We start from the raw sequence: 68,155 nt of genomic DNA, 5'->3' as shown, positions 1-68,155 counted from the left end.
CTTTCCTGTCTGAGGGACAGTTAATGTTTAAGCACTGAAAGTAAACAACAGATGGCATGACAAGCTCTAATTGGATGTTGGAAAGGCCACATCAGCAGACAGGGGAAGGTTTGGAGAAGGTGAGGCTGGAGGCATGATGCATTCTGAAGTTGAAGTGACTGAGAATGCGTGGAGGCAGAGGCTGTGCGACCTTGAGTGCACATGGAGCTGATGCTCATCTTGAGCCACTCTTATGTTGTGAGAATCACAGCAGCAGCATTCACTCTGTAGGAGGCTCTAAGAAGATAACATCTATAGGACAGTAAAATATTCTCTGTGTAGTGGTTGTCTTAACAATACTTTTTGTTGTGGTAGTCTCAAAAACCATACCATAATTATCTGAATTTTAATTTTTGAGGAAAATGGTAGATATTTTTTTAAAAAGTAGAAATAACGTCTTTAACTTCTCTTCCTGCAATACTGCCTGTAAATAACTTATTCTTTATTCACACCTACTTTATACTATCTTGTTTTTAAGTCAAGTTAATACCTATGGTTGAAAATGTGTGGCTATATAATACCCCATAAATCTGAACAATTTTTGTGTCTTTATATATCAGTTAAAATAATTTAATTAAAAATAAAATAAATGTTTAAGTAGTTAAAAAGAAAATGTGTGGCTATGTTAGCTTTCCATTACTATAACAAAATACCTGAGACAATCAGCTTATAAAGAGGAAATGTTCACTTTGGCTCACAGTTTTGGACTTTTCAGACTATGGTCTATTGACCCATTGCTTTTGGACCTTCAAGGCAGTACATCATGGTAGGAGCTTGGTGCAGAGGAAGCTATCTATCATCTCATGATGGCTGAAAAGCCAGGAAAGAAGAGTTGGCTGGGGTGCTAATCTCCCATTCAAGGGCATAATTCCAATGACCTAACTTCCTTCCACTAGGCCAGACCTCCTAGAGGTTCCACCACCTCCATAGCCTTCAACAAGCCTCTTTTGGGGGACATTTCAGATCCAAAATATAATAGTGACTGTATACAAAAATCACTTGATAGTTATGCTTGCAATGTACTCTTATTCTAAAGCAAGAAAAAGGTTTTGAAATACCTGCCATCAAACCATATTATCCAGATATTTAATTTGAGCTAAAACGTTTCTTTTGGATCCACAAATGTATTGTCATTCATAGCTAATTAACAAATATATAGATAGCTCATAATATTTTTCATTTAGTAATCTGGTATCTCCTCACAGTCAAACTCAAAGCACCAAAAAGTATATTTCAAGCATTAGCACTTGTATTTCTGTGATCTGAACAAACAAAAGGAAAATGTTCATTTATCTTTAAATGAGGTCCTACCACTACTTGTATCAGTTGTGACAATGTTTAGTGAAAGGACTTAGTGTCAAGGGACATCTTTTCCTCTTCCTTCCTAATCAGTGTTCATACCTACAAGTATAATATGAGTTGTTCACAGAGAAAAGACCTTCTTAAATAAAAGTATCAGATATTCTCAAACATGGCTGAACAGTGCATGGCTTTCTATTTACTAGCCATTGTGCCAAGTTACTGTCTTGAAACCAACAGCAGAAACCAACTTGATGCAGAAGACGAAACTGTTAGGAGAGTATCAGCCTTTAGGCAGAATTGATGGGAAAGCGAACAACCATGCCAGAAAGTAAGCGAGAACTAAGAGGAGCAAGGTGGCGAAATTTCAGCCCAGTCCCTGCAGAGTCTGGTTGGAACACACTGCTGGCCTTGGCCTTGCTGTGCTGGGACATGTGATGTTGCACTGTTGACTGCCACCAGTTGGCAAGTATCTTTGCCACCAGAATGGATTCCGAATGTTCTTGATTGGTTTGTTATTCTCTTCAGATTGAGGTTCCAGGCTGGGACATCTGCTTGCTGAGCTGGAACAGGGAAGATCCACTCTCCCGCTACTGTGGCGGGAATCTAGGCCCCATACCCAATAATCTCAGGACAAAAACAGGAAAGATTGGGTGCTGGGGAGTCCCAGTTGATAAATACATATGACTTATAAGGGTCATAAAGGATTTGGAATGATTTAATAGTTGATGTATTTAAAATGAAATGAGAGTGGTTTTTCTAAACATATCTTCTAAGGGCCAATGAAGAAGGGAAAAAGCAAGTATATTTGTAAGAAAAATAGCACTGATTGGATTTTGGTAGGTGGCAGTGGGTATTTGGGGGAGCATAGGGGCACCTGGTGAAGGAAAAGGGGAAATAAAAAATGGTACTCAGTTTTCCTGTTTGGGGGCTTGAGTTAAAGGAAGTATTAATTATTGAGATGGGAACTACAAGAAATATCATAGGAATTGGGGATCACAAGTGTTGGGAATGGAGATATGATCTTCTTTTTGAGTGTGTTCTCTTCATTGTATCTGAAGGACATTTAAAAGAGGAAACATATAGCTCATAGATGAAGATTTGGATATATAGTCTTGAAACTGTACTAAATATAGAGAATTATGAGTCACAGCCATGTTGATAGGAATTTAATCCTCAGAACTAAATGTGATTGCCCAGGGAGCTCTGTAAAGTGAGAAAAGAGCAGGATTTAGAACATAACCCATCATGGCTGTTTAAGAAACAGGAAAAGGTAGAGGAGCCCATAAAGGAAGCTGAGAAAGTTTGACCCAAGTTATAGGAAGAAATGTACGATAATACTTATTTTCTTTATGTGACTTCATAAATCATGTATTCTGTCTAGGACAGTGGTTTTTCACATCTTAGTATCAAAATCACTTGGAATGCTTGCTAAAATTTGGTTTCTTGTACCCACCCTTAGAGATTCCTGTATAGCAAGTGCAGAGTGGTAGCCCTTTCTGCATTTTTAGCAGGCATTCAAGATAAGTGATTTCTTGAAATATACTTTGGGAAACACCTCTCTAGGAAACCATGTGAAATGGTTAGTATCACAGTTGCTAAGAGTCCTAGTTCTTACCACTTAACCATTTGTTTGACTATAAGTTGGTTAAGTTAAGGTTTGTTTTCCCATCAGTGTTTGGGATATAATATATACCTTCTGTCACAAGGCACATATGAGATGTATTATATTAAGATCCTGACATATGAAAGGAGCTTGGTAAATGTGCGTTGTCTTTTTGGAAGCTTAAAAAATCCATAATGCAGCTGTAAACCTAAAAGACAGTGGACAAGTAGAAGGAAATCTTTTGTCATTAGCCTCGTGTATTATGTTTTGGAGGAGATTGGAGCCAACTGGTTTTACCTTGGAACATACTGAATTAGAATTGTGTAAAATTAAGTTACTGACGTAATGGATTTCATTCTAGTTTCTCCTGGCAGCCTCCAGCTCTGTAGACATTGAGCTTGAGCAATAGGATAGAGGCAAAGTTGAAATGTGAAGTAGAAGCCAAGGAAAATTTAATAGGGGGGCCAACAGCTCAAACATCTGGCAGACATCAGTGTGTTATAGCATACTATAAAAACTAATACTCAAAATGAAACTGCTAGATTGTCAAGGAAACATTGAATTACATTTAAAACACGTATTTTGAGAAGTTAAGGAAGTATATATTTTAGAAAGATTTCCATCACAATGACTAAAACTTTTAAAAGTTTTGGCACTTAAGGGAATAAGCTTCTGCTGTGTGTGAAGTTCACTAAGATAAATTATTTTATTAGTCTTTCACAGTTATAGGTAAATGAACCTAGATACCTTGTTTCCTATTCAGTTGGAATTTAACTGGTTTTAACAATCTGTGTCAAATCAACAGATGTTCTTGAAACAATCTCAGAAAATCCCTTGGAACTAACCTGTATATATAAATTTTTGTGGATAATCATATAATGTTGAAATTTTCTCTGCCCAGAAGTGAAGCTGATGTGAGGGAGAAGAGCAGGTCTTATTATAGCCGTGTCTCCCATTTTATGCCTTGAACTTCTTGTACCATGTTGACTAATGGGAAATATGGCTACTTTATTTATTTTTATTTTTATTTTTTCACATTTGCATACTGTATGCTTTTTTCATAGTTTTATTGGTGCAATATAATTATACATAATGGTGGGATTTTTTGCTTTGTATTCATACATGCATATGCTATAACAGTATGATTTGGCCAATCTCATTCCCCAGTACTTCCCCTTTCACTCCCTTCCTGCCTCTTCCTGGTCCCTTTTTTCTTCTACTCTACTGATCTCCCTTCTATTTTAATGAGATTCCCTCCCCCATTTTTCTTTTCCTTTTTCCTCTCTACCTTACACATATGAGAAAAAACATAGGACCCTTGACTCTCTAAGCTACTTTATGAATATGCTTTTACAAATCTATTGAGGAAGAGTTAGGAATTTCCTTCTGTTTAACATTTCTGGTCCCACACCCTACCCCACTTGGCTGTTCATATGATTCTTTATCCCCAATCAAGCAAGTAGGTTTAAGTATTAGTTTCTTTTTTATTACTTTCACTTGGTTAAACAACATCATCTTTTGTTCTGCAGACTTGGGTCTGTCTTTGGCAGAATGAAGTTTTCTTCTGTTACGTCTGATTATTGGCACTGTTTTGTTACTCATCTTCCAGAACACTCTTTTTCCTTATGTTGTATTTTTGTCAGTCCTCCATGTCTATCATATTACCTTTTCTCCCTATCCTCTTTTACTTGTTTTCCTACAGGCTAAGTGAGCTTTTCAAGGTATACATGATCTGGTTTTCAGCAATGTCAATTTTACTTTTTATCACTCCACTTCTAATACATCATTTATTTATCTACTGCATTTTCCAATTCCTTTATATAGTTTTTCCCTTGCTTTGCTGACTTCACTTCAATCTCTACCTGTCTCAGCCCTTTTTATTTATGTTATGTCACTTCATCTTTTATCTCTTTTGTAACTTGTATGTGAATTTTTTCTTTTATAAAAGATGTAAAGCAAGTGAGGGGAAGGTTAGGGCTATTGGGATGGGAAGGACAGTAGAATGAGACAGACATTATTACCCTATATACATGTGTGTTTACACTACTGGAGTGACTCTGCACCATGTACAGCCAGAGGAATGAGAATTGTGCTCCATTTGTGTACAGTATGTCAAAATGCATTGTACTATAAAATAAAAAAAACAAACAAAAAACCCCCAAAAGAAACAAACATGTTAAACAATGGCTAAAGTTTACTTTGATTCTCCTACTTTATTTATAATTTCTACATCTCAAAATCTTACATTTTTTTGTATTATATCTTTCTGACACCTGTCTGCTAGTTTGCTTTTCTTCTTTTACCTATCCTGGGACAATGGCCTATCTGTATAATCTGTAATGTTTATAATAAATAGCGTTCATGGTCTCTCTCTGGTTCTCCTCTTAGACTTTAATGGAAGATCTGCTGCATGGCCCTATAATGTGTTCCTGGGAATTTTGTATAAGGTGTATCTGCTAGTATAAATCAGGGTCACCTGATCTTATTGCTTCCTAAAAATCTAGTGCAGGAAGGTCTCCTGTTCCCCGTGGCTTTTCTAAACTCAGTCTTTGTAGAACCAGCTTTACGTATCCAAATGTAGACTACCACTCCTTATGCATTTCCACTTTCATGTGTTACACTGATAAGAATTTTAGACCTAAAGTAGAGGAAAAAAGCACAGGCTTTAGATCAGATGGACCTAGCAACTGAAGAGATGGAACCTTTGTGTGGCAGAGGGGAGAGTGACTTGCTCCATATCTGCTCCTTGAAAACACGTTTTCTTGATGGAGTGGGGTGGGGTGGGCATAAAGGAATCTTTCAAAATTGTCCTGGGTGGTTTTGATATATTACCTCAGATTATTTTCATTTTTGTAATGGGGAAATTAAATTTCTTTTGCAGTCTAGTGGATCATTGACTGTTTGTTGAGAGAGAGAGAGAGAGAGAGAGAGAGAGATTGTGTGTGTGTGTGTGTGTGTGTGAGTGTGTGTGTGTGTATGTGTCTATTTCAGTGGGAAGGTAAGAAATGTCTGATAAAGTGTTATAATGCTACCTGGCTTGTTTAAAGTGCTTAGTATAAATTTGTTGAATGAGAGAATGAATGCTTTAGTTAGTTTTTTAAAAGAGAATTTTAGAACCAACCATTCTTAACAATTTATTATTTTAATATTTTCCCCTCAATGTTTCTCTGGTTAAATATTTTGCAGAGTAGATTTTGGGCATACTGGATCCATAAAATATTCTGTTAAAAAGGGTTCCATAGATGAATGATTTTTGGAAATGATGCATACTAAACATTTTTCTTAGAAATTCAGTCAGTATGTAAATCTACTAAAGATCCCAAATAGGACATGTTGATCTAATCTGAACTCACCCCCCACAAAACTTTTTAACTTTGTTTAATTCAGCAAAAATCTCCCCAAACTTTCCTGATCATAGAAACATATCAATATGCACTTCAAGGAATGCTATAATTTAAAAGTATAGTTTGTGAACTTCAAAGAGTTAATTGTAGACAAACTTCAAATTTTTTAATTGAATTTTTTAGTCTTTCAGATATATAAATTATGACTAAATACAATTAGATTGTCCAGATTTAAGTCAAGAATTTCTAAATCATATTTCTTTTTATTCAACAGTTTGAATATGATAGGCTCTTCATGATCTTTTAAAATATATGTTACTTCAGGAATTAAATTAGTTTATTTAAGGAAAGGAGATACACATACACACACATATATATTTCCATCCTTGATGCACTGAACTGAGAGACCCCTTTATCCCATGTTATGAGATCATTCTCTATTTTCTCAGAGCCTAGTACAATAGACAGTTTGTCCCCTACTCATATTTTGAGTACCATGTGTTTATCTGAGAAATAACCTAGAACTATACAGCTTTTCTATCAAAATGACATAACCAAGTGAGGTATGAAAGCTAATTTTATTCTCATTTTTAGAGTACTAAACTCTTTGTTGCATTTCTATTTTGTCTTTAAAATAATATCTGACCAAAGTTCCAACCATCTTTTCTTTCAATATTTATCATTAGATTCAATTGTGCCTCTACTAGTTTAGCATTGACTGGTTAATAAATCCCAATTTTTGTTATGACTTATAAACTTTTCCACCCTTCTCCAGCCAAGTATTTTGTTTTCACATTATAGCTTTTTTGTAATTAGTTTTGTTTTGCTTTGCATTTAAAATTTAGAGCTACATTTGTACCAAGTTTTGTTTTTTAAGAAAACATTTTGTTTTGATGTTGATGGTGGGAAGGGGTTGGTAACAGGAGGTAATGGTTAATGAAACCCAGAAAGTTTCAACTAGACAAGTTTTCCATTGACTTTCTAAATCTGAAAGAGCCAGAGTTGGTAGTGGGTTTGTCTAGCAAGTTCTAAGTTCTAGTTCTTATATATTCCCTATATACAAGGGTCTTATATCCACACTTCATGAACAAGACCACAATCTCTGGTTCCCATAGATATCCTTTTTAGATGCAATTGTCTCCAGTATATCTGTATTTTAGAATTAAAAATGATATGTAGAAATGTTATTTAAGCATTACATTACTAAAACAATATGACCAAAATTACTCTCTTCTAAGAGTTGACAAAGAAAATCTATATAAAAGAAAATTGACTGAACATTTATATTTGCTGTAGTAAGTGAAATTCTAACTGTGGTTTTATCTTCAACAGACAAACAACAGAAAGGTGAATTTGCAATAGATGGCTATGACGTCAGAATGAATAACACTCTTAGGAAGGATGCAAAGAAAGATTGCTGCTTTGAAATCTCTGCTCCTGATAAACGGATCTATCAGGTTGGAGTTTTTGTGTTGCCTTGAAATTAAGTTGATAAGATGTTCTAGTTTCATTTATAGAGACATTAACAGTTTGTTAAAACAGCGCTCACTAACATGTTAGTAATAATAAAAAAATACTGGTTTTTGTACATTGGACATTCATATAAGAGAAAATACATTTTAAAAAATTCAGATTACTTCAAGTGATATCTTCTTGAAAAGGAGGAAGTGAATATATAATTTATCAATTGCTTTACATGTAGCATTTTATATCTTATTTTAATAGAGCTGTATGATTTCCTAAAAGAATTACATAGCAGAAAGAGTGAAATTATCAAAGGAAAAATATTAGAGTGGTAATGCATATTGTATTGCTTAGGGGTGTGGGAGAAAATGAAGATAAAGACATGTATCAGCTCTGCAATTCAAGAGCTATCAGCTAGGCATCAATATGGAATGTATGTTTAATAAGTTTTAAATATCTGAGATTGCAGTTGAAAGCCAGTTAATTAAGTTGTCAGGTAGTGTGTTGGAATCTGACAAGAACATTTTTAAGAAAACTATACCCAGCAGTCTAAAGAAATTCATGGGTGTCTTCTAATTGTCAAGGGCAAATTTTGTTCATCAGTTCTGTCTTTGACATTGATGAAGAGAAGCAGCTTTTTTTCCTGCACAGCTGCCAGCTGCTGATCAGAGTTTCAAATCCATCATCCTCTGCTTCAATTACGTAAATTTGTCAAAATTAACTGTACATTATAAGAAGCATCCTTGCAAGAAAAGTACCACTAGACATGAAAAGAATTACTAATGGTCTTAAAGAAATGATAAGAATGCGACATACTTTTCATTTCTACGGTGGTGATTTGTGTTCTTATTGTTGGTTCTTTTATTAGTTTACAGCAGCTTCTCCCAAAGATGCTGAGGAATGGGTACAGCAGCTGAAATTTGTATTACAAGGTAAGAGCATCAATTGAACATGTAATCCTGGTCTTAAAATACTAAAAAACTGAGTAGTTTTGGTTTTCATATACAAAAGCTTATTGACTTCAATGAGAATGATAAAGGGAACATGACTGGTTTAATATATAGACTATTTGCTTTAGATATATAAAAACATCTTTTCCATAAGTGCCAGTTGGCAACTTTAAAATCACATATGTACAAAATGATCAACTTGAAAAATGTTTTAAATGAAGAAGAGTATGCATAAAATATTACTGTCACTTTTTAGGATTGTGTTTATTTAGGAAATTTAATTTATAAAGCCTCTTTTGCATCCCTTTAAAATTTGCTTCGTGAAACATTTTTTAGATATGGAATCTGATATTATTCCTGAGGACTATGATGAAAAAGGAGAATTATATGATGACGTTGAGCATCCTCTACCAATCAGCAACCCACCAACAAGTGGGCAGCCAATAGACGATGAAATTTATGAGGAACTTCCAGGTATTTATTATCTGGTGATTCATTTAAGATATTTGGGCTCTTTTTGCACATGTGTGTGTGTGTGTGTGTGTGTGTGTGTGTGTAATTTGTCATCAAGTTGACACTTGAGTAGAAAATGGTGAGCTATTAGGAACAAGGACAAAGAAAATCTTCAAAACCCTAATTTACATAAAGGGTTCTGCTTGAGGTATTTCAAGCGAGTGGATGTTTGCTTACAAAAAGTGAATGGAACATTAAAATGAAGCAGATACAGTCCTAATCTCTTAGGACTTTTGGCTCATTAGCATTGTTTATGCTACATAATTTTTTAATTAAAAAATTGACTTGCCTTACAGTTTTTTCCACCAACTCACACATCATTTTTTATTTATACATCTTGGAACTTCCATTAACCAGAAGTTCCATGCACACCCCATATGTCATCAACTTCTGCCTCTTCTTCCTCCTTGCTGTAGTGTGTCCCATTGTTTTGAAGGAATGCTGATGAGCTATAAACACAGGCCTTTTGAGGCTTGAAGTCTTCTTTACTGATATTTTTAGCATCAATATGAAATGAAAGGTTTCTTACTGTAAATTCTCAGGCCTGGTGTAGTGTTCAGATGCCTCAGTATCTGTTGTGTGACACAGAATGACCTACTGGCTAATCCACTTACAATTTTGAGAATCAACCTAAAACAAAAAAGATAGGCATCTGAAATTTAGGATTATTAGGATATAACAACATTTGGGGAATTTATTAGCATTAACCCTCTAAGTTGAAATGCCATTTTTCTGACCATTAAAAAGTCAGTAGTAGAGAAGAAAAAGGAATCATAAGCAAAAGGTGAGATTTAACTAATATCTCATGTAGAGAAGCTATTTTTCTCTTGACTAGAACAATTGAATGACATGATACACACCTTTTAAATTGATTTGAAAATTACTTAAGATGTTCTGAATTAACGTATAAGTGCCATTGCAACACAGTCAGTAAAATCCTAATAACAAGATCATGGACTTTAGAGTAAAAAAATTTAAATTCTGGGCTGTATCATTTATTGGTTCAATGATCTTATAAGTTAATTTCTTCATCTATAAAATGGGGATAATATCATTGGGAGGCGTAAGTGTAATTTAGCACAGTGCTTGAATATTTCTATATTTGGTGGAGCTTTTCATTATAGCTCTCCCTTTCTGGTCATCCTAAGGAAATGACATCTGCCATGGCATCAGTTACCTTATGTAGCAAAGAATATTCTTTGGCTGTTTATTTTTAGTCACACCATTTCATTAATAGTTATTTTAGTCTTCAAAATATTTGAGAGAACTCATGAGATAGGTAAAACGGAAGAGTGTAGTACCTTTGAAATGATATTACTGTCATATACATTCCATCCCTTTAAAGCCCTATGGTCACTGTATTATAATTATTGAATTAACTGTAAAATTCTATGATTCTTCAACTTGACTATTCTCTCCCTACTACCTGAAGAAAAAAAAAATCCATCAAGAATAAAGATCAACTATTCATAGTTTTTTTCCATAATAAAGACCCTAGGAAGATCTCCTGTAAGTAGCTTGAAATATAAAACTATGAAACATCTTCTCTAACAACAGCTGTTCTTTCTCATTCTTTTTTGGCCTAAGGCCACATAATTGTTGGAAATAACTGGTTACTCTAAGTAGTGTTACTTCTTGCTGTGGTACTGGGGGAAATTTAAGCTGCTCTGGGATTTCTTTGCCCCTGGCTGGGATCCCCAGTTGCTGTACAAAGTGATTGAGCTTGATAGAGCCTGCAACTGTGCCCCTGGGAAGGGAGCTCTTGGAGGCAGCTGTGGAATGTCTGGTGCTTCTTTCTTCCCCAGTGTAACCCAGAGCCACTTCAACATCTGCACACTTCAGCGAGTTTGTCAAGTCTGAGCCAGCCGCTACAGAGGGGATTTTTTGTAGGGAAGCCCCTAAAGTTATTTCACAGTTAAGAGTTTTTGTTTATTTAAGTATCTACAACTAGGAAAGTAACTTTTTTTAATTAAAAAAAATTCTTTCAGGATAAGAATTGAAACTTACTGCTTTCATTTCTGTGAAGTTTTAATTTAATTTTGAGGCGAAGGTGATAAGAACTGTAAAAATAGAAAAACATAGAGCCCATGGACAAACTGTTGATATTTTTCCAGTTCTGTACAAAGATCTATGTATCTGTGAAGTCTCACTGGTTCAGTTCCCAGAATTAAATACTACTACCATTCCAACACAATTTTCTGTCAATTTCATATTATTGAAAACTTATCCTCTTAGTTGAAAGATGAGGCCTACACAGATGTATTGGAAGAAAAATCTAAGCAGTCAACACGCTACTTTAAATGATAAAGCTCTTTTTCTGGGAAAGTCAAATCTTACTTTAATAAGTGTATTTTAAAAAAATGAAGTAAACCTTCAGTGTTTAAGTCTCAAGAGTAAGAAGAAGAAAACATTGTTTAAAAAATTGTATTGCAAAATATCCCTTGAAAAATGTCTATAATTCCATGGGAGTGTAAATAGTTTCATTGTAATTGTTTTTCAGTTAGAATATTCTAACTTTATTACAACACCTTCACTTTAATTTCTTGTTCATTAATTTTTAACTAACTTCATAAAAGAATAAAAATAAATTCTGGATTTCTTTGTGCTTAGGGAATTTATATATATGTCAGAAGGGTTGAGGAAATGGTATTTCTGGGGAGTGGTGAAGGTATTTGGCTTTTCTTCAAAGACCCCAATGCTTTGGAATCTTTTATGTTTTATTACTTATTAGCATAAGCCAATTGGGTTTGTATATATTGTGATATCACTATATTTTTGATTGCACAGCTAATATATTGGTGTGTGTTAAATTATTTTGTAACACAGTAATGAGTTCATTTGGCTTAGCATTTCACAATTTATTGCTCATTTTTTCATCAAAACTATAGAGAAGCATTTTTGTCTGATTTTTAATTCTGAAAATGGGAAGAAATACTTGGGAAATTGTTACAGAAATCAGTCCAGCTTGTTCTTCTAGTGACTATGTCACTGGATTCCCGCACCCCCCCCCCGCCCCACCACCACCACCACAACACATGCACTTTAATGGCAGGTAATTGTGTAGAAGCACCACCAACAAAAAGATTTTTGTAGATAGAGGTGGAATAGAATCATCCTGGTAACAAGAGTAGTAACCACCCATTAGCCTATTAAATCTACAGCTTTCAGGGGAATTGCACTTGAAATGTCTTCTGGCACAGTGGGCTGGAGGAGAGAGGGCAGCAGAAAGCAGGAAGACAAATTTCTATTCCATTAACCTATTTTTTTTAAGTGTGAATTCATTTTTTTTATTACAATGACAGATTGACCTATCTGAGCTAGAAAAGAATGTTTTTATCCTTTGGTTATTCAGTTACACTTAAATGTATTCAGTCCAGTCATATATATCTAAAATGGAATAAAAAGTAAAATGCAGCTATAGCTTTTTTTCAATGAAACTATTATATGTACATGAAAAAGAATAGTGTTTGAGTAACTTAAATTTGAAGTAATTTCCAGCAGGTGGGCACAAATGCAAATTTAATCAGAATGGTTACAAAGCCTCAAAATATATTTTAGCTTTATTTTCCTCCTGAATAATTATCATTCACATTACTAAGTAGATGTCAAGGTAATAGGGATCTGGTATCCGGTATTAACATTGTTATGATAGTAGGTTCTAACTTCACCAGTTTTTCTCATTCCTTTTTTGGGATACAATGGAAATTGTCTGTTAACCTTCACAGAAACACATATATTCAACATTTTAATATTGTTAGTACAGGCAGCCTGCCAGCATTTTTTCTTAAACAATGGTACTGAATTATAAAGTTTTTATGGTGAGATTGTATCCAAATATATAGTATGGTAAATATTTTTTCCCAAATGTATAACTAGTTTGGAGTAAAATTTTTGGATAGTTTCAGTTCCAAACTCTGCTGAGGGTTATCTGAAGTTATTTTAAAAATAGGGAAAATATTCATAACTTAAGGGTCAATGCATGCATATACTATGTTTATATTTTTATCTTTGCTGAATGTAGCTGTGTTTTTAGTGTTCTTTATGTTACCTATTTCAGAATATGATTTTGCTTGTCACATAGCTTTTCTCTACTTTGCCACTGGCATTGCAAACAAAATTATTTTCATTACAAGAGATGATATTAATACATTCTAAACCTCAAAAAACCTGTATGCATGAAAAATACATATTTCCATTGGTAGAGAGATAAAATGACCCATTTTGCAAGCTGTAGTCCTTACCCAGGGAAGATTTTTGGCTCCCAGGATACATTTGACAATGTTTGGAGACATTTTTGATAGTTCCAACTAGGGTATGTTTGTGTGTGCTTGCACCTGCGTTATAAACATCTAGTGGATAGAGGCCAGGGATGCAGCTATAATAAACAAAGAATTATCTGACCCAAAATGTCAGTAGGGCTGAGGTTGTGAAACTTTTTGTTTATCACATTTTAATCCATATCTCTTCAGTTATACAGATTCATAACCCAAGCTCCAGATAAGAGTTTATTCATTTTATGGATATAATGTAGGTTTTCTTACATACATAAAACAAAGTTTACATAGAATGTTTCTAGGTTATAAAAGAACAGCTGGACCTACCTGTCACCATTTCCTTCAAGACAGTGTTGAAGTTCTGTCTATCTTAGGGAAGTGAAAAAAATCCAAGGTGGCCACAAAGGCAAACAAAAAGAAAAGTAGGGAAGCATTTTCTCTATTCTTACAAGCTACTGTCTTTCTTTGGTTTGTTTGTTTGTTTATTTATTTATTTTGACATGGTAGGTGTTTGGATACTTGGTGTATACTATTAGGATAGGGTTGATTTTTTTTGAGGCTGACGGGGAAAGACCCACGTGTGGACAAAGGACTGGACCTTAACTAAAGGGAGTCAGGCCAGGTGTGGTGGCACTCGCCTGTAATCCCAGTGCCTAGGGAGGCTGTGGCAGGAGGATCGAGAGTTCAAAGCCAGCCTCAGCAAAAGCGAGGTACCAGGCAACTCAGTGAGACCCTATCTCTTAGTAAAATACAAAATAGGGCTAGGAATGTGGACTCGGTGGTCTAGTGACCCTGAGTTCAGTCCCCAAAACCAAAAATATAAAAAATGAGGTAAAATAAAGGGAATCAGGCATCCTGGGGGAATACAAGGCTAAGAAGGTCCAGGGCTACCTGGGATTTGGCAGGTCGCTATAGAAGAACTGAAACTCTTTATGGGAACTGAAGAGACTAGCTCTTCAGTTCACTCGAGGTGGTCCTCTGCCCTTGGAGGTGGCCTGGGAGTCACAGAAGCTGCTCCATGAAGAGGGTCACACACTTGAGTGGACTTTGCAAGCCACAGAAGCTACTTGTTTATGACTCTATGTTCATGTCTTTTTTGTTATTGTCAAGTCTTTATTTTTAGATATGTACATGTCTATATTTAAAAATATATCTGTATTTAAAAACAGTTGTCTCTATATACCTGTTTTTAAATTTTAAACCAGTACATACCAGAAAAAAACTAAGTATTGCTGATGAGCATAAAAGAAAAAAATGGAAGTTGCCTTTACCCAAGTAAACATTGCTAACTGTATGATATGAATCTTTGTCTTTTTTCTTTTGCCTATTAAAAATATACAAATACATAAACACAAATAAGCAAAATGATATCTTTCCTTGTATTTACTTTCTTCTGCCCTTTTAAAATTTTTTTCCTTTGGTTTTCTTCCTACTTTCTTATTACTTTGTCTTTCCTCATTCACCTATTTTCTTCACTTTCTTCACCTTTTTCTGTTTCCATCCTTCTTTTCTTCCTTGCTTTAATTTCCTTTAGTTCATAAATTTTCTTGAGCACTTACTGTGTGTCAGGCTTTGTATCTACTTCACCATCCTTACACAGGCCTCGAAAGGGTGTCGCTACCCCTTTCTGTCCCATGCCTTGACTTACTACCTCTAATCCTTCATGTTTATTTATATCTTATGTATACATACTGTATTCATGTCTCATGAATTTGCTGTTTCGCTTCTCTGGCATAGGAATCCTGTGCTCCAGCAGATAGTTTCAAAACTAGCCTGTGTCTTATAGTCATCACACTTTCTTTCAAGCCATTATCCACTTCCCTCTTCCTCTCCACTCCGTCTTACCTCTACTTCCCCCACCCATACACCCAGAATACCTTTCACTCTGTCTATGACTAGTAGGTCATAGATCTAGAGCAGGGACTTAGCAGGGAAATGTACATCATTTTGAATCCCAGCTCCACCCCTGACTATGTGTTTCAGCCAGAAGAGTAAACACAGAAGACGGGTGCAAGAAACAGTAGTAAACATACAAACAGGTAAAGTGAATCAGTAACTTCATCTATTGCTTATTTCTAAATGAGCCTGATTTTAACTCAATTCAGCCAACAATTAAAAAGTTACATAGAATAAGATGGAGGCATAGGTAATAAAAGCTTTCAAATACTGTCCTATTTAGGAGGAAGGAGAAAAGAAGAAATGAGTAGTAGCTTTTGTCCTTGTTGGGAAATGTAGAAGTAGGAATTGCATTTTAAAAATTCACAACTTAAAAATAGAACTAAAAATGCAATTTTAAGTTACCCAAAGCAATAGAAGGGATATTAAAAGTGACTACATAAGAATTTTTTTAACCCCAAAGAAGGCAGGGGATGGGAAATAAAGGAGCAAAGAGAAAATATGATAAAAATATAAGACTTACTATAAAAAGTAATTATAATACATGTAACTTGATTATGTCAATCTATTAAAAGAAATTATCACATTGGGCATTTTTTTAAATCTAGAAGTACTCTTCTTAGAGCAGTTAGACCTGAAATAAAAACCACATAGAAATTTTCAAAGCAAGGAAAGGGAAATAAATATTTCAGACAATCCTTTCTATAGAAAGCTACTATAGCAATCCTGTACTTTAAGACATAACAATGGTAAGATTATAAAATACTACATAATATCTGTAAAAAAATAAGCTTTAAATCAGTAATATAAAATATAAGCTTTAAATCAATAATACAAAGACTTGAAAACAAATTTGAAATCCTCAGTCATAGTAGGAAATTTTAACATACCACTTTTAGAGCCTGGTAGACCAAGGAAGCAAAGCATTAGTAAGAATATGGAAGATTTTAACCACAAAATTAGTGACCTTGGTCTAATATATTTAAAAACATATAAAGTCAGCCTTACAAATAGTGGAGAATTTCTGTTCTTTCAGTACACATTAGAATAATCATGGAAACTGACGGCACATAAATCACAAATCCTAACAAATTTCAGTGAACCTTTATCATACAGACTATATTCTTTACAATGAAATTTCATTATGAGACAACTCTATTAAGAAAATTAAAAATACCTCAATATCCCTATGTTTGGAGGCTAAAAAGTAAACTCCTAAATAGCTCATGAGCTAAAAGAAAAAAAATTGCAGTGGAAATGTCAAAATGTGTAGTTCTGAAAGAGAATGAAAATAGTACAGATAAAAACTTTTGGCATTGTGCTTTAAACTGTATTTAGGGGGGTTACAGTGATGAATAAGCCAAATGGGAGAATTAATCACCCAAGAACTGGATACGAGAGAGCAATCTGGAAAGCAAACTGTAAGTGCACTAAGAATGTGTAGAGAGAAAAGAAGGACATAGAAACTTTACCAAGAGAAAAGGACCCTACCAAAAAAGGATCAGACTTGCTTTTTTAAAGAACCCAATAGATTCACTAGAAATTATTGATGGTTTGGATTATTTATCCTCTGAATTCTAAATTTTAGATACATATATTTATATTGCTTGGAGAACCAGAATATGTATTGAAACATCTGAAGCAGAAGGTTAACAAATGTCACCCACTAATCAGACAAAAATGTTGATATTTATAAAGCAAGAAGAAAAATTACACTAATGGGGCTGGACTATTAAGATTTTTCTTGTGAACCTTATATTCTTCAATCCTAACACTGTGCCAGAAGGTCAGATATCCACACTGCAGGTTTTGTGTCAGAACAAAACTTAATATCATTTGCCACCAAGAAACCTCAACAATTAGTTCAAAGGCCCAGCTTCTCACTACCTTCATATCAGACATTTTAACTGGAGTCTTCATTCTGCAGATATGATTTGCCTCCCAAGCAGAATAAACAAATCATAGCTGACTTTTGCTTTTAACTCCTGCATGTTTTTGGAAGACAGAATATGATAAAATTTGAGGTAGCTTCACAAAAATTTAATTGCTTTTTTAGGTCCTAGATACACAAGCGCGTGTGTGTATGTGCACACACACCCATGCGCAAATACATACATCTCTAAAGACAGACTGCAGCAGGAGAGTATCAAGCTTCACTATTTCTGCAGATAGGTCAGCTGGGAATATCAACTTCCTAAGAGTACTTGGCTGCTTACTTTAAAGCAAAGATTAATAAGAATGGACAAGTTCAACAAAATGTCAGTGATAAATATAAGCACTCTTCATATCTGGCCTCACAAGTACTCAGTTGAGTGGTGCAAAGCTTTCAACAAAGTGGGAAAAAATCCAATCTAACTCAATTAAGCCTAAGTGAAATTTTACCTTGATTTTGTTTCAAAGAAAACATTATTTCATAGATCTGTTCCTCTTTCTTAGAACTTCATTAGAATTCTTACAAGGAAACGACAGCTCCTTATAGTTACTTATTATCTATTGGCCCCTTTGTTCCTTATCCAGAAGTTGAGATGGGCTAGAAAATGTTTTCTCATAGAAGAACGAGGAGATTAAGTTGCAGAGTCCGAGTGGCATTCTCAAGCTGTCTTTGAACCAGATCCTGAATCCCCTACCTGCTTGTCTGGACCTCTTTCCACTTTCGTGATCACAGTTCACAGAACTACAACCTCACTTTGCTTTCTTTAGCACACACAGTCTTGGGAGCTCTCTTTGTGCCCTGTCTCCTCTCTTTTCCTGCTCACTCACGAACCCCTGGTAGTTTGGTTTTCTGTCCTGATCCCTAACTAAACCAGCTCCTGCAGAAGTCACCAGTACGCCCCCCAATCACTAGTCCTGCGTCTCACCTTGATCTCTGGAAATTTAGCCTTTCTGGCCACCCCTTTGGTCCTCCTGTTGCCTTCCCCGTTTGTTTTCTTGGTACGTTTAATATTTGTACATAAACATCTCAGCATGTTAGATTTCCTAATGCTTTCTGATTCTGATTATTTCAAATTATTCATTTTCCAGTATATTCTTTATTTCTTTAATGAAACTTTTTGTTTCTATTTTGCCTTAGGTTCTTATTATTCTTCACATCAGAGAGTCTTATTATTATGTATTTCATTCATCCAATGAATATTTATTGAAAGCATGCCAGAATCTGTTTTTGGTGTTGGGAGTTTAAGCATGAAAAGGCAGATGTGGTGTCTACTAAGATAATTACAGATTGTAGAAAGTGCTGTGAGGGAAGATAAGAGGATGATGGGTGAAGGAGTGACCATTTTATATTCTGCAGTCAGAGAAGAGGTGACATTTCAATGCAAAAAAAAAAAAAAGCCAAGCAAATTCTTTTCAGGCACAGAACACCAACTGCCAGGGCACCGAGGCTGGACAATGCTGGAGTGTTCAGGACACAGACAGATAGCATAGCTGCGAGGCAGAGAGAGGTTAAACTGAGATTGGGAAGGGACGCTGGAGCCAGGTAAAGCAAGACCTTGTAGGACAGAATCACAGCCCCGTGTGTATACTTGACACTTTGAAAAACCTGCACTGAATTTTTAAAGTGAGGCTCATGTGTACAATGACGTGAGATTTCCCACATACATCAAATACCGTTTATTATGATGTGCTTTAATGTGATGAAGATTTTGTATTTGGAAAGCTCTTTCTCTTTTTATACGTTCTTTCTCTGGGCAACTTTATACCTTCAAGTACCACTACATGTAGATGCATACATTAGAGCAAAGTAGAAGATCTTCACTGGGAAGCTAGCTCATCAAAAGAGCATAAGATAATATGATGATAATTTTAATGGTAAGGGTTAACCCTTATTATGTGCTGTATGTGCCAGGTACTTTCCTAAGTATTATCTCACTTAATAATTTATATACTTTATGGTATCAGTACTATTACTATTTCTGTTTTATGGGTAAGGAAACTGAGGCACAGAAAGACTCAACTTACATAGAGTCATAAACTGGGAAATGGCAGAGTTGGAATTCCAACCTAGGCATTCTGACTCTGGAGGTCAAGTTCGCTTAACCAATAGTTTATTGTCTCTCAATAGAAATTTGGTAAGAATCACCTTGTTCTTAGCCATCAAGTAAACATGCACTGGCACATATGTTAAAAAGACACTAGGAAGATGGCATACTGACCATATCTCATCTTCACATTGGGCCTCTCCTCTGAGCTCTGGCCTCATTTCAAGTAACTATATGCTATCATGTCATACTCATATTTAAGATCAGACTCACCATCTTCCTTACAAATACAGCTTTCTACTTTATTTTCTATTTCTGTTAATAGAATCAGTAGTCATTCCAGATTTAAAAAAAAAAATTAAAGAACCTTAAACCCATCCTGACTCCTTCCTTGGTCACCTCACTTCCCCCAATCAGATCAGTTACCAGTTATTACTGATCCTGCTTCCAAGATATCATCCATCTCTGGCTGTCCATTCACTCAAGTTTATTGATTTCTCACCTGGATCAACAAGTGTTCCTGAGTGCTCTCCCCACTTCCTGAGGCTGTATCTATTTCTTTTTCTTCAACCAAACCTGATCCATTCTACACAATACCAAGAGATTGATCTTAGAATATATAGCATGTTCATATTAATCCTTTGTTTAGTAACTTTTTTGGATCCCTAATCCCGAGTGGACCAAGTTCAAACTCACTGGCCAGGCCAAATTCCAGTCTGCTGCTCAAACCCTTGATGCTCCAGACAGACTGAACTTTCACTAATCCTTGATCCTGCACTGTGATTTATCTTGGTGCCTTATTCTAAATCAGTGTGCTGAGTTAAAGAATTAGTTCAAGGACATAAATCCCAATAATTATGGATAAAACAGGTTGTTTTTTTTGTTTTTCCATCCACACTGTCCATGACCATCACTACTGTTTTTTTTTTCTAATCTATGTTACTATTTATAAGGTATAGTATAGATGCTATGATGGTGGGTAAATAGCACCTGTCCTCAAATATGCCATAATTTAATTATACAATCAGGTTTATGAAATCTAACTATTTTGAAAAAAAAGCTGATTAAAATTTGTATCACTTTTGGCAATTTTAAAGTGTAATGTTGTGTGTTCACACCTCTGTGGAACCTTTATAGTCACCACATCAGCAACAATAAAGATACCCGTATAGATCTGTGTATTTATTATACCATTCTATATTATTAGTATAAATACAGCATTCTTCTGTTTCAACAAGCTAATTAGTTCTTTGTTCTCCTGCAGGCATTCCATCCTTTTAAAACCTCACATTTTTGGTCACACCTTCCTATCTTCATGGAATGCTCTTGTTCAGTTTCTAGCCAGATTCTTCCCACTTTCATAGATCAAATCCCAACTCCCCAGAAAAGCCTCTTGTGCACATCCCAGCATGAAGTGACCTCTGCCTCTCTAAACTTTGGCAGCACCATTCATCTGAGAATTAACCTCTTAGGACTTTATGACCATTTTTAATATTGATATCTCCTTTTTTACAAATTTCACTTTTCATGTGATTATTTGGCAAGAAAGCAAATGGGTAGATCATTATAACTTATCTTGATTATATTTACAAGCCCCTAAAGATTCAAATCTTTTATTTCTTGGCATATCCTTTACATAAGTACCCAAGAATTCAGTACTAATACTTTGCTCCTAAGAATTCAATAACTAATACCTGAGTAGTGCAAAATTAGAAAATCCCATCAGTCAAATTAAGAGAAATCTTCTCTATGGTGATTGTTTTCTTAATAATACATCAATTATTGAAGAATCCCAAAAGAATTACTAAACATTGTATTATCGATGGTGAATTGAAGTAGAACTTCATTAAAATCTAACATTACCATTCCAGTGAGCATAGTCTCTAATAAATAAGGTTATGAAACGTAATACATTGAGTGATGAAAAGCTCTAATATCATCAACATTTTGTACCATTAAAGATAGATCATGTACTGTGAGCAACAGGACCAACTGAGCTCCTAGCTCCCCATGGAGTGCCAGTCATCTTAAGCCAGACATTTCCCAGGAAATGACATGTTCCTTTAGCTCCCACTCATTCATTAAGGGTCATAGGTAATGTAGATCTAAAGAGCACAGGATCATAATGAAGACTTTGAAAAGCTGACATCTGCAAAGATAGATATCGCAGAACTTAATGTAACCAGTAAGCAAATGGTGAATGTTTTGTGTAAAAATAATCTCAGATATGAAAAGTTGCATAAGCAGCTTCAAGTATGGTAAAAGGAGGTTAATAGCCAATGGTTGGATAAATGCTGGGAAAATATTTAAAAATGATCTCTCAAGCTACTGTGTGATTCTGTGGACATAGAGGAGCCATGGACAGGCCTAGAAAAAGAGGAAGGCTGTGGTCAAGATTCACTTTATTCACTCCTAATACCAACCATGGCATAGTTTAATCCCCATTTCCCTTCTCCACATCTTTTCTTTCAATTAAGTTTACTCCTTTCCACAGACCTCTGCTTGTGAGTCCTGCTCCTGATTTCACATTGTCTATTATACTCATTCACCAGATAACCTCATCTTATTTCCCTGATCTGCCTCTTTTTCTCCTGAAATTACCCGACATCTCAGTTTTCCTGGAAACTTAACCCAATTAGGGGGTCAAGGTGAAGGTCATCTACACCCATAAAAAAATATCCTCTATCCCCATATTGTTTAAGACTTAAGCATAGGGGCTGGAGTTGTAGCTCAGTGAGAGAGCACTTGCCTAGCACAGGTGAAGCACTGGGTTCAATTCTCAGCATCACATAAAAACAAATAAATAAAATAAAGTTTAAATTCTTAATAAAAAAGACTTAAGCATAAAAGACAGTAACCTCCAAACATGTTGATATACATGTGAGTTCTGAGCCTTATTATTACTTTAGAATTCATTTCAAAGTATTCTGAAAAGATCAACTAAAATTCTAAAAAATGAACTGAAAAGAAAGGCAGAAAAAGTGAAATAAGAAAAGCAAAAAAAAAAATTTTTTTTTTTTTTTTTAGTATTAGCACTTCCTGTATTCATGCAACAAATATTAATGAGGCAGTTTTGATGCCAGGCACTGTGCTGGACACTAAGGACAGATGTTAACCACTATAACTCAGAGTTTGTTAAGCAGAAAGAAATGTAACAAATAACAAGAAATGGTTATGAAAAGGTAACCAGAGACCAAAGAGAAGCTGATAAAGAACCAGAGGTGCAAACAGTAGGTGAGATAACTGAAAAGGCCTATTTGTTCAATGCTGCTCATTCCCAGCGGGCAGTATGTGGTTCTGAACACCTGCAGAGCATTCTGAAGATGAAAGTGAAATGATTAAGGCAAAGGAGTTTATTAAACAAAGGCCCTTCAAAAAAGGTTTGGATGGGGTAATTATTGGTATATTTGAAAGAGGCCAGATTGAACCTATTCAATTTTACAGAGAAAAAGGGGAATTTATATACATGAAAGGATTTAAGAATTATTAAAAAAATACTTTTAAAAACAACTCTTAAATTACTTTTAAAAGCAACTCTTAAATCCCCTTAACATTTAAATAAGAATTTTTTTTTGTTTCAAAACAATGAAAAAAGACTTTCCAAAAGAAGTGGTAGAAGAAACCCCATTGCTTGAGATATTAAAAACCAGATGGTCCAAAGTCCCAGAAAATATTCACATGGGTTCCATTCTTCACTGGGTGAAAGCAGAGAGACCAGCTTCATGTAATATATGGTTTGCATCTCTAGTTTAGCAATGCTATGAAAATAATGATTTGCATTTCCTTGAACTTTCCCTTAATTTCCTGGCCCTCCCCTGTGCTCTTACAGTGTTCGGTGTTCACTTCTGTTAGAACTGGCCTTACAGGAATTGCCTGTTAGCTTGGCCACTGGGCCATTCTTCTTCTAGCTTCACATGACATGAGCTTATAGGGTTTTCTCCCTGTCCCTAGGGACTACTGTGCACTATGGGTTCTGGAACCTGCTCCCCTTACATCATGATTCTGCATTTATTTCCACCAGATCCTTGGGGGTTTCACAATTTTTATGTTGAATTTCTTGGCTTGGGCACACCACACTTGAAGGTTACGTAAATTTGGACCTCCAATTGTACAGAGTTGGAGTTTTGATTTATCACAGAAACCCCAACATCACCAACATTTTCTGGAACTGAGAAAAGATAAAAAGTTTCCTGTGGCTACCCAGGAATGGCGGGGCAGAGGGGGGTCTCACTTGCAGCTGTCTGTTCTCACAGGCCCAAAGCTTTGTCTCCTGTATCCGTAAAGATGTTCCAACTCCAGCCTTTCCATCCTGCAAATAGTGTGTCCCTTTGAGCAAATGGGGAAAAACAAGTTTGTTTCAACTTGGTATTGCTAGAGGTTGAATTCTTAGCCATAAGTAATCACTACAAAGACACTACAATAGATACTTAATTATAGGTACTTGATTTATAAATTTAATTCAAGTTAAATAAACAAAATTCTGAATATGTACTGTGGGCAAGGCTCCATGCGAGGTGCCTAATATCCTCTCTCCTGAGAACTGATGAGCTTTAACATTTAATATTAATTACTTCTTGACAAGAAGACATTTTTGTTGAATTTATGAAGGAAGAGATCTTAAGTGGCTATTGAATTTACAAAGTAAATGATCCTATATAGCTGCTTAATGCCACTTAGGGTAAAAATGACATTTGTATATAAAAAGCATTATAGAAGTTATATCAAGGTAGAGATCCATCCAGATCCAACTATGGACTTTGATTTTTTTCAGCTAAGAATAACACATATTTGCAATCTAAGTCATGTTAAATCAGGTTAATGTGGTGATTTTAGAATAGGTCTTAAAAATGGAGTTGGCATTCCAATCAACTCCAATCCTTCTAATTTAAATAACTTATTTTATGCCCTATGCCAATCAATCATTTTCTCCCCCAGAAAGTCAAACCAGTTTTTACACTATTCATTTGTAAAACTTACATGACATAAACATTATGTGACAGAAGTTGTTTGTTATTAAGACAGAGAATATCGTCTCAAAGAAGCTTGTCATCTGGAAATAGGAAAAATCACACAAAGTAATTTTATTTGTATCATGGCTTCTTCACTGTTGGCTACATTTGTGACAGCAGATTTCATACTAAATATTAACAATATTTTGTTTATGCTTGAATTTGCTACAGTAGGATGTAGACTTTATTCAGAATTTTCCTGGTTAGAAAGAAGACTGTTCAGTTAAATGATATACTTGTGGGATGGTGACAAAGAATTATAGACATTATGTATCTAAGAAAAGTAGATTGACACTTTGGTGTCAAAATTTTTTTTCTTTTCAGTACAGGGGATTGAGCCCAAGGCCTTGAACATGCTATGCATCCACTCAGGCACTGAGCTGCATCCCCAGCCCTTCTCACTTTATTTTGAGACTGGGTCTTGCAAAATTATCCAGGCTGGACTCAAATTTACAATCCCCTGCCTCAGCCTCTCGAGTAGCTGGGATTACAGGCATGCACCACCACACCTGGCTTGACGTCAAAAATTTTGAAGTTTCACTTTCCCCTTGAAACTTATAAAATTCCTGTTTAGGGAGGTTAAAAAAAAAGGCAAAATATTCACAATTTCATTTGATTCAAACTAATAGAAACACTAGTTATCAGCAGGCGCAGGCTTTAGGAAGTCATGGATATTAATATAAATAGTATGATTATAATGAATGAGCTGTGGAGACAGTTAATCTATTTGCTGGAAAGAGTTATTATTGGACTTTTATATAGGTCATAAAGTCAGGCTTATATTTCTCATTTTCAAGAACTAATACAATAAGAAAAATTGACATTTTTTTTAAATTTCTTGTGGTGTTGAAACAAGTCTTATTTGTAAATTTTGATGTAATTTTGATGAGATCTTTTTTAAAGAACTTTTGCATTGTGTTGAGTCTTTTGGTTTGTGAAATGTAAATGTGGATGTCTATGATTTGTTTTGTTTGGATTTTTCTGTTCAATATGTGAAAATACCCATGAGACAGGCTCCTGCTGAATATTTGGTCCCCATGTCATCAGTGCTGTGAGTGCACGTTGTCAGTTGTTTAAACATTGTTGAATCCACTGTGGGTTGGCAAGAAGCATCTGGGAGCCAGACCTTTCCTGTGGACACATGCCAAGTGCTGGATTGTATTTCCTCGATGTAGTGAACTATATCGAGATAATTTTTCTTCTTGAGTTTTTTAATCCAGAAATTATTTTCCAAAGCTGAGTAAAGGATCATATGATAAAATCATTTATAAGAAAGCTACCTGAATTTGTAACCACTGGTTGATTACCACTTTTCTTTAGCATACATGTAAACAAATCATGCAGTTGGACCACATGCAGATAGTTAACATTATGATCCTAAGTAGACTGTTTGGGAAAGTTCATATTGTTCTTTCATATATTCTCTTTAAATCAATAGTTTACTCTAAGCAAGGACAATAAACATTGAATGACCATTTAAATACTGTAGTTGGGCATGCCGTTAAATTTACATGTTTGATTGCATATGTAATTAGATGGAACTAAAACCCTAAATTACATTTTATATAATGTACATAATTATAGCATAACATTTATTCTAACTAAAAGTGCCAGAAAAAGTTTATTAAATGTTATATTAAACTTAGAAAATATAAGCAGTTGTGATTTGGGGATGAGAAAACAAGAATGCTGTATCATACTTGAAAATAGACAATAGGTTAGTTTTAGAGCACTGATTGCCTGACCCCAGACCCCTAAACTGGTACTTTATTTGCTACCCTGGGACACTGTGAACAGAGACCTTGAAAAAGTCACATCTGGTTTGCCCACAGTGTACAATGAGAACACCTTGGCTCTTTTACATAAGAGCAGATGCTTTGTTTATGTTGGCTTTATTTCTGGAATCCAAGTAAGGGAAACTTTCAAATGAGAGTTCAGCCTATCCCTTTAGGAGGCCAAAACTGATCAAGTGTGTTGTTTTTTGAGCTCAAATTTTTATTCTTAACGTACCATAAAGAGCATCAAATACTATTTTGTGGAAATGAACACCAGGACTCCATCAGAAGAGTTCCGTATGCCTAACCTCCCTTTACTCCCCCAGAAGCTTCTTCCTTGCTTCTTTTGGCAGCCCCTTTCTACAGGAAATATCCTGGTTCTAGAAGATCTTTCCTTTTCCAGGCATTATAACATTTTATCATAAAATTTTCAGTGTGAAAAAAAAATACTGCTTACTTTAAAATTGAAAACACCTCAAAAACATAATTCTGAAAGTCTCTGCACAGCCCTCCATAGGTTTTTAGAAATTTGTATTTTTATTTAGTGTTATGTAAAGTGCTTTAATTTGCTGCATTTTTCATGTCTTACCGCAGTCAAATCTGGTGATAGTCTATAGCTATCTTATTCAGGATTAATCAATCTTTTGAGGCTCCTGGCAAGGATAGAAGCTGCTCTCAGCTCTGCTTGCCTCAGGGCTTGGCCTTACAGTTTTTTCATCATATTCAGTCTCTGGGAGGGAGACGCTGGGAGATGATTTTTCCATTTGCAAGCTGCTTCCCAACAGAAAGAAAAATGGAAGGGGCAAATGCCAAGCTTTTCAGTTTCTGTGGCCATTACAAACATGACTTGTCTCCTGTTCTTAGTAGTGTACACTGTTTTTCAAGGGGGCTTTTTTTTTTTTTTCTGGATTGTCAGTGTTAGCCAAGTTATTTTGTCAATGAAGAATCTTGAAAATAAGAATATATGTCAATATAACACCATGAGATTAACTTTCTCATCAGTTGCATGTTATAGAAGTAGGTTAAAGTGCTGTTTAATTAATTAACACACATAGGAACAAGTGATACATGCTGAGTCTTATACTGAGAAAGAAGAAAAACCATAGTACTTCAGAACTTGAGCAGTAAGCAGCCAGCCTAGATTCAAATCCTGACACTGTTTATTATACCTGTGTTTTGCTAGTGCTAGTTATTTAAATGTTTCTATACATCCATTTCTTCATCTGGAAAACGGGAATTACGACCTATCTAGATTTTGAGGATTGAATGAGATTCATGTATAAAGTGCCTAGCAGTGCTTGGTACACAGTAATTCCTCAGATTGTTATAATCTCTGTGATTAGGCAGCTACTATACAGTGGCCATTGTGTTGGCTATTTCACCTCATTTTGTCCTCACAATAATTCTCTAAGGTAGAATTTATATTTACATTTTTCAGATAAGAAAATTGAGGGTCAGAGTATTGAATTAATTTGTCTAAATTTGTATAGGTAGCAAAAGAGGGTAATATGAATTGCTAGAACACAAATTAATTATTTAAGTTTATATATTTTCATTGTGTCTTTTGAGAATATATATGCAATTAACTCCTGCTTTACTAGTTCCATTATAATTAATTTACCTTGGTATTATTTACTGAGGCATATATATTTTTTGAAACTTAAAATGTAAACGACATTTGAAGATACAGTGACCTAATTAATTTACATTTAAATGATGATTGAACACTCAACCTTTTGAAACCTCATGTAAAAAGATATGGCTGTAGGTCATTGGTTCGCAAGGTGTTGTCTCTCAGCAACATGTGCTGGGAACTTGTTAGAAAAGCATATTCTTAAACTCACTCCAGATCCACTGAAACAGACTGTATGGTAGGTCTCAGTCTGGGTTTTTACAAGTCCTCCAGGTGCCTCTGATGCCTGCTAAAGCTTGAGAAGCCCTACTCTGGGTAAACAACACATCTAGGTAATATACAGATGTATTGATGTGGCTCATACTTCCTCATCCAAAATGATAAGTTATATATTGTAGAAGTTATATATTGTAATACGTGATGGTAATAGAAAACTATGGTTGGGGTTCTTATTGGACAATTTGCCTGTAGATATTCAGATTCAATATTGTGGGCTTGATCCCTTTCATGCCTTGGATTAGGCCTCCTAGGCAGGTGGTAGCCGTTACTGGCAGACACAGTCCAATAAGTACAAAGAACTGAGAGATGGGAAGTGGCTCTGCCCTCTATTATAATGGTTGGTTTTTCTGATATTTCAGTCACTAGATTCTTCAATCAAGAGGAACTGATGTTAAGAATATTAAGAGGAACTGATGTTAAGAATATTAAGAGGGAGGGAAAGCAATAAACAACCATTACCATTGTATCTTTTTCTGTCTTTAGATGCAATTTAAATGTGGAAGCAGCATATTGAAAAAATGAGTAGGGTCAAAGCATATAGGAAATAGGTAAGCTGTTACTACATCTAAATTTAATTGTAGGGGGAAATGGACAAAAGCTCTTATCATTTTAGAATTCATGATAGGAAAAGAAGGGTCATCAGCTGGAAGGACGGATTTATCTAGACTCTAGGAAGGTAGACTTCAAAAAATTCAAATAAAGAATAGCACAAACATATGGTATTAAAGACTAATAAGCTGGGTATGGTGGCACACACCTGTAATCCCAGCAGCTAAGGAAGCTGAGGCAGGAGGATGGCAAGTTCAAAGCCAACCTCAGCAAAAGTAAAAAAAAAAAAAAAAAAAAAAAACCTAAGCAACTCAGTGAGACCCTGTCTCTAAATAAAATACAGATTAGGGCTGGGGATATAGCTCAGTGGTTGAGTGCCCCTGGGTTCAATCCCTGGTACAAAAAAAAAAAAAAAGACCAATAAGTATTTAAAAATGACATTTGAGTTTTAATTATAAATAATGCCAATAAAGAAAAAAGGGGGAGAAACTAAAATATATCTGTATATAAGGATGCTACATTCTCTTCAATACAATGCAACTTTAAAAAGAATGTATCAACAGTTGAAATGGCCTAGTGGCAAAGAAAATATGAAAATTATTGAAATTTATCAATTATAAGTACAGCAAAAAGTATACGATAGCTATGTGGTTTTGTTTGTTTCCAAAACTTACTAGGGACTAAATAGTTCAGAGCAAAAAAAGTTCCATTTCTATTTTATTTGTTTCTTTCTGTGACTAATTATCCTCCAACTGATAAGGTTAGTAAGAGGTAATAGAAGCCCAGGATTGGCGGAGAGATTAAAATGGAATACCTCGTTAGCCAAAATCCATTTAGTTTTAATTCAGCAAGTAGTCTTGGAAAACCATTTTTGTCTCAACCCTTGTGTTAGGCTGTGATAATATAAATAAATCCTTGAGGAGTTCATACCTGGAGGGAAAGTAGACTCGTAGACAAATGTTGGTAGTGCCCCATGAGAACACTACTAATGGAAGCCTTTCCAAGACTTGATAATACATAGGAGAGAAAGGTCAGCTGCTTGCAGGGATTTGGGGAAAGGAAAGCATCCTAGATGGGGGTCTGAACTATGTCTTGAAGAGCAGTAAGACTTAGGTTTGGTTTCTGGCCCAGATAAAAACTGTCTTACAAGAGATCTTGTACATGAAGCCTCTCTACTACTGGGAAAACTGACAGATGAGAGAGAAGTCATGAACTTTTCAAAGACTAGAAAGTGGTACTATTGTAAGTTGGGTTCTTTGAGACAGACTGGGAGACAGTTGGTTGTAGGTTTATTGGTGAGTGATCTTGGGAGGAACCCTCAGATGAAGTGAGGAAGGCGGGACCAGGCTGGGGTGACTCTGCAGGATTGTGTCACACTGAGGCAAAGGGATCTGTTTTTGTGTCCCTGTTGGCTCCAGTTGCCCTCTGGGAGGGGGTGACCTTGAGTGAGGCAATTCCTTGCAGCCAGGGCATTTTTGAGTGAAGGACACAGCTGTGAGCCAGCTGCAGCCTGAGTCTCGCAGCTGGAAGATGACCATGTTGGTTCTGAAGAGGGCATCTGGTATCTACTAGAGGTGGGTTCTGAAAATTCTACACAGTTTAGGGACTTTGAAATGGATTCCAGAGAAGCTGCTAACATGAAATGTCACAAAGTGTCTTTATACCATCAGAAGATGAAACAATGATTACTAGATTACTAGAAATCATTTTTTTTGGAAATGCAGGCATTAACGGGACTTCATCCAGTCTCATGGCAGGATTCTCATAAAATCTATGTAGATATAGTGAGCTTGGGATCACTAACTATACAGCTGTACTCTAAGGGTGCTAATTAATTGAGTTTGTGAATGTCTTAGAGCTTTGTTCTCAGTATCAGTGTCCAACATATTCAGCATTGCCTTGGAGGAAATACAGAGGCCTAGTCTCAACAGAATGAAATCATGGGTCAAATCCAACAAGATGAAATATTATAGGGTGTCCCACTTACTCCAGAAGTCTAGTTGCACAACTATATGAAAGAAGAGACTTGGCTTTGTGGTAAATGGGAAAAACACAGGGATTTTTGGTCAACAGCTCAGTGTGAGTCAACAGTGCAGTGTGATTCAATCCTGATAATGAGTGCTTTGGGAATGTAAAATAATTATCTGGATAGCAAGATGTCCACTCCCCCCCCCCATAGTGTAGATGAACACTGTTTAGTTATTTAACTAAAATTATCCTTAAATACAGGACAGTCATTCTCAAACTTTTTGGTCTCTGGATCCCTTTATAATCTTGATAATAAAGCTTTTGTTTATGTGGGTTTTGCCTCTCAAAATTTACTGTATTAGAAATTAAAACTGAGAACTTTAAAAATGTGTGTTTATTAGTGAATTTTAAAATCACATTAATAAAGCTATTATACATGTACTTATTTTTGAGAAAATAACTATTTTCCAAGAAAATAGAGGGGAGTATGTTATTGCATTTTGGCAGCTCTCTTCAATGTGTGTCTTTTTAAAAAATATTTTTAGTTGTAGATAGACACAATACCTTTATTTTATTTATTTTTATGTGGTACTGAGGATTGAACCCAGTGACTCACATGTGCTAGGCAAGTGCCTTACCACTGAACAATAACCCAACCCTGCATGTGTGTCTTAACAGAAGACATTCAGACTCTTATATCTGCTTCCACATTCAAATGTGTTGTTTTAGTTGAAGTATAATCAACATGTAATGAAAATCCACCCTTATACAGATAACTGTGTGGTAGCAGAAGGAAGGTATGTTAATAGTCCTTGCAGGTAATTGTAGATATTTTTCTTTGATACTGTTCCCAGACCCCACAAATAGTAATTAAAGGTTAGTTGCAAGGTGGAAATGAAACGGTGTCAGTGAACTTTTGATATTTTTTACATTTGAGTTTGTAGATCTGCCTAGTGCTCTGAAGTGGATCCTTTACCCATGAATGATTTTGTAATGTCATGTGTCAGTCAATTAAATAATCAATATTTTACTACATTATTCAGAACCTCCAAATATTGACACAACTTATTTTATTTGTTCTTTTTAGGTATTCGTGGTAGTAGACACAATTTTTTAAAAATCACATTTGTTTTATTGACAATAAAAATTGTGAGTTGTTTTCCTTGAAATAATAAGCTCACTTTATTTTTGAGAAAATGTTTGCAGATTCCCAAATCTGGATAACTGTAGTTTGTCAGTCATTTGAGTAAAAACAGCATTCCATGAAAACAAAAATAAAAACAGCTTGTCCAGCTCTTGCACATCTGGTGGTACAACAGAAGTGCTTTATGCATCCTGATTTTGTCACACAGAATATTTAAAAGGCATGTACTAAATAAAGTCTGGTATTAGGTAGAAATAATTTTTACCTCTCTTCATCAAGGACATTCTTTAGTGAAGCTAGTCTGTCTGTCTGTCTCTCTCCTCCTCTCCTCCTCTCTCTCTTAAATGCTGGTGTAAGACAGTGAAGGATGCAACGACAGTTTAGTGCCACTATGCTGATTTATGCTAAGGTGTCAGCAGTTTTACCCATCATTGCTTCTCAACATCAGTGCAAATGTTAACACAGTGAAAAAGGCACATAATTTATGTCTTAGTAGCATTATGAAAATATTTTGACCTCACAAACCCCTGCCCCCTGAAAGGGTCTTGGAAATCACTGCTGATAGAAGGGATATGGAACCAATAAGTCTCATGGTGTCAGTTCCTCATATAGTACTCTGCTTCTTCTTCTTTGGATTCTTGAAAATGAGGTTAAGGTGTACTGCACTTGATGAGGAAGAATATATTTGCATAGGTGATCGGAGGAAACAGACAAATCTGGCAGCAAATGAGCTCTGCACCCGTGTATCTGCTTTTCTCCGGAGGTTCCAGGAGGCAGCTGAAGATCCTTATGAAATGGCCACATTACAATTAAATGATCTTCACACCAAGCTCATTATTATTATTTTTTATCTAATGACATTCAAAAACAGAAATCAAAAAAAATCTTAAGTTGATGAAATACTTTTACTTTCTAAAAAGAAATTCAGAATGGTTTACAATGAAACACACATACATTTGGGATAAGAAGTGTATAGGAATAATGAAATACATGCACATTTGGGATATTTGTATTAAAAATAAGAATCAAGAAAAACCATCTGGGTGAGGTGGCATGTGCCTGTAATCCCAGTTACTTGGGAGGGTGAGGCAATGGGATCACAAGTTCATGGCCAGCCTTGGCAACTTAACGAGTTTTAAAAAAAGGGCTGGGAGACCCTGGGTTCAATCCCCAGAACAAACAAACAAAAACAATAAATAAATAAAAACAAAAGAAAACAAAACAATCAAACCAAAGAAAGAAAAACTAGTAATTATATAAAGGTGGCCTAGAAGGAGGTGTTAATGGTGGTTATGAATAGGCCCCAAACTGTTTTACTTATCTCTATTTTTTTTTTGGCTTTTCAGCAATGAGTAGATATTGCTTTTGTAATAAGAATAATAGCAAAAAAGATTGATTATATGAAAAAAAGGAACCAGAAATATAGAGCCAAATAGAAGTTTCTATAACTGAAAAATAATTCAGACTTTGCTTGGTTAAAAAATTTTTAGCATTGTAGAATTTATTATGTATTTTAACTGAAAGCTTAAGAATTTGGAATATATTAGGATTGCAAGAGGATTTTTTTATCCCCAGGGGATAGTACAAGGAGACAAGGAGCCACGTTTTATAGTTTTCCTGTCAAACTCTTCAGGAGTAGGATCGTTGATGCACAGTCACTTCTCTTTTTTTAAACTTTATTTCTGTTTATTTTTTATGTAGTGCTGAGAATTGAACCCAGTGTCTCACACATATTAGAGAAATGTTCTACCACTGAGCCACAACCCCAGCCCCCACAGTCATTTCTGACCCATAGAATCCAGCCTCCCGAAACTCAATTTTTAACCCATCTGCTTTCATCATCTGCCTTAATTGCCTGTACGTGGTCAGAAGTGCTCCTCCAGGCACAGGCCATACTTAAAAAGTGTCCACAGTGCACGTTGCACGGAAGGTGGGGCGGGGTGCAGGCTGTGTGACCTTGAGCCAGACGGTCGCATCCTCAGCTCACTTCCCCTGTTATGAAATGAGGAAATGGAACAAGATATCTAAGGTTTCTTTTCCTTCACAGTTTTTTTTTCCTGATTCTGTCAAGTGAGGTCTTTGCTTGAGTTTTGAATTTTTTCCTCAACATCCCAACTGTGATGTTAACACATAGAATGTCTATGTAAAAAATTGCTATTTTCACATTTTTATATTCATGTTTAAATTATTAATTTTAATAATATAATACAGAAATGTACTATGATCTCATGGCATTTCCTTTTTCATTTGAAGTGCAGTGATAACCTTTTCATATTAAACCTTATAAGAATAGAATGTCTAAATTAAAAATAAGATTGTATGATTGAACAACTGTTACTTATTTTGTTGCTTTTTATATTATGTTGGCCTTTGTGGTTGCTGCATTCATGAGTTGTTGTAAAATAACTTGCTGTTAAGGTAATAAACTTGACACTATACACTAATTGTGTGTTCCCCCATCCCCCTAGAAATCTGGCTATCTCATTATCCTCCCCAAATCCTTGTTCAAAGTGCTATCAGCTAGACATTTTTCTTCCTGCTATGAAGTACTGCAGAGACATGACGGAGAAGTAGAAGTCAGAGTTACACAAGTCACCAGAACTGTAACAATGACCCCAATTTGCTCAATTTCCAGGAGCAATAACATGACTCTAGCTATGCTGTTTTAGTTATCTTTATCCTTCTGTACATGTTAAAGTGTATGTAAGGCTAAAACTTAGGCACATGCTTACATAAAGATTGTATCTTATTACTTTAAAATGTATGTAATACATTTCATAGAAGAATCTTTAGAAGTGTCATATTTATGTTACCGATAGTTCTGGATTTATAGGCCCTTGAGGATCACTCTCCCTCATTTTTATAATCTTGACTTTCTTGCCTATATCCCCTTGACTTTGTTCTTTAACTTTCCTTACCCTCCCTCCAGCCTTTGTAGCTCACCATAGGTTTTGGAAGAGAAGAGGCATGAGGTGTTATTTGTCCATTTGTGTAAAGCCTCCCAGCATTGCTCCCTTCTTTTGCATTGTACCATCAGGACCAGCCCTTTGTGTCTTCAGTTCCCTTGTTCTGTCTGTTACATCCACTCAGGAACATCTTACTTGCAGCACCCAGAGCCTGAACCCCTGTTGAAATGTGAAAGACCTTTACCATCTCCACTTTAGACATGTTTTTCTTATTGAAATTAAATAAAAAGGAAACGAAACTGGCTGGCCTAGAAATAATTCTTTTTGAATCATGAGTTGTATTTGAAACCTTTACAAAATATTCAGTACTATGTGCTGGTGTTGGGGCTGTTGAGTATGTACTGAGCTAGAGGTGGAGAAAGAGCTAGAACAGGAAGGAGCAGGCAGCCTGTTTTTTATCCTCAGCTGCAATTGTGTTTCTAGAGCAACACTAAAAAGATTGCTTCATATACAATGCCCACCTATGTGAAAACGTTTTCCAACTCCAGAAACATGATTTTGTTTATATAAAATTTTGGAAAATAATCCATCTATAAAGCAAAGATGTATATATTTGTATATATATAGGTAGAAAAACATGTCTAAAGTGGAGATGGTAAAGGTGAGTCTTTCTACAAACCAATAACTGAAAGAAGTTCACCAATGTTTCGGAGCAATGGGTTATCCTTCACATTTCAATAGGGGTTCAGGCTCTGGGTGCTTCGAGCAAGATGTTCCTGAGCTGATGTAACAGACAGCACAAGGGAACCGACGACCCAAAGGGCTGGTCCTGATGGTACAATGCAAAAGAAGGGAGTAATGCTGGGAGGCTTTACACAAATCGACAAATAACACCTCATCCCTCTTCTCCCTCTCTCTCTCTCTCTCTCTCTCTCTTTGCAATGCTAGGGAATCAAACACAGGGCCTCATGTATAACAGGCAAGTGCTCTTCTACTGAGCTACATTCCCAGCCCTTAAATTGAACATTTTAAGGAAAATCAAGGGAAAATACACTTTGGCTCAGAGTTAGGGCTTAGTAACAGGCCTGAGGTTTAAATGCTGGCTCACATACTCTGAGTCTGTGAACCTGGGCAAGTTATTCAAGCTCTATAGATTTCATTTCTTGAATTCATAAAACGATGAGGATAAAAGTGCCTATTACTATCTCATAGAATTGTTATGGGGATGTTGTTATATAATGAATATAAGTGCAGATAATATGATATTTTAAGTAATAAATATTAATCATTCTTAATATGTAATTGCATAATCAGATGAAGGCCGGGCAGGTAGTAATCTAAACTCAAACTTCATTTTACAGCATGATTTCTTATTGTATCTATGTCTTTTACAATATGTTGGAACTCAGTAAAGCTGTTTTCTAAAGATGTTTGTGAGAAAGGTAAAGGTTTTCTTAGGTTGCCTCCTCTTCTTCTTGAAGTGCTCATCACATATCCTGCCTTAATATTAACAGTGTCCTCAGCTTTTCTCACTCAGTGTCACCTAAACATGTCATTTACTTATCACACTTCTTTTTGTTCATTTATCCTAAAAATAAGAACAATAGTAAGCCAGAAACAGCCATTTTGTTAAAAAAAAATGCATAGCTAGACAGATCTGTGATCCTTATTAGGGTTATAATCCATCTGTTATGGAACTGGATCAATTTGTAAATTAAATTGATTAATCTAAAAGGGGGGAAAAAGGTCTTAACTTTTCCCACAGTAAGCATTTTCTCAAATGGATTTTCCTAAAAAGATTTGGAAAAATTCAATTATCTGTTTTGCTTCCTCCCTTTGCTAAACCCAGAAAGAAGGCCAAGTATCTATTAAAAAGAGAAGTGGGTTGCATTTATCCTTTAGGATTCTATAGGGCCTGATTGCTCTTGGAAGTTCTATATTTTCTACATGGTGTAATGTTAAAACCTTTTGATTACTACCAGAGCATTTCTACTACTCACAGATTAGTATATACATTACCATGTTTGAATTATTTTCTGCACTTAGTTCACTTTACTGTTATTTTCATCTTGTCTGATCACAGAAATTCTCTTGATGATTCTCCTAACAATGTGTGATTGGAATAATAACTTCACATGTTGAAGAGTTTTGTGCTGCAGCTGAGAGGCATGTAAATACAAGCTGCTTATTTGCAAGAAGCTTCCAGATTTGCAATATGATTGCTATGGAAACCACATAATGAAAACCTTATAACCATCTGTGTGGTTTGATGGATTTTACTGCATAGCTGAGCTGTTTTTGTTTACTGTTATTAAAATGTTGAATGGAATATATTAACCCATGAACATTGACTATTTGAGGTATTAATTAGTATTATATAATGACATCGTGTCTCCACACCAAAATAAAATGTGCTTAACAATAAACCTAAATGAAACAACATGTGAGAGTATATATTTCTAACACATTGTGAAGGTGATTATTGCCTAGAATTCTGGTCACTTGTTCGTACATATTTTTTTAGTGGCTTGAGGAGCTTTGCTCTGCTGATAAATGAATATGTTAGGATTTATTTTCATGACTTTTGAATTTATTGGTTCACTCAGTATTTAGTGAACATCTCCTTTGTGCCAGGTTCTCGTTGAGATTCAATACGAGTTTTCCCCCCAAGATTTAAAAATACACACCAAATTTGATTTTATTGTATTTTATCTGGAAGCTGCTTATATTGTTAGCCCAAGATAAAATGAGTTGTTTGAATATTATTAAGAAAAAATGATGTATGAAATGCAGAATACTTTTGCTGAAAAGGTATAATTACTAGGTTTGACATGGAAAAAGGAAATGTTTTTAGTCTGCACCTTATGCTCTAAAATGCTGCTTATTAAAGAACATCTCAAATGAACTTCAGCTTGGATATTTTACAATGAATATTGATGCTTAAGTAAATATTATTAATATCATGCTGATAATTTAGGAATATATTTCTTAGGGACAGAGCTCTCTGACACCAATAATACAATCTTTAGCATACATTATAATTTCTTAAATTTAAAAAAAATTATATTTGATGGAGCTTTATTTTATTCACTTACTTATATGCAGTACTGAGAATCAAACCCAGTGCCTCACACATACTAGGCAAGCGCCCTACCCCTGAGCCACAACACCAGCCCTAATTGCTTAAATTTTAGTAAAAATAAATTTGTAATGATATTTTAAACAAATTCATTGCTAACTTTTTCAAGCAACAGAGCTTTCTTCTTTAATTGTTATAATTAATTTTTCTGATACTTGGAGCTGACTTTCTGATATTTGGAGAATATTGTTTACTATATTGTTGCAGTTATAGCTTTTGTCTAAGGGCAAATGTCCTTACCTCTTTTTATGTTTATTCTTATTATTGGATTTGTGACCAGATTGGAAAGGGAGTGAGTGCTAGGGACAAAGAAAGTGTAAAAAGTAAGTAGAACTTTCTACTTCACCTTTTAAAAAATAAACTATCTGTAAAGTGAGTAGGTTGGACCGACTGTAAATGTCCCTTCTACTTTTAAAGTTTATGTGAAAGTAGCCTATTAAACCATTTGTGACAACTAGTGTTTGAGATTTGGCATAAGTGAGGTAACTGTTCTTAAAGAGAAAAATACCATATTAAATTGCCACCGTTAGGTTCAACAATATGGGTAAAGCACCAAATATTTCCATCTGTTTCTTGTATTGGAGCTTTTATTATTTTGTTTGCATTGAATTACATAAACTCAAAACAGTTTTATTTGTCTTGTAAGCACAGTAACTCTCAAGCTTGATTTAAATGTGATTTTGATTCATCACCACTTAAACTCTCCAGGAGACGCCTAAGTATACATCTGCAGTCCTGACTTCTCTACCACACGTTACAGTTGCCCTTGGACATTCCCTGTGGGAAGCCCACCAGCACGTTAAATCACAACAAACTGCTGTGTTCCCCCACCACAGCAGATTGTCTTGGCTCTTCTCTTTTTAGGAATGACATGCCCCGAAACTCAGTCAGCTTAGCTCAGAGCCCAAGTCATCCACAGTTGTTCTATTTTCTGCCTCTCCTCCACACTCAGGCAGGAAGGCACAAAGCTTATCGATTCTGGTTCCTCTACCTCTCAAAACCATCTCCTTCTGATGTTTTTTCTCTTCTGCCTCTGTAGTTCAGGACTTCCTTCCCCTTTATCTAGATGCTCCCCCCGCCCCGCCCCGTCCCCGCTCCTCCAGGCTGACACAATGAGCTCAAATGATCATTTCTGAAGCAGAGTTTCAGTCCTGGCCCGTGTCTGCTCCAGAACCTTCTAGGGTTCTCACTACCCACCAAATCGTAGTCCAAAGTCTTTTAACTAGGTATTCAGGGACCCTAAATAACTAGTCCAAACCAGTAGCATCTCCTCCCATTGTGTGCTTTCCTTCATTCCCACATTATTTAGTCACTGAATGTGACTGTGCCTTGTTCTTTTAAGTTCATGGCTTTCTCTGGGTGTGCAAATAGCCTTCTTTTCGTCTCTCCTTATTTAAATTCTCTCTACCCCACAGGCCTTCTTGGCATTCCCCAGTTTGGAGGTTTCTCCTCTGCACCTCTTCAGTGCTGGTGTGTACTATTTGTCAGGTTTAGGTTCCTTTAGCCCACTTTCATTTATATCCTGTCTTCTGTCCCCTTGACGTGGTCAGCTTCCTGAGGGCGGGAGTTTATTACCCTTGTCTCCTCAGCAAATGCCCCTCTTTACTGCTAGTTAATACTCAGTGAAAATTGAACAATTGATCTCTATAAACTCATTTCTATAAACTGATTGGCAGTTTATAGAAATTTGGTTTATTTAATAGTCATGCTAACTATATTATGTATATTGCATATTTTTCCTTAAAGTTTTGGATTTTTCTTGAAATTATGATTTTTTATGAATACAGTTTTTCTCTGGCATGCCATTTATTCCTAGGTCCTGTCCTAAGTATTTCTAAGTTATGTGTAAATCCTTAGATGGGGAAAGTGGTAATGTAATAGATATATTTTTAATATAAAAGAATTGACTATTTTGAATATGTTTGAAGTAATGCTTTGGTTCTGAATAGTTCGATTCTGTTGTTTAGTGTTAGATTATTGATAGAGAAAAGGAAGGAAGGAAGGAATGTGATGGACAATGTGGAAAGAGTATAGACTACAGCACTGATTATAGGTAGGATATAGAACATGGACTTTAGAATCCCGACCTTAAGTTTGAATAACAAACTTTAGAAGTTACATCACTGTTTGAATCTCAATTTACTCATCTGTAGAAGGAGGATTTAAAAACTATTTATCTACAAAATCTTATCTCCCATAGTATATAACACATGGTAGGTGCTCGATATAATTTGGGGAGAATTAGTTGGAAAGATGAGGACCCTTCTGGTATCATCCTGTGTAGATTAAGCCAGAAAACATATGAAAGTGTCTGCTACTCAATAGATGCCTTACAGGCTACATGTATTGTATATCATGCATTTTTTCCTTGCTATATTGATATTTTAGGAACGATGATTTTATCAGTAATATTTCTGTCACACAATATAATGTAGCTTGTCAGTATAATGCTGAATGTTATTTTATTGGATTTAAGATGGCTCCAGATGAATTTCTATTAGTATTTAAAACAAAATGTGCAGTGTATTAGTATATATCTTAAATTTTGTCAAGCCAATGTGGGAAACCTCAGTAAATCTGCTATTGAGAAATAGCTGGCAGTTTATTTATTCCTTGTTAGATTATCGACAGAGGAATATGAATCTTGAGTGGTTTCATTTCTTTTAACAATAATAGTTACCTGTTATGAACTTTCGTTTTGCCCTAACAGTGGGGTAAGTTCTGTGTGGTTATCCCAGAGGAACCCCTTCAGTGTGCTGTTGATTTTTTTACAGAGGAGGAAGAGGACAACGCTTCTGTGAAAATGGAAGAACAAAGGAAGATGAGTCAGGAAAGTGTGCATCACACCTCAGGTAATGATTGTGCAGCTTCCTGGCAAAGCTTTTTTTTTAATTTTTTTTTTTATTTTTTAAGCCACTTTCTCACTACTCTAAAGACATTTACACAGCTCCCAGAAGTTGGCTTGTTTGGTCTGGATATCTTACCGCTGATAAGCTGCTTAGTCCCATTTAGGATGCATGAAAACCACTTGAGAAGGATTTATAAAGTAAGCCAATTTATACAAGGTATTCCTTCCTGAATTACTTTGTAATGACTCAATTAGCTTTCATTTCTGCACAAAGGAGATTTAGTTGCATAAATTAGCTTATCATCATTGAGGAAGTGTCACTGCTAAAGGACAGTTTATAGATACAACATGCAGTTGCTGTCAAACCTATAAGAATGTAATATAGACATCTGTGTATACTTTGTGCTTGAGCAGAACAGACTTCTGCCATTCAGAGACTAACAGGGGACAACAAGTTGCCCAGGGGACTGGCAATGTAGACATCTCTGAAAAGGTCAACTTGACACAGGCTCTGACAATCGACCCACAGCTCTGTCTTCTTTGATAAAAATCAGATAAACTTAAGACCGCTAATTGATCTGCAGCCTGTTTAAATGTTGGCCATGCATATCTTCATTGCATATGATTAGCACAGAAAGCAAATGAATTGGGTAAGAAATGCCAGAGTCCAGTGACAGCAGCTTAAAAATTGGAAAAGGACACTGTTGGCCTGGAAGACTAGGAAGGATGTTCCCCTTATCCATTTCCACTTGGCACATGGCCCCAGGTACTAATTATGACTGAGGCTAGAAAAATAACTGCACACGCTGTATACGGAATCACATGATACGAACCACTTTTCTTGCTTGTTGTTATTTCCAAATAGCAAGAGATAAACCATATCTGTAGTGCAAGCATGAGGTTAGTTTTGATAAACCAGCAATTATTTTACATGGAAAGAAGAGAAGAACTGCCTTCTTATCAGGACTTTACACCTCTTCATAGCCACATGTCAGCTGGGGCAAGGTCTGCCCTATCATCCCTCGGTCCTGCAAAGAGCTGGAGCTGGGGTCACCTTCCCCTCTCTGATATGTCCATACATCACTCTTTCAAGCTGTCAGAGGAGGGTGGACAAGAAGTGTATGTTCAGGAAGTAGCTTTCCAGAGGCCTTCCTACTGTGACATGTGGAAAGGAAACAGAGGCCTGATTCCGGACCTGGACAGGAAGGCAGGAGCAGGTTGCTGCAAAAGCTTTTGGTTTGCTTTTTTCAGAAAGGAAGCAAGGACATAGTCATTAGATGTGAACACTCCCGTCCTGTAAAATACAGCTATAAAACACAGAGGCTTAGTGAAACCTTGAGGACTATGTTCAATAGTAACTTAAGTATATATGTTTTGGGTTATGGATCGTGAGGCTTCTGCCAAAAGCATGTAGTTTTCTTTCTTTTAAATATCAATACAGGAATAGAAGGTGGACACATATAGATAGATACCCTTTACACAGATACAAATATTTTGGCTTAAAGCAATTGGATTTCTCAAAAATGCCATTTTCAAGAAATTAAAAAGAAACACCCTTTAAAAATAACCATCTCCCCATTTTTTGCCTTCAAAGGTAGAAAAAAAATTACATTTTGCTCAAAGGAATGCAATAAGTAGAACTAGCTTTACATGCCATAGCTATAAAGTACTGCAATAATTCTTATCTTTAGTGACATGAAATTCTTTTCAAGCAACAGTTTTAATGCTTTTGCATAGCAGTGACCTTTGCTCATCCCTAGTCTGTCAAAGACTAGAAGCTTGTTTGCCATGCAGAGCAGTGAGTTGACAAGGGTATTACTATCTTGCTGAGCATCACATGACATGAACTTCTAACCTTACTCAAGAATGTTATATATTTTTCACATTGACTGATTTTCTTGGGAAAAAAAAAAGACTGGTCTAATGTAAAATATATAAGTAAACACAAAGATGATCTTATATTTTTTCAAGTTCCTTCGTGTTCAGGTTTATATACACAACACACACACACACACACACACACAAAATCCCATTTGCTTCTTTTTTTAAAAAACGCTGTAAATTATTTCTAAAATAGTTTTCAAACCTATAACAACCAGGGAGAGATTCTTCATTATCTTATTATGCTATTTTTCATCCATTGTCATCATGTTTTTAAAATCTTGTCATCTGTGCAGAAGTATCTCCAATGTTTACATGTTTAGTTTATACAAACAATTCATAACAGTTCTGTTATCTTTGCCCAATGGTCTGTTTATGTATGTTTTTAAAAGCAGAAGCAAGTACATTGTTTAAATCCTTCACAAGCTGGCTAATTTATTTTTTGTTTCTTACTTTCTCTTTTAATCATCCATGCCTCTCAGGATAAGAAACATAATAAGGTGATTTTTTTTTCCTTTGTAATTTTGACAATATAGATCATGATGTGAGTAGCATAAAAAAAATTAATCCATGTAGTAAAAACAACTGAACAGAATTAACTTGTATTTTAGAATGTATGTTTATCACATTATGTTCTATTCTATAAAAATACATCTTACATGGGATTTTTCATTGTGAGGGTGAACGATGTTAACTTTTGTGAAGTACTGTGCTTTTTGTACTACATTTATACTTAATTTTTGTCCATGGATATTTAAGCACAATCAAAAATTTAAAAAGTAAACTAGAGGAGGTTGCTGTTTTCCAAAACCGGATAATTTATAATTTTTATGTCCATATTTCATATCAAGAATTTGAACATTATTTTCCTGAGGAGAAAGAGACTAAAAAACATATACTCGCTTAGCTGTGATATTTCTACTTTATAATTCGTATTGCATGCTGAAGCAGATAGGATAGTAAATCGTATGTATGTGTGACATAAACAGATTATTCTTTAGCAGAGCTCACATATGGGACACAGAAATGAGGTTGGTCTTTGGGTAACATCATCATCAAGATTATAGAAAGCACAGTTGAAAATGCATCTTTTCCCTAGTATTGCCAAATCGCTGGCTCCATCGCCTCTTTACAGCAGTGAGGTTTAATGAAATGCTCATGATGCACATCTAGGGAGAGATGCATCTTGCACACGGTGGGGGTCTCTCTTCCCCTTGCCTGCTCCTGTAACTCCCATTAGTGTTAATGGGAGTTTCGCCAAGTGCATCGAGGGGAAGAGAGACCCCAAAGTGATAAGGATTATGTGTTAGAAATCACCATACACTTTTCTTTTCTTTCTTTCTTCCCCACCCCCTCTTGAAAATCTGTTAAATGAAGAAACTATCATGAGCGAATCCGAAAAAGGGAAGAGCAGTCTGGACAGCTGGGGGACCCATTGGGACGTCACAGCTAAGCCAAAAACCTCTCCTCTAGCTTTTAGCCAAAGTTTTGTTTCTTCCACCTTTTTGGACCAAGCCTAAGACTGAGCAGCCTGGGGAACACACTGGAGCCTTGAGTGGGGAAACCAGTTATTTAGATCCTTTTACCTCCCAGCCAGTTGCTGTGGGGGAGGGCCTTGCATGTGAAATGATGTCATTCCCCTCTTTGCTCTAATTCCTTGACTTTTCAACTGACACTGACGGACTGCAAAGGGCGCAACATTTGACCCATTTAGCAGTTGATTTAATCTGACTAGAATGTTTCAACTTCTAAATCTCTATTTGTCTAAATAAGTGGTTTTTAAAGGAAATCAGTCACTTTATTATTAAGTGATTTTTTTTTTCTTAAAAAGAAAGAAATGAACAATGTTTGGAGAGATCTGGCCAGTCGGAGTGCCCTCTAGTGTCCATTGGTAGAATTTACTTAATATATGCTTTGGGGGGGAAATGTAATGAAGGGTGGCCACAAGCATTGTTAGTTCTTGGTTGGATTCCCAGGCTTGTATACATCCCTGCTGGTATCAGTGATGAGTGCTCAAATACTAGTGTGGAAAAGCCAATAAGGTGCCTGTCTCTCTCCGTCTGCCTTCCTCTTTCCCTCCCTCCTCCCATTGTCCCTCTCTAGCTTGGAATTCTTAGAAAATGGGAAAGACATTTACTAGGGGGGTTTTGCTAGGTTGTATATTTTTCTAGTCCTTGTTTATTTTCTTTCCTATATAAATGAAGAGTGACATCCTATAAATATTCCAACTCCATGTTATTCATACCCTCTTTTTTGGTTTTAGTAATTTTTAAGATAGTAAACGATTTTAAATTTTTCAAATAAAGTTAACACTTTGTATAAATCAGAAACCACATCTAATAGGATGAGCACCCTAATGGCATGCTAATGTGACTAGTTGTATAGGAATTGCCAGAAGCCTGCTGTTTGAGAGCCATAGAACAAAACTAAGATGACAACCCAGATCCAGCATGTGTCTCCACAGTTGTCCCCTCAGAATCCAAAGACGACATTCCAATGATGGCGGTTGTCAGCACGTATGTGTTCTGCCTGGCTAGTGAATACATGGACATCTTATTGATATTACTTGCATTCTTTTTGCATTAACTCATCAAAACTCAATTATCATGAAATTAAAAACAGGAAGCAGTTCTCAGTGTAACAAAAGCATCCAGTGTATTTAACTCTGTGCTGTGTTTCAGGAGACCCACATTGTATCAGTGACAAAGCATTTATTACCCGGTTTATTGTGGTATTACAGAGCGGAGAGCGCTAAATAATCAATCAGTTAATGGTCTGTATGGCAGTTTGAGCACATCACATCCATTGTGCTTATGCTAGTAGAAGGATGAGCTGATAACTCCAGTGTATGTTGCATGTTTATTCAGAGCCTAATGTCTTAAACTGGGGCTGACAAAAATCTGGTGAAAAATGCAGCTTTAGCTTTGGCAGTTTCAAAGGTGCTGAAATGTTTTAAGACAACTTTGAGAGGCTTTGGGTACAAATATCCCCAAGGAAAAGAGCTGTAGTTACTCTTATATTATTTGCAGCTTTAGATTTTAGGATTTAAAAAAATAAAATTGGATCCCTAGTTTTGATTGCATTAGCTCTTTTGTTGTGGTTGTTAAAATATCCCAAATGCTGTGACATGGTTATTTCACCACGTGTTTGTCCCATCACCATGGGTATTGCTCATTATGAAGTATGACACACTCTCTTCCAAACACATTGTGGATGGGCTTAGGTTAATCATATAAAGTAAGCAGGAAGCAACTTGTAGGTGATGTGTTGGTGAGAACATGCTGTCACCACAGGTTTTAAATGAAAGGCAGAAAAAGGATAAAGGACATTAAAAATCTGAACTTTTTGAAAATGATCTTAATTAGATGATAGTAATAAAAAGGAGGATTCTTGTGTGTGTGTGTGTATAAAAATGTTTCTTTGACTCAGGACAGAATTTTTTAAGACTGTTTTGGTGGTCGGGGTGGACTTTTAATTTCTGTTGGTTTATACTCTCTTACTTTCTTTTTCCTAGGTGATAAAAGCACTGATTACGCTAATTTTTACCAGGGTCTGTGGGACTGTACAGGAGCACTTTCTGATGAGTTGTCATTTAAGCGTGGTGATGTGATTTACATTCTTAGCAAGGTAAGAAGTTACCCCAAATGACAACTGTAAAGGGGAAATACGCAGCTCGATTTATATGCATTTGGATTTACAACATGAGGGAAAAATGCCAATTGGAATTCTTCTAGGTCCTAGTTAACAATTGGGAGTTCACAATAATTAATTATTTTGTCAAGTGAAATATAATCAAATTTTAAACACAATCAGATAACAGGATTCAACTTAACAGTGTGTTTACCTATCACTTTAGCCTTTGGCTTCCATCCACCCACTGCCTTCTCCAGAACAATGTGCTTATGTGAAAGTTAACATTGGAAGGTATTAGGTTATTTATTATGTTTTTCTTTCCTCTTCCTTTTTATTCTTCTGTGTGCTTATTCTGATTTTGTCTGCCATTCACTACTGGAAACACTGTGTTTATAGAACAAGTTTTTCATCTTTATGTAAATACATTGGGTGTTCCGACAATTTAAAAGCAATGCTTTTCTATTCAGACAGGTTTAGGTAAATTTTTTTCTTAAGTTTAACATACTATATTTGTAAACATAGTGGCAGAGAACATTGCTGTGAACTCATCTTTAAATGTACAAGAATCTTTGTCTCTGCTTCTAAACTGGATTATTCAGGATCTGTCAGATGTAAAATCAAGGTTATATTTCTGAGCAGTGTGAGGTGTGTGCTCTCTTCATTTTCATTTTTTAATTTCCCATTCTATAGTATAGGGACTTTAAAAAAATCTCTGTCTACTTTGTGAGGCTGTTTTAGAAACAAATGATAAGTGGAAACAATTTAAATATAAGTTGGGAAATGTTAAATAAATCATAAGTCTACGAGTTTAATGTAATTTCTTGATGAGAGAAATATTTGGACTTCTCAGAGAGATAATGTGACATGTTAGATGCAAAGGGAATTTGAAAACCAGGCCACACTGAGTTTTAATACTAGATGACTGGTCCCTATAATCATCATACATACAATCATGGATTGTTAGATCATCTGTTGTTGGTTTTACAGATAAGGGAACTTTGGTCGAGAAAGTGCCAGAGCCAGTACATGAACTTGTGCTTTTTCCTGTTCTCTTTCTTTCCGTCCCTATCTCCCCACTTCATTTAATTTGAAACCATCACAAAGTACCTATAATATACTAGGATCCTTTCTAGCCACCAGGAATACAAAAAGAATAAGATATAAGCATTTGTAGGTTGTGGGAGCAAGAAATATTTAGTAGTAAGTAAATACAGACAGTTGTGTGAACCACTAGTTAAGGTGCACAAAGCTAAGGCTTGTCACCTCTCTCAGTGTTTCCAGAAAGATGCTTTCAGTTCTTAGAAGCTATGGAAAGCCACATGCACATTACAACTCTTGATTAAGCCAGTTATTGAGCATTTAATTGTCCTGCTTTTTTAGTCAGTTATTTAATATAGAAATCAAACAGATTAGTTTTAGTTCCTGTCAAGAAACTTTCTTAGACTCTTCTGAATTTACTTATCTCGCACAATTTCTTTAACTGATTTGGCTGCAATTGTGTCTAAAATTAAAAGGTTGATTACATTCCATTTGAAATTTCAGATTATAGGGGAGCATGCCATATGGCCATTACATTCCTTTTGCAGATAAGAAACTTATAAAGCCGGTGTAGATCTACTCTTAAAACCTTTAGGAATCATGTTATCATTATCCCAAAAGCCTGGACAGAGTACTAACTCCTAGGATAAACAAGCAGAGTTCCCATAGGCTTGCTTTATTTCTACCATTGCCTCAGAAAATCATTTTCTGTTAATGTGAAATTAAAAGTATAACCATACTTTTAATTTTTATACTTCTGGGATGTTGTGTTTATACTTCCAGGATGTTGGGGTCCTTAGTTCCTGTTCTCCCAAATCTGTTTTGTAGTGAGTGTAGTTTTATTTGTGAATCCTGATCAGAGAAGTAGTTAAGGGTGGTCCAGCTCATGGGAAGTGTTTCTTTCCATCTAAAATTTTAAATGCTATCATTTGGGAAAGAGCTGATCAAAAAACCTTGTGCTATCAGATTTATAAGGCTTAAAATTCCACCATCATCATTTCACTGTGGTCTTCTAGAGGTAGGTATTTCAACTGGGGCTCATTTTGGTTTCTGAAAGAAGAGCTGAGAAAGAAGACATTGTCAGCAGCATATTCTCACCATAAATTGAATGATTGAATACCCATAGTCACCCAACTATGGATCTAGTAGAATCAACCAGCTAAATCTTGGTAATGGTGAAAAGATCACATGGCTCTCTCTGCTAAGATTTGAGCATATTCTGAAACATTGATGGGTGTCTGCTCTATTAATAGTCTGGTTGTTTTGGAATTGAGTATATGTTTAGAAAATCCCTAATAAGATTTTATTAGTGTGGCCTTCTAGTTTTATCAAAGTGGAAATATGGGCTATAAGTTAACACCATAAATTCATTTAATATGTAAACTAGAACTACAATTTTAAATGCTTTGATATTATAAATTAAGAACTCAAGCTTTTAGTGGAAGAGGGCAAAAATTGCTCAAAAGGACTTGTTTCTAGATCAAAGTAGGGCCCATGTTATATACTGATAGGTTTTTTTAAAAGTACAATTAGTATAGAAATTGCTAGCATTATTATATGCCTAGAATGTTGCATCCTACTCAGAGTTCTATTTAGATTTCATGGTGATGATGAAATTTTGCCATTTTAATTTATTTTTTTACACCATCTAGTGGCTCAGAATGAGTGGTGCAGGTAATTGCAGCTAATGTGCACAATCAGAATGGTTTCATTAATTCAACTTTAAATCTAGCTATGGGTTATTACTTTCCTATCTGATGTCAATAAAGTATCAGCATTAATCATGAAAAATGTTGTTCATCATTTTGAATTAAATGTAGAAATTATATACATAAGGAAAAATATATTTTAAGAAATCTAACATAATATTTGTGGAGACAGAAAATATGTACTTTGTAAAAAAAAAAAAAAAAAAGTCATGCCAAGACATTTTTAATGAGTAAAACCATTTAAAAGATTTTAAAGAAATGCTGCTTGCTCTTTGTAATGAACTGATTTATAATTTAAGATATTAAATTAACATTAATTTGACTTACCTTCTACAAGTTTGTCAGTGCTCTTTAAAAAAGGCAACACAAAATAGTTTAAGAAAAGGTGCATTCTTTCAATATAAATAAACATTTAGATAAATCAAGAAATAAAATGGCTTGCCCTACAATGAAGAACGTTTTAATTTTGTAAATGTAATGGCAACAAACATTTCACTAGTTTGGGGACTAGGTTGTCTTCCTTAAAAATCACTGTGGAAATACAGTTTTGTTTCAAAATTCATCCTTCTTTTTCTGTTTTGCAAGAAAGTCTTGATAGGGTGTCAGCTGTGCTCAGTCAGCCTGGGGTGATTTATTTATTTTAAGCCTCTTTTGAGAGTTATACAAATCTTAGCCTTGATTTTCAGTGAAAATCAAGTTTCACAATAAAGAAAGAAGGGAAAGCAGACACCCTGCCCCTCCCCCTTTCCTTTTTAACATTTTCCAATTAGCAACTGTCATGTGATCCCTGGCTGAGCTAGCCCCTCCTTCAAAGTGTCTGGCATTTTCTTAGTTTTAACCTTTGAACTTCACTAATAATAAATCTAAATACTGCTTGTCTAAAAAGGTGAGCCAGTAACTTTACTTTCCATTCTTTGCATATAGGATTGCTGCCGGGTTTATTTTTTTTTAATGTGTTAAAATAAATTATTTAATAGTTCAATGGTGATTTAGGAAAAAAACAATTTTTTTTTCTCCTAAGAAGGAAAAATAAGGAGCATGTTTATAGGAATGGATGAAAGTGGAATCTGTGATTTTAATGACAGCTGCATTGTTAGTGAATTAACTCTGCAACCCAGAGCTTGGCTTTAGATTCATTTGGTGGGGTGAGTCATACTGGAGGTAGAAAACCTAATTTTTAAATTTTTTAATTTGTTTTAGGAATCAGGTTGTGTAAAATCATGCTAAATTCTTTTTTAGGAGATTGCACATCAGTTTTATTTTCCCCAAACCATAAACGTAATATTGTAGTTATTGGTATTTTCTTAGAACCAAGTTTATGAGGTTTTATAATTTCAGCAGCAGAATCCATATTATATAGCAGTAGGCATATGCTGTAGCCTGCTTACCTCTTTGGTTATGTTATTCTAGTTTGCCTTTCTGGATTTATACCCACTGACAGTTTATCTTCCGATCTTTGCTTACCGGTAAATTGCTAACTGCATTCTTGTCCTTACTTTTAAAGCAATATCTTATTTTTAGAGACTTAGTAACAGACAAGTCATACTCTAGAAGGAAAGAGGCATGCTACTTCGTCTGATATTAAGAAAAATAATAATAAGAGAATTAAGGATTCTGGAATATTTTACCCAGATGAGGGCATACTTGACTTTAGCTTTGCAGCCTTTTGAGAAATAATAACTCAAAACCAGGAAATGAAGGGTAAGACAGTGGTCACTAATATATAGTGAAAGGCCATTTTTAAGTGTGTATGGGGAATTTCAAGCAGTACTTCCTTTTATATCTAATTGGTTGACTTTTCTAAATGATCAGGGAATTGTGACTGTCATTGACCATTTGCTTTTCATTATGAGAATATAAAGATTTAGTTACTATGGATTTCTTAAAATTATTATTTTTTTGCTTCAAACCTATGAAAGGAGCACAGACAGCACAGTCTTGCTGTCTGATTGGGGATGTAGCTCAGTGGTAGGACACTTGCCTGGCACACACATGGCACTGGGTTCAATCCACAGCACCAAAAGAAAAAAGTCTGCTGAGCTCTACTAGCAGAGGGCATTGTCAAGTTTCTTTTTAGCTAACTTAGTTTTTCCTGTGTGACCATATGACCCAGGGTTCCACAAATAGCATGGCCAACTACTGAAGAGTAACGAGGACATCTCAAAATGGGACATGCATTGTTGACACAAAGCTAGTTCCAAAGTGTTATCATATTTTATAGCCTTTGGGGAAGGAGGAGGAGGATTTGTTCCTGTGATTGCATCTGTTCGGAACCTGATGGCATTTAGTTTCTGGGCTGCCCAGGTGGATGTTGGGATTAGGGAACAGTGGAAGCATTAACTAAGCTGACCTTCTACTTAGTACCCACCTCTCCTTAGCAGTGAAAAGCATTTACAGACACAACACTATGTCAGAACATGTTCTGGTTCCATTCATAGGACTCCTCTTATTGGCTTTTTGCAAACAACATGCTCAAATACTTCCCTGTTTTCTTTCACATTAAATGGAGGAAGCATTTCAGAACAGTGCTAGGAGATAAAAAAGGAAGGTGCTTATGAGGCACAGGCTGTTAGGCTCAGCTCCTGCAGTGGCTGAAGAGGTAGGGGATGAGCCAGAAGGCAGGGTTGTGAGAGAAAGGGGGGAGAAGTGATGTGGAAGGGCTGCTTTGGGAAGGAGGAGCAAGGCTGCAGGATCACCTGGTTAATCTATCATGGAATAATCAAGAGTTTGCCAGAAGCAAAACAAAACCAGAAAGAAAAGAAATACAGTGATAATTTATTTTTAATCCTAACTGGAACAGCCCATGGTTTCTTATACTTTCTCTACCCCACCTCCACCTGGAAAATCAGGAACTCACTCGGTGTACATATAGCATGCTTTCACTCTTCTGAGATGCCCCGCTTCTCATCCCTTTAGAACTGGAAGCTTATATATTCCAGGGAAATTATTAGGCTTGAGAGAGTAGAGATAGATACATACTGATTAAGAACAGTTAAAAGACAGTTAAAAGAGGGAGATCAGTAAAGCCTGGAGTAATTAAGAAGAGATTCATAAGGAAATAAAAGTTGAACTAGACCCTCATGGATGAGTGAAGTTTATTTGTTCAACAGGCTTGTGTTTTGTGTCTATAGGATAAAATATCCCAAAGCAAGACTATGTGATACAAAAGAGTGGATGGTCCTATTAACGATGCACAGAGCCATAGACAGTCAAGGACCACCAGTAGACAACCAGTGGCTCAAGGTCACTTCTCTTCCCTAACCTTGAGATTGGTAGGGAGTCAGAGAAACACTGTAGAAACCAACCAACCTGACCTTTCCAACCGAGTTTTCCTCCTTTGTCTTGTACCACTTTCCCCATATCTTCCTCCTGTACCTTTTATGTTAGTCACACTCTCAACTCTTGCTTTTCCCTGGATACAGCACTTTCTTCTCTCTGTTCAGGGTTTTGCACACACCATGTTTGTTTCCTCTAATTATTGGGTTTGGAGTCTCAGCCCACCTATCACTTTGTTCATAAAGCCACTACGATCTTTCTGTGGAATTTAGTTGCTTCTGGTTTCACACATTTCTTCTTTCTCTCTCACTCAACATTCAATATTTGATTATCTGTTTAATCTCTTTCTCTTCTAAACTCTGAACTTCTTGAGCTAGACACTCTGTCTTAAGTATTTTTGTACTTAATAATACCTGACAATATGGTAGCAAATGTTTAGTATCCATTTACCAAAATGCATTTCATTTTGGTAAAGAATGGGAAAGAATCCTGACTTCCTAGCAGAATGACAGAACCAAAGAGTTAGGAGAACTTTAGTGCTAGCCCTTCACATTACAGGTGAAGAAATTAAGGCCCAACATAATTGGGAGAAAATAAATAAAAGATCAAGGGAAAAAGAACATAGCTTGTGGTGAATTTAACTTAAAAAACAGTGGAATTTCTACAGTTGAACTTTTGCCTTGGCCCTCAGCTTCTTGGCAGCCAAACCAAAGGAGATAGGGAGCTAATAATTCCTTTTAATCACAAAGGAGGGATCTTGACTTTTCCCAGCATGACTTCTTTGAAAAGACAGAGTCTCTCATGAATTCCTAGAATGTGCACTGATTGTCTGGCTCCAGGAACTTTACAGAATAAGTACAAGAGTGACAGGTAATGGCCTCAACAAAAAATATTTACAGTAAATAGTACAAAAATTTCAAAAATGGGGGTGCTGGCGCTGCGGCTCAGCGGTAGGGCACTTGTCTGGCATGTGAGGCACTGGGTTCGATTCTCAGTACCACATATAAATAAATAAAATAAAGATTTATCAACAACTAAAATATATATATATATTTTAAAAATTTCAAAAAGGCAATTCTGTGAGGATCCAAATGTAAAATAAGTAGACTTATTGATTTATATTAAGCACATACCTGGATTATTATAAAGTCTCAATAAGGAATAGAAATATAAATAAAGTATCATTCCTAAAGAACTCAGGACTTGCCTAGGTTGTCTACCTAGTTAACAACAGACCTGGGATGAGACTCTAGATTTTCTGAGAAGATAATCTTAAGAATAAGGAGTGCCTGGCACAGTGGCACATGCCTGTAATCCCAGGAGACTGAGGCAGGAGGATTATGAGTTCAAAGCCAGCCTCGGCAACTTATCGGGGCCCTGAGCAACTCAGCAAGACCCTGCCTCTAAATAAAATATAAAAAAGGGATGGGGATGTGGTTAAGCACCCCTGGGTTCAATCCCTGGTACCAAACAATAACACCAACAAACCAAACACTAAGAAACATAAAATCCACTGAAGAATAAAGGCTCAGCTTGAAATGAGAGATGCTGTTGTGGGTAAGATAATTCAGGGGAAAATCCACATGACAACTGATTGGAGTCTGGTTGTAATTGTTGGACAGGTTGCGGCTGAGGGAGGGGACACTTTACTGGGGAGACACACCCTGCACAGAGTCAGGAGTGGGTGTGGGTGATGGGTGGGACTGTGGGGACCAGAGCAGTGGTAGGGGAATGTTGCCAGCAGCATAAGAACAAGCCAGGCAGAGGACCTTGTGTGTAGTTGAAGGCTGGTCAAAGTCCTTGAGCATCAGGAGAACGGATGAGGACAGTTTCTGGGAAGATCAGAGAGGCTGAGTTGACAGTGCAGTCATCCAAGTGAGGAGATAAAGGCCTGAAATGCAGGGCTGACGGGCAGAATAATGGAGTGGGCGAACCTGGGAACAGTTCATAGAGCCATGTGGTGATGGGTGAAGTGCACTGAGCGCCAACGCCACCCTCCACTGCGCATGACTTGATCTTTCCATGCCTAATGTTATCTATGAATCATCAGTTTGAATATCAGTTTTTATTATATGGTATTACAACTGTTGATACTGTAGAAATTTGAATTAAATGTATCTTGGCAGTGGGATATAAACTAAAATTTGTTGTGAGAATCACACTCTTCCTATATGCTTTCTTACTTGTCCTTTGTCTCTCCTGCTTTAAAATGGAGTGCACAGTGCAAGGAGAAAAAAAAAGTCACTATTTGAGTTAAAGGAACTCAAAGTCACACCTGCATAGTAAATTATAAAGTAATGAAGTTGATCTCCATAAGCCACTAGGAAACTTAGTATCTTCAAGCGGATTCCTAAGTAGTGGTATTCAGACATCACAGACGACCTTAGAGATTGTGTCCCTTTCCTCATTTAACAACAGGTCAGGAAACTAAAAGCCAAGCAATTAGTGTGTAGATTGTAATAGTAAAAGACTGAGGGTTTCACGTTCCTATCATATGTTTTAAGAGAAGCTTTTGAAATGATGAATGTATAAGAAATTAAATGATTCTTACAAAGTTTCTAAATAGAGATAATAAAAAAGAAAAGACTGAAGAGGTGGCCTTGAAGAAAGTATTTATGTATTTTAAGTATTTATCTAGTTTTCAGACTACTGAAGTGTTTATGCATAATTATCACAGTGAATACTTGGAAAGTAATGGTCAAATCCACAGGCTTCCTGTATTTCATATTTTATCCATTAAAATTGCTTTCATTTCCACAAAAGGCTGGTATATTTTAAATCACAGAGACATCTTTGTAAAAAGGACACATAGTCTTTTAAACTTTCCAACACCTGTTGCTTTCAAACATATCAGTAACTAATTTCTGAAAGAGCTAGTACATCACAAAACCTTGGTAGTGTTTCAGGTTTCAGTTAAGGCAGCTTTCTTTCACCATATGGCTTGCGGAAAGTGGATTAACCTACTTGGGAAATTAGAATTATGGTGCTGAAAAGGTTTGAAGTCAATGTTGAGACCTTATTTAAGTGTAAAATAATATACCAGCAAAGAGAGATTGAGTTAATTGAGTAAATTGGGACATACGCTTACTATTGTGTTGGATGAAGTCTCTGTTTCACTTTATCAAAACTAGTCCTTTTTTCTTGCCTTATCATGCAATCATTTTAATTTATTGCTCAATAAATAGTAATTGGGGCCTAAAATTTTAATTATCAAATAAAATGATTTTAATGGTGTGAAAATTGAAAATGCAGGTGTGAGATTGCAAGCATTCAGTGCCACCTTACTATTATGTCCTCAGATTATTGGGCAAATTTGGCCCTTTTTTTTTTTTTTTTTTTTTTTGCTTCTTGACTGCCACATTACATTTTGCCTTGAAGCCATCCATTTTGCAGATATTGAATTTCTTTTGAGTGCTATTTTTATACAATAAGCATCACTACACCTCTGGATCTTGATAGCATTACTGCGGGAGGAGAAAGCAGCTTTGTGTTAGTAATTACCTAACATTGTCAGAAGCTGACTGCAGGCCTCTTTCTAGTGATAACAGAATAACCGCATAATGTAGCTTTATAGCACATGATTAATAGAAAATAATTACACGTCCTACAAAGGGATGCAATATTTCTTATAAATTGACTAGAATGGTTTCCTGTAGATTAAAGGACTCTTCATTATTTTATCAGTCCTCCTGAAGTACAGTCACTTGCCTATGTTAGCATTTCAGCTGATGTTAAGAGCCGAGTAGGGTGAAGGATACCAGATGGCAGACTTTCTTGTACCTGAGATCTCGGCTGCTGTAAAGATGACATGATGCTTCCTACTGTCACAGATTTAAATGGCAGCCTGGTATGCTTTGTCTCTTTATTTTTTGTTTATTAACAAGATAAGGTTTGAGAGGTTCTTTTTAAATGATCCACCTGTGACTTCATAGGACAATACTATAATTACTATGTGGACCATAAGACAACATTGTATCCATTGCGTTATTTTTCAGTAGGAGTCATGTATCATTCATAATCAGATTTGTTTTGGGGCAGCAAAGACGAAAGGCAAAGATAGGCCGATCTTCATCTTCAGGAGGAAAGCTTGTGTGATGTTGAATCTTCAGGCCGAAATTTAGAATACTGCACACCAAGAAGCATTTTCATTCCAATTTATAGGCTGCAAATGGTTTAATTGGGATTCATGTTGCTCAGGAGGCTCATCCAGAGGACGGTAATGATGGAAGGGGAGGCTCCTATGTTTGCAGTCTTGTCGACACTCTCTAATGGCTACAGTATAAATCCATAAATAAGCCTCCTAGATTTTTACTTCCCTATATTTTATCTTATCCCCTAATTCCACACAGGAGTATTATATGGAATTCTTTTTTTTAACTATTTATTCTAATTTGATATATATGACGGCAGAATGCAATTCATTTCGTATTGCACATATGAAGTACAATTTTTCAAGTCACTGGTTGTACACAAGGTATTTTCACACCATTCGTGTCTTCATACATGTGCTTAAGGTAATGATGTCTAACTCATTCCACCGTCTTTCCTATCCCCTATATAGAATTCTTGATGAATGTAAAGTAATAAGTATTTTGGTTTTTGGTTTTGCCCTTTTCTGATTTAAATCTGTGACACATTAGAGGAATTTATGACTTGTGTATTTTGTACCTGTTTTGATTATTATATTTTTAATCTTTTGTAGTTGTAGATGAATAGCATGCCTTTATTTTATATGTTTATTTTTATGTGGTGCTGAGGATTGAATCTAGTGCCTCACACGTGTTAGGCAAGCATTCTGCCACTGAGCTACAAACCCAGCCCTTTTTGGTTATTTTAAATGAAGTGAAGCTTTTAAGATTATCTTAATGTAAGACTTTTTCTTTTTTTTCTCTACAATGTTACTTTTAAGGGATTTATTTACAATGGAACAGGCTCCTCCCTGCTGTTTACGACTGGGCTTCTGTTTAATGAACTTGCCTGTTTTACCCTATTTTACAATTCTCTCAAGTGTAAAGTCTGTCATTCATTTTTGTTGGTGTGATTTGTTGGACATCAGTTCTTAAATTTGGGTGTGAGTGAGCTTTTTGAGAATGATTATATGCCCTTATTGATGGTACACATTATAACCAAAGTAGACTATTAAAAAGTTATATAAACTTTCTGGCTAATAATTTGAATCTTAATATTGTCACCCAGATTGAGGGTCATTCTCTGGAAGCAGGTTTGGGTCAATAATATACCCTCTCACTGAATGATTTCAGTGTCTACCATTGAAAGACTACCACTCTTTCCAAATAAGCACTTGGAAAAATCTAAGACTGGCACCTGGCAAGAGCTTTCACACTCAGCCTTACCCTGTTGACTGTCCATTTTGACATCTTACACTGTAGGCATTAGGTCTTTAGTAGGCTAAGTACATTATTTTGTTAAGCATTAGGCTCTAATTGTATTCATTGTCTTAAAAATTGAAAAAGGCAGTTTTATTAGGTACCTATTAGGATATAATGGTTGCTAATCATAGCTTTCAGTAAGTTGGTATTTTCTTCTGATATTAATTATAGTCATCATCAGTGAGTTCTGGACCCAGAGTACTTTTGTTGCTTAGGCAGTTTTGTACACTAAGTTCACATTGTCAGCAAACTTTTAAACTTTTAAACTCCCAAGCCAGGGCTGTGTCCTCACTAGAATAAAAAGAATGGAATTAGGCTTTTCTCTCTACTTTGTTCTTCAATAAGCCCAATTCTGATACTGCCTACTGTTAAAACAACAACAACAAAAAAACCTATATGTCTTATTCCATAGTCTCATTCGTAGACTACATATCTGTATGTGCATGCTAATGTGCTACCTTTGTATGGAAGAACTGCATAATTTTCCTTTCTAATGGTCAGTAAGCATACTCATCAATACAGATGTTAGTGCTCACCTGCCCTCCCCACACGTAACTCAATATGCATATGCACATTTATCTATGACTCAGATGTTGGAAAATCATAACCTATTGAATTACTTCTGAGATTGATTTTAAAAATTTATCTTATATGAAAAATTAAATTTGAGACTTACAGTGCTCGAGCACAGTATTGCCTTTGGAAGATATTACTCCTGAAACTTGTAATTCATATTACTTTGTTTGTATCTCACTAAACATAAATAAATTTGAGATAAAAATCCATTAGTCAATCTGGCAGACATTTGAGACTGGTTACAGAGCGTCCGCAATGCCTAAAGCAGTGGTGTAGCTGTCAATGGGGGATAAAGGGAGGAAAAGAGGCACAGGTTTGTTTATCTCATGTCGCAAAGTAAATGCAGAAGTACCTCATCAATCACTTTTTTTTTTTACAGCTAGATTAATATTTTTCCTTTAAAACTTGAGATACTTTTGTTTTCTGTTGATCTTCCACTATAAGGATAAATCTAATACCACCTTTAAATCCCTTCCACCTATCCTTTATCTAAAGTAGCTTGTGACCAATGAAAGGGACAATAAATGCCTTATGGATGCTATTTTAAAGGGGCCTATTTGTAAATTTTTTATTAAGCCATTTTTTTGTATTAATGTTTTTTTATTCTCTTATCTGTTTAAAATGTGCATATCAAATTTTCTTAAGGGATGTGCCTCTATATTCTAAACCGTTTTAGGAAGTACAAGTTTAATTATGAATTAAGTAGCTTGTTGTAAAAAAAATTTATCCTTGCTAGATAATAAGCTTCTTGAAGGCAAACAGAGTATCTTTGGGATCCTAGTTTTCCTCTTATAGCCTTTTTCACTGGTGCTTACACATAAAAGGTATCCAAGCTGGGTGGAAAGAGAGAGAGGTTCATACCATGAGTGCCTGTTTCTGTGTTCTACATCTAGTAATAAACAGGCTTTGTGTTATACATTAATTCAAACCTGTGCCTAACAGCATTTTTAAAGTGTCCAGAAACAGAAAAGATGAAAATGTTTCCATTTGCAGCTCAAGCTCTTGTAACTCTATAAAAAGGAATAACATTTCTAAGAAGTTGCATAAAAACGACATTATACTTACACCAGTCTAAAGGTTAATATTGCATATTGTTTTCAATTAGGAATACAATAGATATGGCTGGTGGGTAGGAGAAATGAAGGGAGCCATTGGCTTGGTGCCTAAAGCCTACGTAATGGAGATGTATGATATTTGAGAGTCCTGGGTAAGTACATTTTAATCCAATATTCTGTAATAGCTCATATGTTCTCTTGGTCTCTTCCTTGTGAGTCTTTGCCTTTTTAAAGTCTTTATAGTTTTCTGATAACACAAGATGGTGTCCCCAATTTTTTTGTTATGTTGATCTTTAATTTTTAAAATAACTTAACAGAATTTACTTTGAAAATGAAGAAATTATTTAGAGAAAGTTCCTTTGATACTAACCAGCTGTTTTCTCAAACTACTTCACTTTAGTAAAACATCACTTTTATGGCTTTTGTGAGGTGATGAATTAGCAGAATGTTGAGTTAACATTCATTTTTCCTTAACTAAAAAATATATTTTTTTCTAAGCAGGAGAAATCAACATTTTGACTGAAGAAAAAAATTAAAATACAACTTTCCCTTCCTGCTTACAGAGAAGGAAGAGTCTTCTGCTTATCTGCAAATGTTTTGGATTTAGAAGCCTTGTGAAAGCATGAGTGACAGCCCATAACCTTTCTTTGTTTTGTTGAACATCCCTGGCTTTGACTATTATTTTATATAGTCGTTCATTAAAATATTCCTCTGAAGTGAAATTAAATGAAGGGTATTAATGTAAATTAGATGCAAGCCATAAAGTTATACCTGTTGCTGTTTTGCAAAGAAATAATTGCAGTTTTTATTCACCCATTTAGTGATTTGTGTGAAGAATTCATTACTGTTTTATGCAGACCATGTAGTTACTGCTACTTCCAGTGTGAGTTGTAATTTCTTTTAATCATTGAACATCAGTTATTTTTTAGAGTGTAATATCTAATTTCATAGAATTTTAATTTAATATATCATGCAGGGTTTAGGCAGATGCTAAAAAATGTGAGTATGCTAAAGCTTTGTAAATCATTTACCTTAGTATTTATTTTTCACACAATAGTAACATGTTCTCATGAAAGAAGTCCTACAAAGTGGCAAATTTACTTCCCCTTAAATACAGCCATGAGAAAGAAAAAAAAAGCGATATAATTACAAATGGCTATGTGCTGTCACCTGCAGCACAAGTGTGAACTGGAACCAGGTTTGCGCAGAGCAGTTTACACATAACAGATATCCTGGTTTGATGATAGGCATACCAATGTTTTCTACTGTATTTTTATTTAAATTTAATGAAATAAAAGATTCATAAAAAACCTCATTCTACCACTGATAAAATGGTATAAACAGCCTCAATATATTCTCAAAGTAAGAAAGTGTGACCCAGTCAGTACTCTCTCATCCTACCTTGTTACCGTGCTATTGAAGTCCCACCATAAAACAGCACAACTCTGGGCTCTTTTCTGTACTTCTGAGAGTGCTGAGAAGAAAAGGAAGGCCCAGAGAGCAAAGTGTAGAAGTCACAGGGTAACATGCATCAACAGGTGGATGGAAGGGGGGGTAGTGTTTGTCTGGCATCTCAGTTATGCTCAGTGCTGCATGAAGGAGATTTGCAGATCAAATCATTAATGTGTATTTTAAATCATGGGAATTTTAAATGCCTGTGAAGTACCAGTATGCCCTTAATATACATTAAAATGCATTGTGATGACTAGAATAGATATAATCTCCTAAGATGGAATCATTACTTAGCTGGTACTATCTTTGTGAAGTTTTCAGATCTTTGCTTTGTAAAGGTAAAGACGCTAACCATGCAAATGAATTGGTAATATTTTAAAACCTCCATTATTTATTTACAACTATTTACAAATGATATTAGAGTGTTTATTTTACAGTTATCTCCTAAGTTTCAAAGTTTTAAGGAAAAAAAAAAACTTACTTTTTGGGACTGTGAGTAAACTGAAATTTACATATAGACCCATCAAGTTAAAGTTTTCAGAACTTACATTTGTGTGGTCATTACCCTTTTCCTGATGTAGTGCCACTGAACTAGATAGAAGTCATCTTGGCAAAAGTTAGACCACTGGAGATGAACTTCATGGACTAGTTTTCAAAGCCTGAGTAGTTGAAAAGCAAAAGCAGCTCCGCCCAACTGCAGCAGGCCTGTGGAGTCAGCTTCCTGCCTCCCACCTAAATGAAGTGTTTAGTACTGGGCCAGTAGATGGCAGCAGCTTGTCACTGCATACAGAACACTTGGCAACCCCTCCCCCACTCGAGGACTAATTCAGGAGTTTAGGAGATTTCTGCCTCTTTTTACAGTTAATCCAGGAGAGGGAGTCCTCTGCCAACTGATGACCAACAATTCCAAGCCAGCTAGTCTTTGAATGGTGGCAATACAGAAATATGGTGTTACTGCTGTCCAGGGCTCCCCTGGCCTTTGTTCTTTTTTAACTTGAATATAGGTGGGGGATATAGAAAGGAAGCAGAAGATTTAAAATTGGAGTGACAAGAGAGGCAATCGTTACTTTCAATTCACGACTACTCTACATTCATTTGATGGAATAATTTGTATACAACCAGGGAGAAAGTTTTCTTTACACCCATGACAATATATCACGTACTCTTCAAGGTCATAATAATATCATTAATGTGAATTTAAACAACATGGCTTGTTAGAAAATATGCTAATTGTTATGTTCTCATTATGTTTGCTTAGCTTTTATTTGTTTTTCTATGAACAGTTAGAGAGCTAATTTTTTTCAAAGGTGATTGTAAGTCATATTTTATATAGCATTTTGCTTGATTATTTGCTCTGTACTGAATTTGTACTCTATTGCCATTAGATCTTACAATAATGTTCCACTCTGCAAATTTTTAAGGTTCAAATAAAGTTTAATTGTTTGCAAACTGTTATGATGCTAATAATTCAACAGCCTGCTGTGTTACTAATGAAATTACTTTGTTATGATTAATTTGGAAAATAGTGTGTTGATTGTAGTAATTAAGCACAACAAGGTGAAGTAAATGATTCTAATGCCATCTGGCCTCCAAACTGAATGAAGAAATGAAATAGGGCTGTCATCTGAATTTATTCAAAGAAGTAAGGATAATACAAATGACTTTCATTGCCATAGGATTTACACTTAACCACAGCTCACTCCATTCTGTTTCTGCCACTTTGCTGTGTATGACTCTTTCTTTTATGAAAAGGAATATTGTTTAGTCCAGTACTTGTTCTGAATACGTCAAGCTGATTATTTTTACCATAATTTGATTACAGATAATTACATACAGTATTGTAGGATCATAGAAAAATCACTTTTCAACCATCTGCAGGTGAAATCTGTATACGTGGGTTTGGTTGTTGGAGTCTTTTGCTATCATTGTACAAACACTTGATGAAGAAAGTCTTTCACAAAGAACATAGCTTCTATTCCGTTGTTTTCTAAAATGTTTGCAGCCAAGGTTCTCATGGTTCTGTTGATTTCTACTTCTTATACAATTTCTCGAACCTATTGCTACTTCATCAGCTCTCGTACCATCTAGAGTCGTGATTAAAATCAGAACTGATTACATATCATAGATTTTGATTTGCAATTCAGCTACTAGAATGAAACTGACCTCAGTATACGTGAAGTTTAAGTTTGAACTTCATGAGTGAGACTAAGTGAATCACTGTAAGAATTTTTAAATCAAATAAAGTTCTTCCAAATGCCAGATATGGCAGTTGTTTGCATGTCAGTTGTGGTGATTCAAACATGATCAAGCCATAGAAAACACAGCTTCCCTCTAAGGTTGAAGGAATATAAATAATTTTATGTATGTATGTACATACTGAGTACTGAAAAATATAAATTATATATTGTTTATCTTTTCTGTATATTTATATGGAAATGCATAACAGTTTGTCTTCTGGACTGGGAACAAGACATTTCTGGACAGCTTCAGTTTTATCCGTTTATCATCACCTACTACCTTATAGTTGAGTTCTTCCAGAATATCTGACAGTATCTCTGATACCATAGTATTTTGCTATGATGACATACATACTTATATAATTATATGATCCCTGTAACCTGGAATGACATTTCCTTAATGCTCTGTGTGAGGAGTTTCTTCTTGTTTCTACTAGTAGACTCAATTATTACTTGGACACAACCATATGATTTTGTGTCCTGCCAGCACAGTACAAAGTATATGGTGTGTATCCAGTAAATATTGGTTAACAGGTTTGACACCCCCACAATAGTTCAAGAACCAAGATTTAAGAAAGAGTTTGGCCTCTATACCTGACAGAGAAAATCCCTTTATGCTTTCACACTAAGAAAGTTATCTTCGTTAAAAAAAAAAAAAAAAAAAAGCAGTCCCTTTTACTAAGTCTTTAAAAGCAGAGCCCCATAACAGGTTATATCAACAAGTAGATTGAATCTGTTAGTAACAAGGAATGAATAATTAGAAAGTTGAGTTGTAGTACATTCTTTAAAGGTGGTTCCCCTTTCTACTGCACTCAGCATTGTGATGTTCAAATAAGGGCATAGGCAACCTAGGCAGCTGGGGATCTTGTTGCACTTACCAGAACATTCCAAGTCACTGCTGCCCTCGTTCTTTGGGAAATGACAGGAAGGCCTTTGCTCCTGCATCCTACCACTGGTTTTGGGTGGATCAAAAAGGAATCTCTGAAAGTGGGAAGTTGGCACAGTTGTTGCCAGATCCAACATAATTTAATTTTGTCCTTAAAAAAAAAAAAACTCTTTTGCTTTCTATCTTTTAAAAATTGTATGATCATGTTAACTTGAATGCTTTACAAGTCCAGTCCCCAAGATGAAAGGAACCACAAAAGTAGAATGTGGTCATACCCCTGCTTTGCTTTGGTCTATGCTTTTGGGACAGGGCTGGAAGCTGAGCACATCAGAATACTTGTGAATATGCAAAGGTGGGAAGTAGAAATTGCTCCCAAAGCCTGTCTCTTAAGTGCCTTTCTTAACACTGGAACTTTGGAAGTGTTTCACTAGATTTCTCTCCTCTCTGTTTTCGTGGTTTGCTTTTTTATTTCTATCATTCAGAGAGGTAGTATAGTGTAGCACTTGTCTGTTTTCTGTTTATTGGCCTTGACTTTGTAATAGTGAAATATCACTCCTGTTAAGAGTGAAAACAGGCACCATGTGAAGCTTGAACAGGAGTTTACTTTTGGTTTGACGAAAAGTGTCACACAGCTACTTTCAGTGGAGGGAAAGTAACGACATCAGGGTATGCCAATTACAAACAAGTGCCACAGAGGAGGACAGAGTTCCCTCAGATGAGCAGGTTCCCATACACTGCCTCCCTCCCCTTCCAGTCCCCATGGCAGTCCTGGAAGAAAACCTCTACCATATGTGATGGCGACATTTTACTAGTGATAGCAGTAGCCAACATTCCTTCATTGTGTGCTGTTTGTCCTGCTGTGTGCTTTTCCTTCAATCCTCATGACAACCCCAAGAGGCAAGTTCTGTTATTTATTCACGTTTTCCTGATTAGGAAACTGAGGGTGAGTACTTTGTCCCAAAGTCCCGGCGGCAAATTACCTAGTCAGGCTCCCACCCAGCCTCCCTCCCCTGAATTCAACACCACTGTGCTGTGCAGTGCTGGGGTGAATTCAAACCCAGCACTTCATTCTCTCCTTTGCAAAGAGTGGGCACTTGACAAGTGCTCGTGACCACTGATGATGGCATACAACAGGCTGCAGCATGTGGAGAGCCTTGTCAAGAGGGGACAGTAGGCCAGCTGAACTGGGTTCATTTCGTCTTAAAGCGCACCATGGTGATGACATCAGATTAGAGGCAGCAGATGTGCACTGAGGAATAAGCTCGGATGCAGGAACACTGCTGTCAGTGGACTTCCGGCCCAACTGAAATAAGGAGTCAACCAAGGTGGCAGAAAACTGAGAGAGGACATCAGGCCGAAGTGATCCTGTTGTAATGACCTTTTCCCATCCTTTGCCTCCTCAAAAGTGAAGCCTGTGTAAACTGATGAGCAGGGGAAGCCAGGGAGAACTGCCAAGCCGCTGTTTCTATCTCAAACACTTGTTTTAGGGAATGGATTTAAATTGACAGTTTTTTTTTTTAAAAATTCAGTATAAACATTATTAGTAAACTGTTCAGCCCTTTTACAATGAGTAAACTCACTTCATTATAAAATGTGTTTAATTTTGTAACGAAGTAATGGCAATATCTAATATACTTCTTTACTTTTTAGGATATGAATTTGTTTAGGAAGTTTTATTGGATTATGTCCTACTTAAGTACTAGATATTAGCTGAACATGAAGTCTTATTTGTTGGGCACCTGTGTAGTATCTTGTATAGGACTCCATAAAGAAAGTCTCTGTTTTGGTTTTTGAACTATTTATTTATTTATTTATTTATTTATTTATGCATGCCTTGGTGATTGGATGCTGTTGGGGCAGGGAGTAAAAGAGTGGGAGAGAAGAACCAACATTCACTTAGGGCTCTGGAACTGAGCCAGAGATGGGTTAAAACTGAGCTTTTTCATGGTCTAAAATGCACCCTAAACTATTGGCTGTCTTAATACCCCCAAAAGGAATGGGTGTACCAATGTCCAATTAACAAGGTGTATTTGCTTTTGAATAGTCCTTTGAAATGTTGCCATGCTTGGTACCCACAATCTCATGCTTCTAAAGAGGAAGGAACAATGGCATCGTCCAGCTCTCCAGCTGCCCACCTGATAGATCTGTTTGGTGTAAAATAACCTGTCCCATGCAGATGGGTATCCTGCTTGCTCCTAATTCCACGTCAAGCCCTGTGGCCTGTAGAGACTGCCTTCATCTCCTTGCTACACTTTCCTCCTCCTCCTCCTCGGGCTCTCCCAAGGAGCTGAGTCACATGAGACATGAGACTTACAACTCTCATGGCTCTACAGTTACCAATATCAGCTATTCCCCCTGGTTTCTGTAAACCCAGCAAAAGCAAGGCATCTAACTGTGTTCTCCTGTTAACCTGCATCCTGAGCAGAAGAACCGAAAAGCACCGTGAGTGGCTGCTGTTATCTGTCGCTGTGCTTGAGTTGGTCAGCATATTTGCTTTATTCTTTATTACGTCTCCGGGCTCGCTATTTCTCTTCCTATCTAATTAAATGATTCCATTTTGAATAATTACATTTAAGTGCCAACATTGTGCAAGGGGCATTTCAAATATAGGATTCGACACGTCCTTCCCAAGTAGATTTCATAGTTTAAATAAAACAGACAGGAGATAAACACAGGAAGGCTCAGAGCAGCCTCAGGTAGCCGTTCCTCCATGCAGTTCTTAGCTGGTTGAGCTACTGATAGTGTCCAAAGATCTGAAAGATTCTCTGATTTTGTTACTTTAGAACCTAGAGGATTATCTCGAAGACAAGAAGGGAATTTTTTTCTCTCTCACACACGCACACACATTTAAAAATGTACCAGGGGAGGGGAGAAGGTGCAAGGGTTTCAGTATCGTTCAGACAAGAAGATTTTTAATCAAAATTTACAAAATTCTTATAGCTACTGAATTAAGTGTGAAGGAAACAGAATTGTATATGAATAACACCAACAAATCCTTTACAGGAGTTGCTGCCAATCATGGGAGAGCACATTCTGGAAGCTTTGAGTGACCCCTTACCCCTTTAGGAATGAGGACTCATTCTCAGTGGGGGACCATGCCAGCGCAGTGCTCAGCTTAGAGTGAGCAGTAGGAAGAGCACAGGAGCTGGAGTCACCCAAAATTCCAGTTCCATTCCCTAAAGTGTTGGCCTGAGACTAAACTTCCCTGCCTACAGAATGCCAGCCGCACCTGCTCTCCTCCCTCACAGGGTTCAAGTTAGGCTCAAGTGAGATTATATTTGGAGGGACTTGAAAAATCCATGACAGTGTTAAATATGACTTTCCTGCATTTGAAGATAGGAGAACTGAAATGAAATAATAGTCAAAATAAAAATTTCTCTTTCCCACTAAATGCAAGCATGGGGCGGGGTTGGATTTGAATACTCAGTTTTGACTGTAATACTTCTTGGAATAATGTTAGTTTTGTTGTTATTTTATAATACGAATTGATCCTAGGGAAGTTTGGGGTTCTTCTACGATCTTAAGTGCATTTTTGTATGAAGCCATTGGCTTTTAAAATGTGATTGATTTTTGTTAATGGAAATTTCAATTGTAGAGATGTTACTTCTGTCTATAAAATTTCTGAATAAACTTTTCTCATGATATTTAAAACCATGAATCTGCTAATAATAGGCTTTAGATATAGGTTGTTTGTAGTTGGTTGGACTTGGCAGAGAATTTTTTTAAAAAAACAGATACAGGAAGGAAATTTTTTGTACAGGTTCCCTTTGCCCAATATCTACTCCCCTAATGAACTTTTCTTTCAGATGGGTATCTGTGGATATTTGTGTGTGCATACCCTTCGTAGTTAATTTTTTTTTTAGATGCGTGTCTAGGTGTAAGACAATTTTATATGATCGAATGAGCCTTGTAATATAGCACTAATCTTGGTTTGTACTTTATGAAAATATGGGACTAGAAATCAGGGCAAACCAGAACCCCATTACATGTAACCTTAATGCTTTAATGTTATAACTTTAGGCAAAGCTAATAAAAAATGCAAAGGACTCTTAAATAATTTAAATTATCTAAAAAATTGAGCATATTCCTTCAAATAATAATGGCTTTCATGATCTGATTTTTTAAAATTCATTTCTCATGTCTTGAATTACTTAGAAGTGTAGATATCAAAGTAAGTTTGAGTTTATTTAAGATTATTAAATATATTTGTAATCATGCAGTCATGAGGATTCCACATTTTAGCCTCCCAGTTGTAATCTACAGTGTTATGCAGTACGTAATTCCAAGAACACATCTAATAACGTCATTTTAGCATAGAGTTAATTTTTAGCACTTGTCTTTAAAATAATGCTCTACAACTTGATTCCTTGGTTATTTTGAATCATTAATCAATTCTATCAACTTGAAAAA

At 35.9% G+C, this 68,155-nt stretch overlaps 1 protein-coding gene across 1 annotated transcript; it reads left to right on the top strand.

Moving 5' to 3' along the window:
• Positions 1–7,620: 7,620 nt before the first annotated feature.
• On the top strand, positions 7,621–62,071 carry Skap2 (src kinase associated phosphoprotein 2; the record flags this gene model as incomplete). Its single annotated transcript, XM_046463586.1, is given in 7 exon segments — positions 7,621–7,745; positions 8,621–8,684; positions 9,039–9,176; positions 40,539–40,616; positions 46,008–46,120; positions 59,221–59,322; positions 59,669–62,071. Coding segments are annotated over 6 exon segments (611 nt in total), but the record flags the coding sequence as incomplete, so codon positions are not given.
• Positions 62,072–68,155: the final 6,084 nt, after the last annotated feature.

This window comes from Marmota monax, unplaced genomic scaffold (genome assembly GCF_021218885.2).
Source record: "Marmota monax isolate L192 unplaced genomic scaffold, Marmota_monax_Labrador192_F-V1.1 WCK01_AAM20220418_F8-fsc00057, whole genome shotgun sequence".
Classification (NCBI taxonomy): Eukaryota; Metazoa; Chordata; class Mammalia; order Rodentia; family Sciuridae; genus Marmota; species Marmota monax.
The sequence above is the reverse complement of the archived record's forward strand: the minus strand, read 5'-3'. Positions and strand labels throughout refer to the sequence as shown.